This window comes from Cibotium barometz, chromosome 46 (assembly GCF_041138505.1).
Source record: "Cibotium barometz isolate CiBa-2024 chromosome 46, ASM4113850v1, whole genome shotgun sequence".
Lineage (NCBI taxonomy): Eukaryota > Viridiplantae > Streptophyta > Polypodiopsida > Cyatheales > Cibotiaceae > Cibotium > Cibotium barometz.
In genome coordinates this window covers 44,475,819-44,547,907 of record NC_141091.1, presented here as the reverse complement: position 1 = coordinate 44,547,907, position 72,089 = coordinate 44,475,819, and the positions used below count along the sequence as shown (strand labels likewise).

Sequence of the window (72,089 nt, the reverse complement as noted above, 5' to 3'; positions counted from 1 at the left end):
AGCTTTCTTAACCAAGCTACCTCACATGCTACCATAGCAGCTCCTCTGTACTCGGCCTCTGTACTCGATAGAGCAACCGTAGGCTGCTTCTTGCTGCTCCAAGTCACAGCAGCACTCCCCAAAGAAAACATGAATCCACTGGTAGATCTTCTATCTGAGATATTACCAGCCCAATCAGCATCTGTGTACCCATGTACACATATCTCTGTCCCAGTCTCATAGAATAGTCCACAATGCAAAGTAGACCTCACATACCTCAGTATGCGTCTCACTGCATCCAAATGCGGTTTCCGTGGAACCTGCATAAACTGACTCACCAACCCAACAGCATAGCTCAAATCTGGTCTGGTGATCGTCATGTAGATCAAACTTCCTACTATGCGCCTGTACATAGTAGGATCCTCCAAGATCTCTCTTGAATCTGCACTCAACTTGCCATTATGATCCAATGGCACAGAAATAGGCTTATAGCCTGTCATACCATACTTGGACAACATGTCCAAGCAATACTGTCTCTGCAGTAATCCAATACCATCATGTGGTGACCTAATCACCTCAATGCCCAAGAAATATCTGAGCTCCCCCAGATCCTTCATCTTGAACTTCTGTCTAAGCAAGATTTTTACATCAAAGATCTCTACATCATGGTCCCCCGTAATGATCAAGTCATCTACATAGATGACAACAAGCACAACTCCTCTATCACCATGTCTCACATACAACGAGAAATCTGCATTGGCTACATGAAAGCCAATAGTGACAAGATGTTCAAAAATCTTGTCAGACCATGCTCTTGGTGCTTGATTTAAGCCATACAAGGCTTTCTTCAACCTGCAAACATGCTCGGGGTGACCCACATCCTCATAACCAGGTGGCTGCAAGATATACACCTCTTCTTGCAAATCCCCATGCAAGAATGATTCTTTACATCCATCTGATGTAAAGACCATTGCTTTGACGCAGCCACTGCTATCACAACTCTCACCGTTGCCATCTTGGCAACTGGGCTGAAAGTTTTCTCATAATCAATACCATATGTCTGCGCATATCCTTTGGCTACCAATCTAGCCTTGTACCTGTTTATGCTTCCATCACTGTTATGTTTAACTTTGTACACCCACTTGCATCCAATGGCTTTCTTGCCTTCAGGCAATTGCACTAAATCTCAAGTCTCATTTCCATATAGTGCATCCATCTCCTCATCCATAGTTTTCTCCCAACAGACATTTCCAACAGCCTCATCAATGCATGTGGGCTCAACAACTTGCACAACCTTTGCCATATATGCATAGTGATGTGCCACATAACCATCATATGTAAATCTTTGCACAGGGTTCTTCACTCTCCTTGCTTTTTGCAGCTTTCATTCATGGCTTCCATAGCCTTCTTTACACCAGGTGTTCTCATAGCTGGGATCCCAAGCTCCTCATCAAGGCTCATATCTGAACCACTAGACTCTCCATCAACATGAGAATGCCCTACAGAAATGTCAGGCATACCAAGGGGCTCAACCACTTTCTCTTTCCCTTTACGTGATGTACTAATCACATTTGCAAGACTGGTATTATGACGCAGCCTGCCACTCCATGGTCTATCAATAGACCCACTAGATGAGGACTCTCCTGGTCCACTCAAAGACTGTGATTGTTGACTTGCATTCTGTGCAACCACACTTCCACTCACATCAGTCCCAACAGCTTCTTTTTCAGCAGCATACCAGCTGCTCATCTCATCAAAGACAACATCCCTGCTTACCCTCAACTCACGTGTAGCAGGGTTATAACACTTGTATCCCTTTTGCTTAAGGGAGTATCCAATAAACACACATTTTTCAGCTTTTGGATCTAGCTTAGTTCTCAGATCATCTGGCCTATGCACATATGCAATGCATCCAAAGACTTTCAGATGAGACAGATCTGGCTTTCTGCCAGTAAACCTCTCCTCTGTGGAGTTACATCATGTATGACTGCAATTGGAGTCCTGTTCATGATGTATATTGCTGTAGAAACAGCCTCAGCCCAATAGCTATGCGGCATAGTTTTCTCTTCCATCAATGCCCCCGCAATCTCAGCAATGTGCCTGTTTTTCCGCTCAGCAACTCCATTTTGCTGCGGAGTGTATCTGCATGTAAACTGTCTCCGAATACCATTCTTCTTCAAAAATTCAGAGAACTCATTGGAGAAGTATTCTCCCCCTCCATCTGACCTTAGACACTTTACATATTTCCCTGTTTGCTTTTCAACCAAAACTCTGAAATTCTAAAAGTGAGTGAACACCTCACACTTCTCCTTCATGAAATATACCCACACTTTCATTGTGTGGTCATCAATGAAAGTCACATAGTACCTGCAGCCTCCCATAGATATGGTCTTCGTAGGACCCCATACATCTCAATGCACAACATCTAGTGCATTTCTGCTCACATATCTGTTACGTGGAAACACATGCTTTGTTTGCTTCCCAAATTGGCATGCTTCACATATTTTCTGCATACCTTCCACTTTAAATTTTGGCAGCCTTGTCACAATTCCTTTTGTCTGCATAGACTTTAATCTCTGCACATTTACATGTCCAATTCTTTTATGCCAAATGTCTGTGTCTGCAACTATTCCTGAACCATTTGCAAACATCGCAGCACTCATTTCAGGCATGTCTACATTCAATGTAAACATTCTGCCCACTCTGTTGCCTTTTGCAACCAACCTGCACTTGTCTTTAAAATCTTCAACATAACATCCATCAGGGTTAAACCGAACGTGGAAACCCTGCTCAATCATCTGGCCAACTGAAATCAGATTCTTTGTTATGTTCGGTACATGAAGTACATCTGTAAGGTACTTTACTTTGCCATCCTGCATAGACAATGGCACATCTCCAACGTGGGCAATTGGATGAGCAGTGTCATCCCCTGTTTCCACAAAACCTGGTCTTTCCGGGTTTTTCATCTGCTTGAACCACTCCCCATGACTCGTCATGTGGTTCGAAGCGCCTGAATCCACTTACCATACATTATCTTTTTGTGCTGTATTAACATTTTCAGACATGGCATTCACGACATGCTGCATAACAAACAACCTTTCATTATCCTCATTATTTCTGCTTGAGGATGCATAGTTGTTTTGCTGCACTTTCCCATTCTGCATGTCAGCCTGCTTCTTATAGCATTCTGCCTGCACATGTCCACGCTTACCACAATAATAGCATTCACGTGCATTATTATATTGCCTTTGCCAATTTCCACGGCCTCTTTGACTCCCCCTGCCTCTGAATTTGCCTCTTCCACCTGCGTGTTGTTGTTGTTGTTGATTCTGGGACTGTTGTTGTTGTTGTTGCTACTGGCCATAATTCTGATTACCTGTTCGGTCACCTCCTTGACCGCGTCCATGGCCTCCTCTACCTCGTCCTCTTCCTGAACTCATGTAGAAGGCATGTTGCTCTGAACTGTTTTTGCTTTGTGAAGACTGTTGGTTTTCACCCAAGCTCTTCTCTTCGATAATCAGCATAGACACCAAATCTGTAAAGTTGGGAATGTTTTCCCGAGTCTGAATAGACGTCTTGAACGCCTTGTATTGTGGCCCGAGACCACGTAGATAGACTTCCACCTTGTCATCATCATCTACTGACACACCAATAGATGCAAGGGATTCCACAATACCCTTTATCTTCAGCGCATAGTCATTCAGAGACATGCTCTTTTTCTCCACAGTATGAAGTTCATTCTTCAATTGTATCTTACGTGCCTTGGTATTTGTTTCATAAAGCTTTACCAAGGTGTCCCACGCCTCCTTGGGGGACTTAGCATCCTGAATGTGCCCAATCATGGTGTCTTGTATACTAATGGATAGCCAATACATAACCTTCTTACGTGCCTTGCTATTTGTTTCATAAAGCTTTACCAAGGTGTCCCACGCCTCCTTAGGGGACTTGGCATCCTGAATGTGCCCAATCATGGTGTCTTGTATACTAATGGGGATAGCCAATACATAACCTTCTTGGCTCCTTGGTTCCAGTCTTTAAACTCTTTCACATCTGCAGCAGTCGGATTTATATCCGCCGGTATCTCCGGTGCCTCTTCATGCTCACCTTCTATGTAGTCCCAATAGCCTTTTCCCATCAGGAAATTCGTCAACCTAAACCTCCAAGCATGGAAGTTATTCTTATCTAGCTTCTCAGCCACAATCTATGTTATGCCATCATTAGACATCTTGCCAAACACACAATTTTACCAGAAACTGCACTCTGGTTTTTCTTGCACAAATGCTGTATTTTCTGCAGCGATACTGTAGTACTCTCAAATGTCACAACCAGTGACTTCAATGTGCATACATACACCCAATGGCAACTGTAGACCTCTTTGCAGCACCCACAGTGTCTGCACAGTCAATCTGTCTTCGTGCAGTTCTTAAAACAGAGTTTTGCAGAGAATCGACGCAGTGCTCGAAATCACCTACTTTTATAAAAAACGGAGGTCCAGACGCGCTCGAAACGCGTTTTCGGCCCGAAAATCGTAGTCCGATAAGACTATATTGTTGCCCAATAGCTTTACTCCCGCGAAGAAAGCTCCTCAATCAGAGATCGTTGCCGGTGCCTCCCGTAGAGCTCCCGACAAGGGTGTAGTCACCAACACAAATAGGGAAGAGTAGTTGAAGCTCTTACCCTCGTACCGCTTCCTGTGGTTCTCTTGCTTGTAGCTCAGCCCTTAGCACGAACCAGGCTCTGATACCATGAAAAGATGCAGGGGGGAAGAGAGCTTGAGCTCTTGTAAGCACACAGACACACTCACACACAAGGTGAGAGGCTGAAGTCTTCTTCTTCTCTACTCAACACTCAACACACCATATACAAGATAAGAGTACACACAATATGAAAGGTACTCAACCAATACATACACGGGTTCTCTATAGTGTGAACCCGACTAAATGAGATGGCGCTATAACTATGCCAGTCTCTAGAATGGTTGTCACACAGCCTGTCATCCCACTGGCCGCATATCTCCCATGATCTCACCAACCATGCCAGTTGTGTAAGTGTGGGGCCTATCCCCCAGGCGGGTCATCAGTGGCCACCGCCTCACTAGACGAGCTCGATATCTCAACATAGCGTGCATACAAAATGCCAGTCCCTGAAGCCCTAGAACTTAAGGAATATTTAAGACAACTCTTAGAACAGGGATTCGTCAGACCCAGTGTCTCACGATGGAGTGCGCCCGTTCTCTTTCAAAAGAAGAAAGATGGAAAGTTGAGACTATGTAGCATTGACTATAGAGGACTGAATCAATTAACAATTAAGAATAAGTATCCTATTCCTAGGATTGATGAGGGAAAATTTTTTTTGCGAGCTTTTTTTGCCGAGCTTTTTGGAGCAATGAACAAGTAGTACGAGCTTTGTAAAGGACCAAGAACTTACATATAAATAACAAGCTTTGAAAGATCAACAATGTAAATTTCAATCTTTTAAAGATATACTCCATATAAATATTAATTTCAAAGTCATTTGATCCACATCATACTTATTGATATAAGTATATATATTCATATACCTACCTAAATTCATACACCTCATACATATACACATACAACATATACATATACATATATACATACAAGAGCTACCTACATACTAACATATATACATACATACATACATACATACACGAGCTACCCACATACTAACATATATACATACATACCTACATACTATCTTACTTACTTAAATATAAAAAATAATCTTTTAAAGATAAAAAATGTATATACCTATCTTTAAAGTTCCAAACCATAAAAATCTTGGGGTATGCCCACATGGTAGCGTCATAGAAGTATCCCCACAATGACAAAGCCGTAAAAGTATGCTTGTGTAGAAGTATTGCCACAATGAACCTGACGAGATACGTGTAGATAGTATTGGAGCTTTATACTAAGTTTAGAAAAGCTTCTAAAAGCATACGTTTTTGAACCTGATAAGTGCTTGGGCACACACAATTATTCTATACAAAGCCGGCCACATCAATGTTACATAAAAGTCAACCACATTTGTACTTAAAAGAAAAGCCGGCATATTGGGAAACTAGAGGTGAGTTACTCAAGACTATACAAGATAAGAGCAAAGCTTATGAAGGTCATTGATGAAGACTCCCTGAAGACTCCCTCAATGTCTGGCCACACGAACTCATTTTTCAAGCTATCTTAGATTCAGGTATTTCATTAACGTCTTCACAATTTCGTGATCACGTTAACAAAACGTATTGTTAACATATTAAAACTTGTGATCACATTATATATTCACATGACCTGAGCAATGACCTGCCAGAACCCACTAGTCCCGTAATACCTCCGGGCTTCTATCTTTCCCAGCGAGCCCGCCGGGAAAACATTTATCCCGGCGGGCCCGCCAGGAAAGATAAAAGCCCGACGAGCCCTCCGAGAAAAAGAAAGAATACCGGCGGGTTACTATTCTGTATATAAACACTGCCCGACACCCATCGTACAACTTTTGGAGAAATAGTCCTTGTTTTGGGGGCGTGATATCTCTCCTCAAAGTACTTGTAGAGCTCTCGAGTTGCTAGAAGTGTCCTCTTGGGAAGAACGTCCTTATCTTAGGGGCTGTCGTCTTTCCTTGTAGGCACTCCTAAGGCTATTGAGCCACTCGTCCTTCGTTCTTTGAACTGGGGGCAGGGTGTGGTTCGTAGCTAATACTTGCAGAGATTTAGGGACAAATTTGGAGTCATTCAGCTTTGCATTTGAGCCACGTACGTAATCTACCTCATTCTGCTTTATGAATGGTTTGATGGAGCCAAGAGTCCTGCTTAGGGGCTTGTATTGGTTCTTGATACTTGATATAGTTTAGAGTAGACAAGGGTCTATTGTCCTATACTAGAGTATTGGGCAAGCATAGATCTTTGATTTTCTTTGTGAATGTTAGAGAAGGTCTATTGTCCTATACTAGAGTATTGGGCAAGCATAGATCTTTGATTGTGTAAAGTATCCTTAATTGGGTACAAAAGGCATCCTTCATTGGGGGTGCAATGTGCATGATAGTTTTGAAGTAGTTTTGTAGTAAGACCTTGCAAGATAGTTTGAAGTAGTTTTGTATTATGTGATGATCTTTTGTATTTGTCAAGATAGTTTCGAAGTACTTTGTCTGCTAATGTATGTTTTGTAATACGTGAGTGATTTGTTGTTTTTTCATTTGTGTATTCATTGTTATATGCTTGGTTGAATAGGTTATTTGTTGAGATGGAGGACAATGTTGGATCCAGTGATACCTCCAATAGAGTCCAAATTTCAAATAGCAGAAAAAAAAGGCACCTGGGATAGAGTGGCAATATGCAATTAACGTTGGTGATCGATTCATAGATTGGGAGTGTAAGCTATGCCATGCAGTAAAATCAGGTGGGGCACCTCGACTAAGAGAACACTTTTTAGGCGGACCGAAGAAAAAGTCATGTACCCACCCCTCTGCACCTATAGTGGCCAAACGCATAAGAGAAGACAGCGACAATATCCACATATTTTTCCGGTAGGCTGTAATACTCATAGTTTGAGTCTTGTATTAAAAGATTGGTATAAATCTGATGATACCAAATGGTTTGCCTCAATCGTCGACATTGCTCACCAGCTTGTGAAATTCATGCTCAAGAGACAGAGAGTGTTAGATATTTTTCGACCTCGCATGTCAATTATGTTAAAGCTTCCAGTGGAGACTAGGTCTTGCACTCACTTTTACACTTTTGAGTCTCTTCTTAGAAATAATGATGCAGTTTGCGAAAAATTTACATGCATGGCATTTCATGACTGGGAGAACACTCAACTTGAAAAAGTGAAAGAGAAAATCAAAGTCTTGAAGGGAGTGCTTATGAGAAGAAGTTGGTGGAACAGTGTGATGGATGCATACCATGTAATGATGCCTGTTATGTATGCTGTACGAAGTCTTGATCAAAGAGCGCCTAATCTCAGAAAAGCATGGATGCAATGGTGGACTGTCCAGCGGAGTTTGGAGTGTCCTGAGAAATTAGAGCATTCAGTGGTGGAAAAGCAATGGCGTGTACCATTCTCCAGTAGACAAAGAAAAGTTCTATTGAAGTACTTTCATGCTAGATGGATTGGAGCGCATTCACCACTACACAGTGCTGCTTACATGTTACATCCTGAATATTGGAATATGGATTTGATGTCCAACGTTGAGGTGGTGCAAGTTTTTTATAAAGTGGTAAACACTTTCTATAATAATGATGATGATCGTGTACAGTGCATAAAGGAGATGACCTCATTTCGATTGAAAGAGGGTTTATTTTCCAACTCCCTTGTTCAACAAATGGCTAAAGAGCAACCTGCATGGAAGTGGTGGATGATGAATGGTGGTGAGCATTATGCTTTATTGCGCAACCTTGCGATGAAGGTTCTAAGTCAATGCTCTTCAAACTCAGGCTCAGAAAGAAACTAGAGCATGTACAAATATATTCACAGTACTATTCGCAATCGACTTCTTGCAGATCAAGCAGATAAACTTGTTTACATGTATTGCAATGAAAAGATCTTGCGAGACATTGAAAGCGAAGAGTATGAAGAAGATATGCCAAGATGGATGTACAATTGTGATGATGTAGTAGACGAGAACTTTGATGTTGGACGCACGTTGTGCACCACCCTTGAGATAGAAGACAATTTAGACATTGACTTAGATGAGCTTAATTTAGCAGACGAGAGAGTAAACGGTGAAAGAATTTTGGAGCAAGATAATGACATAGAGGAAGAAGTCACTTCATTAATTTCATAAAAAGTACTTGTACAAATGATCGTATTTGGAGAAATTATCAATACAAAAGTAAGATTTGTTTTTCTTAGCTTTCATCTTGAAATAAATTACGAATTGCACTAGGAGTTGCATCTAAAGGTCCTGGTGGTTTATATTCGCTAGCCATGCCGAACACTGTATAAATACCTTGATTTATTGGGACACTGCACAATGCACATGTGGAAGTATTTTGCATTTGCCTCACTAAACATATTAAGTGGTAGTAGTGTCCACAGGGTAGTATATACTGGCCGCTCCACCCATCGAATACTTTGTAACATACAGGACATTAGGGGGTGGAGGAACTAGTAGCCTCAGTAGAAACTCCCACAAGATCAGGATGTATCAAAAAATGAGAGATGTGGTTTCCTTGGCGCATAGGAGCAATACGTGAAGAGATGCTTTGCACATCTTGGCTGATCTTTGTTAGCTGCTCTTGAATCCCTCTATTGGCCGAGGGAGGAGTTGACGCTTGAGTTAATCGGTCAACTTCTTTCTCCTTCTCTGCTAGCTGTGCCCCTTGTTGAAAGAACGGTAGAGGAGAAGGAGACACACACACAAGAGCAAACCCTAATGTATATTGCAAACCCTAACCATAGAGGGAAGCCATGTCCACTCTCACACAAAGCATAATGCACTAATCCATAATCCACACAACACACAATGAGTTGTGTCCACACTCTACTAACCCTAGCTAATGTCCACACACTATGACCAGCTGGACACGCGGTCATTTATGTCTCACACATGTTCCTACCTAATCTGCCAGCACATAGCATAGCTGGCTCACACTGACATCGAGCTTGAATCTCAACAGCCCCTCTCAAGCTCATGATGTACTGCCGATGAAGATGTAGATGAGCTTGGGATATCAAGACTTTCAACACTCCCCCTCAAGCTCATCCCATGTACTCCCAACATAGTCCGGAAGTACTCAAACTTCTCCCTGCTAAGTGGCTTCGTGAAGATATCAGCCACCTGCTCATCAGTCTTCACATAGTGAAGATCAACTGTACCATCCAGCACCTTCTCTCTGACAAAGTGATAATGGACCTCTATGTGTTTGGTCCTCGCATGAAACACTGGATTCTTTGCCAACTGTATACTACTCATGTTGTCACAATGTATGACAACTTTGCCATCAAGAGGCTCACATAAATTTGCCAAGAGACTCTTTAACCATATAGCCTCACAAGTAGCAATGGCTGCTCCTCTGTACTCAGCCTCTGTACTGGACAAAGCAACTATAGGTTGCCTTTTGCTACTCCAACTCACCACGACACTTCCAAGTGTAAAAGCATATCCACTAGTGGACCTCCTGTCATATGCGCTACCTGCCCAATCAGCATCTGTGTAGCCATGTATGTCCAAGCTTTTACCACTCTCATAAAATAAACCATAATGTGTTGTGGTCTTCACATATCTCATGATGCGTCTCATTGCATCCAAATGTGGTTTCCTGGGGCTCTGCATAAACTGGCTCACTAGCCCCACTGCATAACTCAAATCTGGGCATGTGATAGTCATGTATATGAGACTACCAACCATCTTCCTGTACATAGAAGGATCATCCAATTCCTCGCCATAATCAACCCGCAACTTCACATTTTGCTCCAATGGTGTACTCATAGGCTTACACCCTGTCATGCCATACTTTGCCAACATATCCAATGCATATTGGCGCTGTACTAACCAAGTACCTGCATGATCTTTCACCACTTCAATGCCAAGGAAATATCTCAACTCACCAAGATCTTTCATGTCAAATTGCCCACTCAAAGCTTTCTTGACATGCATCACATCTGCACCATGATCACCTGTGATAATCAAGTCATCCACATAGATGACTAGTAAAACAATCCCATGCTGTGTCTTCTTCACATAGAGTGAAGAATCTGCTGTAGAGATCTGAAAACCAAGTGAAAGAACGGTAGAGGAGAAGGAGACACACACACAAGAGTAAACCCTAATGTATATTGCAAACCCTAACCATAGAGGGAAGCCATGTCCACTCTCACACAAAGCATAATGCACTAATCCATAATCCACACAACACACAATGAGTTGTGTCCACACTCTACTAACCCTAGCTAATGTCCACACACTATGACCAGCTGGACACGCGGTCATTTATGTCTCACACATGTTCCTACCTAATCTGCCAGCACATAGCATAGCTGGCTCACACTGACATCGAGCTTGAATCTCAACACCCCTAAGCTTTCTTTGACCTTGTTTAACTCCAATCTAGCGCCCTCCACCATGAGAGCAAGTTCTTCCCTTGTGAATGTCACTATCTCTTCACGTATGTCATGGGTGTTGACAGTGGCCTCTCTGGAGGCGAAGTCCACCGGAGTTTCTAGGATAAATTGAGCATATAGCATCTTAGCAAAATAGAGTGGAGCGTCGGCGTTATGGAGAGGACGACCGTACACCTCCAAGAAAATGCGCTCGGCATAAGGGCTTTCTGACGTTGGAAGCCTTTAGTTTTATGTAGCATAGGGGATGTCTTTTTGAGATAATGGGTGCCGTTGCCAACTCCGAGCTCTGAGCAACTTCTACACCTTCCTCCTTATGGGCGCTTGGATGGGAGGGTGGTCGTTTTTCTCTTGAGTTGTATTTTGCATTATGGGCTGTTGTTGGATTGGAGAGTCGTGCTGGTCCTCTTAAGTTGTATATTGACGGCCGCATGTAGGTGGTGGCATTATGAGGGTTCGCCTGATATGCACTAAGATTCGATGCTGGCTCACTATCTTCATCTTCATGATATCCCCCACTTGGAGCTTGTAGTAGAGCGGGCGAACTTTTTCCATCCTTTGCAAATGAAGCTCCCACTGCTCGGATGTTTTAGCCCTACATTCCACACCTGCCTGGTCTCTTCCTCCAACTCAATGTCTCTGCCCACACCCAGATCCAGGCAGGCTTTAGTGACAGAGAGTTGCAACCGCTGCAAGACATCAAACAGCACAACCTTAATGCAAGCAAAATGGAAGTGGAAAACTAGTCTGCAAAAATGGCAGCCGGAGGGTTTACCAAATGGGCGGCTGCCCGCACGAACTCACCCACACACACATCCCTCGTGTGGTGGACCACCCACATCCTGCCGCGCATTGCGACAGTTGGGCGGCTGCCCGCACGAACACACCCACATACACACACACACACACACACAAGTTGCATTACCTGTGTATGCTGTCAGCAATGAACTCCCAAAGGGCCCCCCGGGCCCATATATATAGGAAATTGTACCCCGCCGGGCTAGATGACGACCCCGCAGGGACCAGCCGGGTTTTGCTTTATCCCGGCGGGCCCGTCGGGTATAGCAAAAGCCCGGCGGGATTTTATCCGGTTACCAGGTCGCTTGCCACCACCGGCTTTTTTGAGAACATGTTAACATGTGAACATGTTAATAACATGTTAACACATGTTACTAACAAAAAAAATTTGTGATCTCGTGAATATAAAATCAGAGCACGTTGCACTCACAATGATATCAAAACATTTGGGCTACACGATCAATCCTTTCCCCTTCCTGTAGTTCATTGTCTCTAGTGTTTATGTTTTCATTGTTCTAATGTTTGTGTCCTCCTTTTGTAGGACATCCCCCGTGCGAGTTCGCCAAATACATGCCCAAGGGACCATGCGTTGTCTCTCTTGTTGATGCCTCTAAAGGAAAGTGGATAGTTCATTCGTCTTATTCACGCACAAGAGTAACACTTGAGGAGGGAGTAACACTTGAGGAGGGATGGAAACGCTATTTCATTGATCATCGACTTCAAGAAGGCGATATTTGCGTCTTTGAGATGATTGACAATAAGACCTTGACCCTTAAAGTACACATCTACAAAATAGATAAAGGAGCTCCATTCTAGCTAGCTTTAAGTGTTAAAATATAAGGTGACTCAACAATGGTAAGCTTCTACCTTAGCTTTTTGAATGGCAAAACATGTATCTAGTTTCTTATCTAGTTCTATTACTTGTGCATGTTGATGCTTTAATTTCTCAATTCATAAGAATGATGCAAAGCATAAAGTGACTCAACAATGGCAAGTTTATACCTTAGCTTTTTTAGTGGCAAAAAATGTATCTAGCTTCTTATCTAGTTCTATTACTTATGTATTGATGCTTAAGTTTCCCAATTCATAAGAATGATGCAAAGCAGACTTGTTAAAATCCTGCCTAAATATTTTTGCTACATTTTTTAAATGAGAAACAATTTTTCTTTTAGTGATGTTAAATACAAAATATAGTTATGTCCTGAAAATTGATATAATGGTTAGTTAGTATGGTGATGGTTGTGAAGAGATTGTAGATATACAAATATTATCTTATATAACTAATAAATGGAGAATAAGAGTGCATGATGTGACATATGCATTTATGCTTGTAGTATTGTGCTTGAAGCCTATCCTAAATAGGATATACAACATGTTTCAATTATAATCAATGATTTTATATTCACGTGATCACAATTTTTTTTCGTTAATAACATGTCAATGAGGCATGCAAAGTTTTTTGAATTATATGCAAGCGTGTTCTTCTCTTTCTCATTCTAAGTTGCGCACACCCTAGTTGAGCCGTCCCCTACGCTCCACATTGTCCTCTCCGCCCTTCGTTTTACGGTGTGCTAGTGAGCATTGTGTGTGTGTGTGTGTGTGTGTGTGAAAACCCTGGTCCAAACTCACCAATTTTCTTCCATGCTCTCTTCCAATGCTCACTGTCCACCATCATCATAGCACTCCCAGAAAAGTAAATCGCTTCAGCAAGGGCGAGTTGTGCATCATCAAGTCGACCTTCACGTAGGCTTTCTTGCAATGAAGTTTGACGCATGGGTATATTTCCCACGTCAAAGTTTCGCTTGCAGGAAGATGCACTGGGTAGATTACTTTCTGGTTGCACATTGCCGTTCGGGGTACAAGTAGGCAATGTAGCGGGAGTTTGATGATTAGAACAACAGTGTTCTTGCTGCCTTGATACATTAACGGTAGGACTGTCATGTTTTCTTGAATCTTTCTTTTGAATTTCTTCTCTTATGCATTTGGCCACTATAGGTGCAGAGGGGTGGGTACATGACTTTTTCTTCGGTCCGCCTAAAAAGTGTTCTCTTAGTCGAGGCGCCCCACCTGATTTTACTGCATGGCATAGCTTACACTCCCAATCTATGAATCGATCACCAACGTTAATTGCATATTGCCACTCTATCCCAGGTGCCTTTTTTTTCCTGCTATTTGAAATTTGGACTCTATTGGAGGTATCACTGGATCCAACATTGTCCTCCATCTCAACAAATAACCTATTCAACCAAGCATATAACAATGAATACACAAATGAAAAAACAACAAATCACTCACGTATTACGAAACATACATTAGCAAACAAAGTACTTCGAAACTATCTTGACAAATACAAAAGATCATCACATAACACAAAACTACTTCAAACTATCTTGCAAAGTCTTACTACAAAACTACTTCGAAACTATCATGCACATTGCACCCCCAATGAAGGATGCCTTTTGTACCCAATTAAGGATACGTTACACAATCAAAGATCTATGCTTGCCTAATACTCTAGTATAGGACAATAGACCTTCTCTAACATTCACAAAGAAAATCAAAGATCTATGCTTGCCCAATACTCTAGTATAGGACAATAGACCCTTGTCTACTCTAAACTATATCAAGTATCAAGAACCAATACAAGCCCCTAAGCAAGACTCTTGGCTCCATCAAACCATTCATAAAGCAGAATGAGGTAGATTACGTACGTGGCTCAAATGCAAAGCTGAATGACTCCAAATTTGTCCCTAAATCTCCACAAGTAATAGCTACGAACCACACCCTGCCCCCAGTTCAAAGAACTAAGGACGAGTGGCTCAATAGCCTTAGGAGTGCCTACAAGGAAAGACGACAGCCCCTAAGATAAGGACGTTCTTCCCAAGAGGACACTTCTAGCAACTCGAGAGCTCTACAAGTACTTTGAGGAGAGATATCACGCCCCCAAAACAAGGACTATCTCCCCAAAAGTTGTACGATGGGTGTCGGCGGGCAGTGTTTATATACAGAATAGTACCCCGCCGGTGTTCTTCTTTTTCCCGGCGGGCCCGCCGGGATAATTAGTTTTCTCAGTGGGCCCGCCGGGAAAATCAAAAGCCCGGAGGTGTTGCGGGACTAGTGGGTTCTGGCAGGTCATTGCTCACGTCATGTGAATATACAATGTGATCACAAGTTTTAATATGTTAACAATAGGTTTTGTTAACGTGATCATAAAATTGTGAAGACGTTAATGAAATCCCTAGCAACGTGAAATCTTCCATCTTCCCTTCTTATCTCGCCATCTGGACATGGCCATATTTGCTTTATCATCTCTGTGGTTACGCGTTTGTTTATGCCATTTCCATTGGGCATAAGTTGGATTTGTCCATTTCGACAACCTGCATGCTGTTCTTGTAGCTTCGCGGGCTGTCAGGCGCCATGTGCAAGGGCCTTCATTCGCTCATATGCCTTCTTGGCTAACTCCTGATGCTTGTTCGCTTGCGCCTCTGCCATATCTGCATGAATATAAATGACTTTAGGATTTTAATGAACTGTAAAGATCAACGTAAGATAAATTGACCATTACTCTCAAAATCTTAAAGTTAAACACCACGAGAGGAGATATGTATTGCAAAGACTCGATGAGAAATATCCACTTGACTCTAAAAATACTTCAAACAATGCACGCACATCAAATTTTGAAGAGAAAACATAAATTTAAACACCACAAGAGGAGAGAGATATTGCAAAGACTCAATGAGATAATATTTCAAACAATGAACACATCAAATTTTGAAGAGAGAAACAAAATGCCATTCCTGAAACTTAATCTCTTGATACTGTATCATTACAAAGTTGGGGTGAATGACACCGATAGCTCTACAAGAGGACGTTGTGCCCTCGTTGGGTCAGTATTTAGTGATCTAAAAAATTCAACTACTTGCAAAATTGATTTTCGCTCATCGCGATTAGGCAGAAACATCCAATTTTTGACTCTATGAATAATAGTATCCATGGTAACTTTGTCATAGGAACTATTATCCATCCACAACTCTTGTACTTTCTGCCAAAAGTCATATAAAATTTGTAATAAATATCCCAAGGCAAAAACATCCGATGCAGGAGTGTATGCATCTGCCAAAAATGGATCATAAAGCTCCGGGGCTATCCACGGCCGTTTATTTCGCTCTTTGTCTGCGTCGTAGGAGACTGCCTGTGCCACCTTCTCAAGGTTCTTGTCTGCTTCAAATACAAAATTGAGAGACACCCGTTTTTTGGGCGCTCTCAGCAGTAACCCCCAATCGATAATACCTATGCGTGGCTTCAACTCTTTTGTAAAATCCAACACTACATTGAATGGATGTAGTTCGGTATGTACAATTCCTGCCACCACCCAGGGCATGCATAATATGTGGCATGGTTATTACTATTTGTTTTATTTTAGACAGTTCTAGATGACTTAAAGGAATATTATCAAACGGGGGTTGTCTCCATCCTCGATCCAAACGAAAAATTGCTCTGGTGAACTCACTGAATCTGAAGGGAACCTTCAAAAGAGTATCACCAAGAGCGCTGCCATTATAGTACGGGAAAATAGTGATCCAAGGAGCTTCTTTTGTAAAGGCAATACACCGGACAATCGATGGATGTAGCACTTGCATACCCTGCTCTGCCTGGAAGCTCTCGAACTTGGCGCTGCCTTCTCCTTTGTAGTGCTTTCCGCAAAAAGTAATGTGCTGCGGTAAAAATGATATACCTTTAACTGTATACTCTTTTACTGTGCCAAAAACACCGGAGCCTATTGTTCGCCCTTCGAACAGAGCCTCGTGCGGGATGCCAATGAGATGTGTGCACATAGAATTGTAGATGGTACGATTAATGACACCTGTACCACTTGCATCTGCCTGGCTGGACGTTGCAGCGACGTCCTGGGCAATGCGCACTCTTTTGGGGAGGGACTCTGCATCCAACGCCTTCATGCGCTTGCTCTTGGCTCTTTGCTTACTCCATACAACGTTCCATAACTGTAAACGTTGCATATTGGCTTCAGGCGGGGCAGCATCTCTAAGATCACTGCATGCTACACGCATGCTCCCCAAAATGGTTCGTGTTATGTGTTGATGGTTGAAATCTGCTATCTTCTGTCTATCAAGCAACTCAGCGTTGCCTTCGCTTCGAAGCCGACGCTGTGCATTTTCCCATATCTGGTCTATTAGATCTCGCATGAGTATCTGAGACTCATTGATCTCTTTGACGACATCATCAGCACATTGTAACACTACGATGACTGCTTCAATGTGAATTGCTCGTAGAACGATTTTACGCTCTTCGGGGGGGAAAGCATGTTGGTCGTCTTCGTAAATCTAGCAAATATCACTAAACACAAAAAAACAGAATATCAAACATTACTGAAATCAACATCAAGCAAACGTGAGAGAACAAGAACAAGTTTATCATTACTTATCAATGTTCAAACAAAAACGGAATATCAAATAATTTTAATGAACTCAACATCATCCAATACATCATCAAACGTGAGTGAACAGCAACAAGTGTATCATTACTTATCGATGATCAAACAAAAACAGAATATATCAAACAATATTACTGAACTCAACATCATGCAATACATTATCGAACGTGAGACAACCGCAACAAGTGCATTATTACTTATGAAGTGTATACATTATCGAACGAGAGAGAGAGAGAGAGGGGGGGAGGAAGAGAGAGAGGTATGACAGATAGAGAGCGAGGAAAAATTAAATGACATTTTTTATAGTTTTGTGAGTTCCTAAAGAGAGAAAAATAATGTTTTGTAATCCTAAAGCACTCCTCATCTACACACCTATCGTGATAGAGAGAGAGATGTGAAGTGTATCATGAGAGAGAGAGAGAGAGAGAGAGAGAGTTGTGAAGTCTATCATGAGAGAGAGAGAGAGAGAGAGAGGGAGAGAGAGAGAGAGAGAATTGTGAAGTGTATCATGAGAGAGAGAGAGACAGAGGAGAGGAAGAGAGAGTTGTGACAGATAGAGAGAAGAAACATTAGATGACATTTTTAATGTTTTTGTGAGTTCCTAAAGAGGAAAATAATGTACTGTTCTAATTTTTAAGTAAATAGAGGGAGAAAAAAGAAATTATTAGGAATTATGTATATTTTAAGAGAAATAAAAAGAAATCCTTATCTACACATCTATCGTGTTGTGAAGTGTATCATGAGAGAGAGAGAGAGAAAGAGTTGTGAAGTGTATCATGAGAGAGAGAGAGAGAGGAGAGGAAGAGAGAGTTGTGACAGATAGAGAGAAGAAACATTAGATGACATTTTTAATGTTTTTGTGAGTTCCTAAAGAGGAAAATAATGTACTGTTCTAATTTTTAAGTAAATAGAGGGAGAAAAAAGAAATTATTAGGAATTATGTATATTTTAAGAGAAATAAAAAGAAATCCTTATCTACACATCTATCGTGTTGTGAAGTGTATCATGAGAGAGAGAGAGAGAAAGAGTTGTGAAGTGTATCATGAGAGAGAGAGAGAGGGGGGTAAAAAGAGAAAGATATTCATATTTTTTGAGTTAAGAATCACGATATTATAAAATAAAACATTTAGAAAATATGATGTAAACTTTGATCCATGAAATACTCATGCCGCGTTAGAAACCAAGTATCGCATGGATCAAACACAATAAAAACAATACAAGTCAAATCAAACAAATTTATGACATTTTTTCGACCGCGTTAACGATCATATGCCGTAATATGCAAGCAAATTTACGTCATTTTTTCGACCGCGTTAACGATCAAATGCCGCAATATGCAAAAAACAATTTATGCACTAGCGGACGACACCAACTTGCCGCGTTAACGACAAAATGCCGCCCGATTCTATGGGAATACGAATAGGATACGAACATACACTGGCCGGGTTACCGACCATATGTCCGCATTTGACAAAGGGAAGGGAAGGGAAGGTGACATCGCCATAACAATACTATGCTTGCCGCGTTACTAACTAGTACCGCTACAGCGTGCCATACTTACCATAGGACACAGACTAGCCACGTTACCGACTAAGTGCCCCAGGGTAAGCACCATTCCGAAGAATGGCCTTACACACACACCTGTCGTGTGGCGGGCCACCCACATCTTGCTGCGCATTGCGACAATGGGCGACTGGCCGCACGAACACACACCCACACACACATCCCTCGTGTGGCGGACCACCCACATCCTGTCGCGCATTGCGACAGTGGGCGGCTGCCTGCACGAACACACCCACATACACACACACACACACACAAGTTTCATTACCTGTGTATGCTGTCAGCAATGAACTCCCAGTCTCCCAAAGGGCCCCCGGGCCCATATATATAGGAAATTGTACCCCGCCGGGCTAGATGACGACCCCGCCGGGACTCGCCGGGTTTTGCTTTATCCCGGCGGGACCGCCGGGTATAGCAAAAGCCCGACGGGATTTTATCCGGTTACCAGGTCGCTTGCCACCGGCTTTTCTGAGAACATGTTAACATGTGAACATGTTAATAACATATTAACACATGTTATTAACAAAAAAAATCTTGTGATCACGTGAATATAAAATCATTGCTTAGATTCTATGTAATCCTAACCAACCCGCCCTTTGTGGCAATTTATAAAATCTATCCTCACGTCTTGAGTGAGTATAGAAGCTTTGTAATAGAAGGTGGCCTTGGATTGCTTCAAAGAATTCGTCAACTAGCCTCAATTTTCAAAGGAGGGCCGCGTGGAGGTGGGGGTGAGCTCTCTGGCACCTGACATTACGAATAGTATAATGTTTTCTTGGTTGAACGGGCAGCGCAGCCCATGTGTATAAGAGAAGGTGCGTAGCTGTAGTTTTCAGAGTGTGTGGGAGAGCTCGTTGCTCTAATGCTCTCAGAGAGCCTGCGCAGCCCATGTGTATAAGAGAAGGTGCGTAGCTGTAGTTTTCAGAGTGTGTGGGAGAGCTCATTGCTCTAATGCTCTCAGAGAGCCTGTGTAGCCCATGTGTATAAGAGAAGGTGCGTAGCTGTAGTTTTCAGAGTGTGTGGGAGAGCTCGTTGCTCTAATGCTCTCAGAGAGCCTGCGCAGCCCATGTGTATAAGAGAAGGTGCGTAGCTGTAGTTTTCAGAGTGTGTGGGAGAGCTCGTTGCTCTAATGCTCTCAGAGAGCCTGCGCAGCCCATGTGTATAAGAGAAGGTGCATAGCTGTAGTTTTCAGAGTGTGTGGGAGAGCTCGTTGCTCTAATGCTCTCAGAGAGCCTGCGTAGCCCATGTGTGTAAGGGGAGAAGCGCAGCCTTTGTGTGAGAAGGCGCAGTCTTCAAGGAGTGAGAGCCCGTGTGTTTTTTCCTTGTGTGTAAGAAGCTGCTCTCTGTGTTTGAGAGAGAAAGGAGATGAGCTCGTTTTCTTTGAAGAGAAGTACCCTCAGAACAGCCCATGGCACTCCAGTTTGGGCGAGAGGAAGTGCTCGTTTTTTTGTGGGAAGGAGCTCTCAAGGAGAAGCGCAGACATGTATACAAGAGAAGCTGCGCATTACTCTCTATATTGGTGTGTAGGAGGGGAGGAGAAGCTGCAACACAACCTGTATGGATGAGGAGAAGGTGCCACGCATAAAGAATGCAGCTTTCTGTCATGATGACAGCCCATGTATGTAAGTGACAGCTGGCCAGTTTGTGTTCTTTTTTTTGTGAAATAACTCATATATATATGAGGATCACCATTCTGTGGCTTTGGAAAACCCATGTATATGATAACCAGCTCTCTGTTTTTGTGGAAAGCTCATGTGTATGAGAAGGACAGCCCTCTGGTTTTGCTTGAGAGAATATGTATGTATGGTGGTATGTTTCTTTAGCAGACAGAGTGAAGACCATAAAGTGATTGTGTCTCCTAGTCACACACTGCTTGCCAGGTTTGGAGAATTGAAGTTCCTTACTGATGTTGTCTTTCCTTGGGAAACTGAAGTTTTGCAGAAAGCTCATACGTGATGGAATGTAACCTTGTTTATGTCAAGTGGTTCTCTTACCATTTCTCTGTGGTTATCATTTTGCTTATGGCTGTGAGCCTATTTCATGATGAGGGTGCACCTCTATATGCATATGAATCAATTTAGTAAAGGGTGGCAGATGTTGATGTGCCCATCTCCCCTTGCATGTCTCGATCAAGTGTATGTAGGCTTCCCCCAGTTGCTTGGAAAATTGAATGAGGGTAGAGACAAAGTTTCATGCTTAAGATGTTAAATGTTGTGTCAGCTCACTGAGTAGTTGACTGGTGCCCCTTTTTCTTGATGTTGGTGTGTAATCCGAACTGTGGAAAGGCATTGCTATAGAGGTGTTCCGTGTCTCTCCGCCTCCCTTCACAACGTCATACACGTTTTGCTCTCCTATGTGGAACAGCTGGACCGAGTCGGGCAGAGCAAGCAGGCTCTAGATTTGATTGTTGCTTAGAAAGGAAAACGCAGAAGTCGCATGTGGGAATGTAGAAACTGCTGCTCTATCATTTCAAAGGAGTTGGTGGTTGTAGAAATTGTAAAGCTTAATTAGCGGAAGTAGGAAGCTTCAATGGCCCTTGCACTGTGTGACTCCAAGCGTCGTCCTCCTCACCAGGTCTGCGCTAGTGCAGACGTGCCCCCGGCTCTGTCGGGGGCTCGGACTGTGCCTCCCAGCCCCCCAGCCCCCCACCCTCCCAGCGTCAGAATGTGCATAGGAATTACGTTAGCGCAGACCTGCCCCCCCGGCTCTGCCGGGGGCCTAAGCTGGTCCTCTTAGCTCCCTAACGAGGCCGGGTTTTTTTTAATACCAAAAGAGCTTTTGAAATTAAAAGAGAAATATTAGCAAGCCTTGTATTAAATCCCAAGGTGACTCTTGCATTCAAGGAAGACTTTGCACCACACATACCTTTGTTTCCCATGAAATGCCAAGGACCGGTACTGTAGCTGACCTCCTCTAACGGGTCCTTGTCCAGCTTTAAAAAAATAGTGCTCTGCATGCTCACATTATTTGTCAACAACCTTGTCCACATATGATAGTGCTAAAACCTACCTTGTGAAACTGATTCACCCCTTTCATTTCCCATTTATCAAGGTAAACCAACAACTAACTGTACACATTGCATATTTTTGTTAGATCCATCCACATGTGGCCTTATACCCCCTTTAGCCCTTAGAGATGGACACCCTTTATTTGTAAATGCCATGCATGAGTGTGTACACATGCCAAGAAACTATTACCAAAAAAATACCTAACATAGTTTGCCCATCCCCTAGCCTGCTAGATCATTCATGGTCAGCAAAAAACAGTGTCGTGAGACTCAATGCATCTGATGTTGCCATGTTCTCAAAGACACTGTTTTTCACTACTTCAATTCTTTCATCCTTGTCTACCATCATCAGTCGTGCATGATATAGCTTGAGACGCAAACCATTCACCCTTGATACATGTGGGGTCCCATCAAGGTCAGCCAATTGATATGTGCCATTAGCAAAGCAATTCATCACTCTGAAGGGCCCCTCCCATTTCACTTGGAACTTCTTTTGAAAGGTTTTATTGAGCTTACTATTATAGCGTAGCACCAAATCACCTTCCTCAATACCCTTCTTCTTAATCTTCTCATTTATCTTTGTCAATGCCCTATTTTGCATCTTCTCATAATGTTCCAAGGCACTTATCCTGTCCAGCTGAACCTCTTGCAACTGTAAGAGTCTCTCTTTAAATGTGTTGCTAGAAGGCCCTAGCAGCTTTTCTAACATTTTAACTGTAGGCAACTCAACTTCCACAGGTAACAAAGCTTCTTTTCCATACACTAAGTAAAAAGGTGTAAAACATGTGCTTGTCTTCACTGATGTACGATAAGCCCATAAAGCACTGAACAGCTCCAGATCCCAATTCTTGCCCTGATGTTCTGTCACCTTTGCAAGAATGTGTACAAGTTCACCATTGAATCTTTCATTCAAACCGTTGCACTGCGGGTAATAAGGAGTAGTAAAATTATGCTTAATCCGCATTTTGGCACACAAGTATTCTAGCAAGTCAGCTCTAAAACCAGGCCCTTGATCAGAAAGAAGCTCCAAGGGCACCCCAAATTTACAGCAGATGTCTTCATAAACAAACTTTGCAACATCTCTTGCAGTAATTTGCTTCACTACTCTAGCTTCTGCCCACCTGGAAAGATAATCCATAGCTGTCAAAATATAACTCTTCCCCCTGCTGGTAATGGGTAAGGGTCCTACTGCATCAATTCCCCACTTCTCAAAAATGTCAAAGGACAAAATTGTCTTGCGCAATTCTGGTTTTAAAACTCGTTTCCCAAACGCCTGGCACCTTTTGCATGAGCTACACCAGTGATGCACATCTTTTTGTATACTTGGCCATATGTAACCCTCCTGTAAAATTTTGTGCAATGTGATTTTAAATGCAAAGTGGCCACCGCATGCTCCTTCATGATTCTCCTCAAGCACTCTGTACAGCTTTTCCTTCCATGGTACACGCCTTAACACCAAGTCAGCCCCTTGCATGTATAAGGTGTCACCAATGAGCTTGTATTTGCAAGCTCTGCGTACAAACCCATATTTCTTTGCCTTCTTAATGTCCTTAGGAATGACTCCTGTCAACAAAAACTCCTCTTCCAGTGTCAGACTTTCACGACCCCGATAAAGTGGCAGATCTGCTTTTAACACATATAGCTCACCAATCATTCCCTGTGCTGCTTCATGTGCTTCTGTATTAAGAGAACGCTCCACATGCCGAATGCCCCATGCTTCAAACTCCCTCAACAAGCTCTTGATCTTGAAACACTTGTCCCTTAATGCAGGGTTTTTGCTCTTCCATACTCCTAGTATTTGCTTTACCACCAGTAGAGAATCACCTCTTATGCATAGTCTCTTCACACCATGCTTAATGCAAATGTTTAGCCCTGCTTCCAATGTAGAATACTTTGCTTCATTGTTAGTATGAGCATCAACTTTGAATCCCTTTTTACAAATCAACTTACCTTGCTGGTCATAAAGAGCTATACTACCAGAAGCTGCATCATGGCTCTTCCTGTATGAACCATCAAAGAACAAAACATGAGCATTGCTTACTTCTGCCACATTTTCTACCTTTCTAACACTTTCCTCTTTGACAAGCAGAGGGTTTTCCTTATAAGTTAACAAGTCTGCCAAAGCAGCTCTGTTGCTTTCTTCCACCAAGAAAGAGAACTCAAACTCCTGTAATTCAATCACCCACTTTTTCACTGCTTTAGACATGTTTACACCATTGATGAGCTGAGGCAAGAATGTGTAGCTAGTTAGGAATACAAATGGCTTTGTCAAAAGATATTGGCAAAACCGTCGGCAAGCAAACACCACACTTACCATCACCAACTCTATTTCTGACAGTCCCCTCTCTACTACTGACTTTACCCTACTAGCACAATAGACGGGGTGCATATATTGGCTCCCCTTCCCTTTTTGCAGCAACATAGCACCAATAGCATCCTCTCCCACTGAAGGATTCACATAAAAAACCTGTTCCCAATTTGGAGCCTGCACTGCTGTCATCCCCCCTAAAACTTCTTTGACTCTCTGAAACTCCTCTTCACACTTGTCATCCCATTGCAAAGGGTCGTGCTTTGCCACCTGTTGTAATGGATATAAAAGCTGTGAGGACAATGAAATGAATCTTGCCATGTACTTTACCTTCTGAATGAATGTTGCCAACTGTTTTGTAGACTCTGGGGAAGGAAGAAGCATGATTGCCTTGACCTTGTCTGGATCAGCCTCAATGCCATTTTCTGACACCATATGACCCAACAATTTTACCCTTGGTTTTGCAAAGAAACACTTCTTGGGATTGAGTTGGCCACCACAATCATTATATCGTTCCAGCACCATTTCTAGCTTTTCGCAGTGATCCATTCGTGTGCTATAGACACAAAAATCATCAATGAAATCCTGTACACATTTTCCAATGAATGGCAGAAGCGCCCAATTTGCTCTCTTTTGATAGTGAGCTGGACCATTTGTTAGCCCAAATGGTAGTACTGTATAGCAAAAGCAGCCCCATGGCGTAATGAAAGTAGTTTTCTTCTGATCCTCTGGAGCTATCTTCAATTGGAAATAGCCTGAAAACCCATCACACACACTGTATCTTTCATGACCCGCCACTGAATCCAGGATTTGATCAATGAAAGGTAGTGGGTATGGATCCTTCTTTGTGGCTGCATTCAAAGGTTTGAAATCCACACAAACCCTCCATTTTTTGTCCTTTTTGGGAGTGACCACGACTAGGCTCACCCACTCTGTTGTCTCCACAGGGCATATAAAACCAGCCTTTAGTAGTTTGTCCACCTCTTCTCGCAAAGCCTTCATCTGTTCTGGACCCATTCTCCTTAATCTTTGACGTACTGGCTTGGCTCCTTCCTTTAGCTCTATGTGCAAATCTTCTTCTTTGAAGCCCCGAACTTCTTCATAAGATGTGATGAATAAATCTGGATACGTTGACAACATCTTTAAATACTTCTCCTTCTCCACGACTGAGAGATCTGTGCTAATCATCCTGGCCATCAATTCGTGTTTCTCGTGCGGCTTCATTTGGGGTTGCATTAGCTCTTCAATCACCTCGTATGGGCCCTTAGACTCATCTTCAATCCCCTTCATGTATGCGACTATGCCGGTCCGTTCAAAGACCCTGTCCACCATCAGAAATGCCACATTTACCTCTCCCTCACTACTAGTGGTGGTGCCACTGTCCCCATCTGACACAGTGGAAGACTCTTCACCACTTGAATTCTCCCTTCTTCATAATCTTCATCTAGTGGCTTCCTGCTACTCATGTCAAATAATCTTTTGCCCCCTGTCTCCCCATATAAGCTGATTGTACCGTGTCTCCAATCTTGAACGGCCCGCATGGCGTGTAACCATGGTCTTCCAAGGATGATAGGATAAGCCCCTAATCCTGCTGGAATTACATGAAAATCTACTACCGTTTTGACTGCATAAGCTTCGATCTCCAAGCTCTTCACTACCCCTAGACACTTGATCTTTTGATGGTTTGCCAGTCGTATGCGGAATCCTGAAACTCCTTCTACTGTCAGACCCATCTTTTCTACACATGTTTGAGTGATTACACAAATTTGTGCACCACCATCCACGTATCCCTGCCCAAGATTCTTCCTCTTGTGCCAAACATCCACTATGGGACAAATGTCTAAAGACTCATCAATGGCCAACACTCTCACTGACCCTCTGTTGTGGGTTCCTTCCCCAACGGGCTGACTAGTTTCTTCCATTGGCGCCTTAGCTTCGGTATCATTTCCACTAGTTGTCCAAAGGTCACGTCTGCCTTCCTACTGCTTAGGTCCTGTTTCAAGTCGTAGCTATCCTGCCCTTCCCCTAGTGGAAAATCTGAGACGTTAAATTTTCGGCGAGCTCTCCTTTTCCTTTTAGCTTTCACATCTTCACCCTCATGACTCTTCCCTTTCTTCCTACTGGGACCTGCTTCATTTCTTCCTTCTTTATCCTCTGTGGTTCTCTTCCCAATAGTCATTACTAATGTATCTTCCAACATTGCTCCCTTCTCCAAGGTGACCACACTTAACACTTTTGTCTTTCCCTTGTCCTCCTTGGTCAGTCCACTAGGTCCTGCCTCACCCTTAATCTCAATGCCATAATCATTTGACCGGTTCGGCAACTGTGCGGGCAATGGATACATATCTCCACCCATTCTTGGTGGTTTATCACATTGTGGGCTGATGTGGCCCAGCTCTCCACAGTTATAGCATGTGGGCAACTGCCTCCAACCCCTGCCGTTGTTCTGTCCACCAAAACCATTCTTTGATTGTCCTTCACCTCCTGGCTGATTTGCAAGTCTCACACGACCTCGATTATTTCCCACATTACCTAACATATTTAGGCTGAGATTCTTCATCAAATCAACCACTTGCCTCAAGTCCTGCCTCAGTTCATCATCTTGTGCTACAGTAGTGACCATTGTTGGCACAACTTGAGTGGCTACTGAAACTGCATCTGCCGGATGAACCTCCTCTGGAACCCGACTTTGCATGGAATCCATTTGCTTCATCTCTGACACCATAGGTAGTGAGCTCACTCCCAATTGAGTTAATCTATTCAACTTTCACTCCTTGTTCCTTGCCACCTCCAATGCATCCTCGTATGTTCTTGGCTTCTTCAGTTCTACCCTCCAACACAGGTTTTCCTTGAGACCAACCAAGAACCGGTCCTTCTTCATCATATCTGGTGGGGGCACTTGTGGCTGCAAGGCTTGACACAAGCTCTCCCATAATATGGAAAACTTTTTGATGTAATCATCAATGGGCTCCGCTTTTCTTTGTCTCAATTCCTGTATTTCATGCCAAACTTTGTCTGGATCTTTCACTTTCACAAACTGTGCTGTTAAAGCCTATCGGACATTATCCCATGTCAATGGCATAGGTGGATCAGCCCTTTGCAACTCCTCCTCGTAACCCTTACACCAGCTCCATGCATCACCCTTCAAACAGATTTGCAAAAGGCGTAACATTTGAGCGGGTATCTGGATATGGTTGCTTATGCACGCAACTTTCATGTTTTCTAAGAACTCTTTCACATTCTCATCACTTTTTCCATGAAACTCTGGATAAGGGAAAGCCATTGCTACCCAATCTATGATAAAAAAACCCTTTTGACACAGATGCAAAAACAAAACCCTCTACTAACTCAATTCTCAGAAAAAAGCTTCAAAACACTTCAGGTTTAGAAGAGGATGAACACATGCACATCAAACGAATTTGCATAGTTATTCATCGGAATTACCACAGGCAAAGGAGACTCCAATATTTCCCTCAGTCTTTCTGGCCCAAACATATATGCCATACGCTGTTGAAAGAAAATTTTTCTGTCCACATGAACATTTATCTGAATTCTTTGGGTAAAATGGAAAGGAGTAAATTGAGGTCCATTGTGATTATCCATTGAGAGTGGCCATCCAACTCCCAAAAGGCACAACTGGCTAATTTCCCAATTATTCCAAAATTTTTAGGCAACACATCAACTGTGAAACGGCACCAATCCCAAGAATTTCAGTCTGTAAACCATACTTCAGTTGGCTGTCAAATCAAGCTAATATAGCACAGATTTAGAAGGCATCTGTCACACAACTGTCCTGGCACAGCAGTCATTCACTGAGATTAATCACATGCACATGTTTTCAGTCTTGTAAACTGAAGGTTCTAGGAATGCTCCTCAGTGGAGGCACCAAAAACTGTGAAGGGAGGCGGAGAGACACGGAACACCTCTATAGCAATGCCTTTCCACAGTTCGGATTACACACCAACATCAAGAAAAAGGGGCACCAGTCAACTACTCAGTGAGCTAACACAACATTTACCATCTTAAGCATGAAACTTTGTCTCTAACCTCATTCAATTTTCCAAGCAACTGGGCGAAGCCTACATACACTTGATCGAGACATGCAAGGGGAGATGGGCACATCAACATCTGCCACCCTTTACTAAATTGATTCATATGCATATAGAGGTGCACCCTCATCATGAAATAGGCTCACAGCCATAAGCAAAATGATAACCACAGAGAAATGGTAAGAGAACCACTTGACATAAACAAGGTTACATTCCATCACGTATGAGCTTTCTGCAAAACTTCAGTTTCCCAAGGAAACACAACATCAGTAAGGAACTTCAATTCTCTAAACCTGGCAAGTAGTGTGTGACTAGGAGACACAATCACTTTATGGTCTTCACTCTGTCTGCTGAAGAAACATACCACCATACATACATATTCTCTCAAGCAAAACCAGAGGGCTGTCCTTCTCATACACATGAGCTTTCCACAAAAACAGAGAGCTGGTTATCATATACATGGGTTTTCCAAAGCCACAGAATGGTGATCCTCATATATATATAGGAGTTATTTCACAAAAAAAAGAACACAAACTGGCCATCCGTCACTTACATACATGGGCTGTCATCATGATAGAAAGTTGCATTCTTTATGTGTGGCACCTTCACCTCATCCATACAGGTTGTGTTGCAGCTTCTCCTCCCCTCCTACACACCAATATAGAGAGTAATGCGCAGCTTCTCTTGTATACATGTCTGCGCTTCTCCTTGAGAGCTCCTTCCCACAAAAAAACGAGCACTTCCTCTCGCCCAAACTGGAGTGCCGTGGGCTGTTCTGAGGGTACTTCTCTTCAAAGAAAACGAGCTCATCTCCTTTCTCTCTCAAACACAGAGAGTAGCTTCTTACACACAAGGAAAAAACACACGGGCTCTCACACCTTGAAGACTGCGCCTTCTCACACAAAGGCTGCGCTTCTCCCCTTACACACATGGGCTACGCAAGCTCTCTGAGAGCATTAGAGCAACGAGCTCTCCCACACACTCTGAAAACTACAACTACGCACCTTCTCTTATACACATGGGCTGCGCAGGCTCTCTGAGAGCATTAGAGCAACGAGCTCTCCCACACACTCTGAAAACTACAGCTACGCACCTTCTCTTATACACATGGGTTGCGCAGGCTCTCTGAGAGCATTAGAGCAACGAGCTCTCCCACACACTCTGAAAACTACAGCTACGCACCTTCACTGATACACATGGGCTGCGCAGGCTCTCTGAGAGCATTAGAGCAACGAGCTCTCCCACACACTCTGAAAACTATAGCTACGCACCTTCTCTTATACACATGGGCTGCGCAGGTTCTCTGAGAGAATTAGAGCAACGAGCTCTCCCACACACTCTGAAAACTACAGCTACACACCTTCTCTTATACATATGGGCTGCGCTGCCCGTTCAACCAAGAAAACATTATACTATTCGTAATGTCAGGTGCCAGAGAGCTCACCCCCACCTCCACGCGGCGCTCCTTTGAAAATTGAGGCTAGTTGACGAATTCTTTGAAGCGATCCAAGGCCACCTTCTATTTTTAGCAAGCCTTGTATTAAATCCCAAGGTGACTCTTGCATTCAAGGAAGACTTTGCACCACACATACCTTTGTTTCCCATGAAATGCCAAGGACCAGTACTGTAGCTGACCTCCTCTAACGGGTCCCTGTCCAGCTTTAAAAAAATAGTGCTCTGCATGCTCACATTATTTGTCAACAACCTTGTACACATATGATAGTGCTAAAACCTACCTTGTGAAACTGATTCACCCCTTTCATTTCCCATTTATCAAGGTAAACCAACAACTAACTTGCATATTTTTGTTAGATCCATCCACATGTGGCCTTATACCCCTTTAGCCCTTAGAGATGGACACCCTTTATTTGTAAATGCCATGCATGAGTGTGTACACATGCCAAGAAAATATTACCAAAAAAATACCTAACAACGTCAAGTATATAAACCGAGCGGTACCTTAACAATTAGTAATTAGAGCATTGTCATGTTCTTGTGTTTTGGAGAAAGAAAATTTCTTGAGTCCATCGTCTTCTTCAAAGTAATTACTAGGATTCGTAAATTACATCGCCCAATTGTCTTCTTTGTGATTCCACAACAAGAGCCGCTTTTAATGCTATTATGCTCATATTTTCTTTTGTTATGGCGACGATAAACAAAGCAAAACCACCTTCTTCAAAAGCCACTTCGTTTCTACCTTCCCAGGGTTGCCGCTCCTATAACAAAAGCTAGCCAGGCACAGTGCATGTACTAAGGTTCAAGAAGGCAGGTTGTCGCTGCTATATATAGAAGCCAGCATAGCCATTGGCTGCTTGACTTGCACAGTTAGCGAAGTCACGCTTCTTAACGCAAGAGGGCACATGGGATTATGAAGGAGCACACCATTAGCACAAAATTCATGACTGGGAGGCACAGTCTGAGCCCGGGGCAGAGCCACCAGGGGGGGCAGGTCTACGCTAGGGCTATGCCTCCCAGCCCCCCAAGGGACACCCCCATCCCCCCCCCTCCCAGCGTCAAAAATTTATGTGCAACAAAAATATAGTACGTCAAAGCCTATGCAGTGTTTGTGAGCATCCTTAGTATGCAGACAGGTTTTTGCTTTGAGTTGATGTATATGGCTGCGCTGATGACCTGCTCTATAATATGCTCATGTGTGGTGATAAAGTGCTTGATAACGTGCTTGTAAGCATACGATGATGGCGGTCATGAATTTTGTGCTAATGGTGTGCTCCTTCATAATCCCGTGTGCCCTCTTGCGTTCAGAAGCCTGACTTCGCTGACTCCATCCTGCTTTCTACTATAACCTCACTCCCGTCCATTTTTCTCTTTTGTTTCATGCCCATCCACCCACTCCCATCCATTTTTTGCTTTTGTTTGAGCCGTCTCCTGTGCTACAACCAAAGGCCTCCCATCCGTCCATCCGTGCCAAAATCGGCCGCGCTGTCACGACCCACCCCACTACTACACTCACCCACGTTCATCGATATACCCTACCCCATCCAAGTCCTCTTCTATATGTCGGCCGGGAGCTGCTCGCATAGTTGGCAATATGACAAGTGACAATATTTAGCCTTTGTCTCTCATTACTGGCAATATGACAAGTGACAATATTTAGCCTTTGTCGCTGATTCCTGCACATTCACAGCAATCTGGTTTTGACATTCACAGCAATCTAGTTTGACCAATGAAGATGGGTAAATAGCTAGTGGTTTAGCGCAATAGGAGGATGATGTGCATGGGGAGGCCAAGCTAAGGGGTGCACATGTAGAGTCCGAGATCGAGGAAGATGGGATGGGAGACAATGACTATGAGGAGCTATTATTTGGCATACACAAAAAAATCGTCCTTAAGGGCTTTGTAGACAAAGGTGGGTCGGAAAGGCCAAAACAATCGTCCTTAAGGGCTTTGTAGACGGAGGTGGGTCAGAAAGGCTCCTGCGCGAAAGTGGAAGCTACCACAATGAAGACATGGTCCTTGCTACTGTTGAGAGCCCAAATATCATCACGGCCACTTATCGTCCATCTCAGAAGCATTTCAGAGATGAGCTATGGTAAGCAGGCATGTAAGATTGAGAGAGGTTCTATTTGTTTTGCCATATAGAAGTATAGAAGGCACCCTATAGCTACTCTTTTTCCTGACCTATGGTAAGCACGTATGTAAGATGGAGAGAGGTTCTATTTGTTTTTACATATAGAAGGCACCATGTAACTACTCTTTTTCTTGACCAGCATTTGCTCACTTTGCTGAAGCCGGCACTTCTATACAGCATGCGTAAAGCACCACAAACGCTGAAGTGGCCCCTCAAATGTGCATTGTGGTCGGACAATGTACATAATGTTGTAATCCATATACATATAAGATATATAGTAAATTATTGAGATTCGTGAGATGAGAAATAGATGTATCCCATGCACAAGAACATTTCGACAAATTTTATACATATAACACATATGGTAAATTATTAAGATATATGCGAAATCTCTTTATCCCTTTGTAGAAGACAAATTCCCACCATTATTTCCCCATTCACAAACTATGGCAATGTCATAAGCTTCCGCACAGGGCGGCACTGCATTACCTAGCTAGGTGTTGTTGGGGGACTAGGGATTGCTGGGATCGCTGTGTGATTCCAACATTTCAGACTATGGCAACATCAATCATGAGCTACAGCAAGGGAGAGAGCGCATGCCTAGGTTGGTACCTAGCTAGGTGTGGTTGGTGACGGGCAAGTGACGGGCGAGTGCTAGCCGGGGGTGGGGGTGGCACTCCCTTGGCCCCAACCGTACCTAGATAGGCACTCACTCCCTCCCTCTGCCCCAACCACACGTACCTAGGCATCCGTTCCCTCCTCTTGAGCACAAGCGCATGAAGTTGAAGTTGGAACCCTATAGTGAAAAAACATGTAAAAAGGGCTCCCTACTTTCTCATACTTTAAAACTTCTTGTGATAGAAGCTTATGATGTTGGGTAGTGAGCATCAGAGAGAAAAACAAGGGCTCTTTACACCAAGGAAAATGCACAAATTTCCATCTAGCTTCCACTATTCTATACATAGTAAATTTTGCATTCTCAAAGAGCAGATGGCCAATCGAAAGAATGAGGGGGGAGGCTGTGTCATAAACTAATTCACGACTTGTCCTGGAATACAAAGGAGAGAAAGAGCTATGTGTCATAAGCTAAAATCATGACTTGTCCTGTAATAATAAGGAGAGGCTCTACCGAGGGCCCTCATCTGCCCCTCCCAAATCCCTAGGGGGCCGCCATAGACTGGCCATGGCTAGGGGCATTCAAGCCTGAGAACCCACACAGAGTTTGCAAAACAAGAAGACAGCTAGTCCAAAACGCTGCTAAGAACAGGGTTGTATCGTGCCTCAAAAGAAAAGGCCAAGAGCCTCAAAGGGCAGAGTCAGGGACAGGTTTGTGCTCTGTCGAGGGCCTGGATATGTATGTATGTATGTATGTATGTATGTATGTATGCATGTATGCATGTGTATGTATGTATCTATGTATGCATGTATGCATGTATGTATGTATGTATGTATGCATGTATGTATGTATGTATGTATGTATGTATATATGTATGTATGTGAATGTATTTATTTCTCTTTCATCATAAACACTTAATGTATAAAAGCTCACCAAAATGTATCATTTTTCTTACAAGCTCGCATAAGACTATCTTATCTCCAAAAAGCTCGCCAAAGAAAGCTCGCAAAAAATTCAAACCCGATTGATGAACTTCTGGATCGGTTAAGTGGGACCCATATGTTCACAAAGATAGATCTCAAATCTGGGTACTACCAGATAGGAATCAAGGAGCAAGACATCCCAAAGATAGCATTCAATACTCGCTATGGGCATTATGAGTTCACAATCATGCCATTTGAATTGACTAATGCCCCGACGACATCCAATCATCTTATGCAAGATATTCTCAGAGAATACTTGGATGATTTTGTTCTTGTCTTCTTTGATGATATCTTGGTATACTCAAAGAATGCTGCAAACCATGAAGATCATGTGCGCAAGGTCCTGGAAATCCTAAGGAAACACCAACTCTTTGCAAAGAAGAGCAAATGTTCTTTCTTTGTTGACCAGGTGGAATACTTGGGATTCATAGCATCAAAGGATGGGATTTCTCCTGAACCCGCAAAGATCCAAGTAGTCGTAGAATGGCCAGAATCCAAGTCAGTAAAGGAAGTCAGAGGATTCGTAGGGTTAACCAGATGGTATAGGATCTTTATACCTAGGTATGCTCAGATAGCATCCCCCTTAACTAACCTTCTCAAGAAAAGTACACTTTTTCAGTGGATTGCAATGTGTCAGAGTGCCTTTGACAAGCTAAAGACAGCCTTAGGAACCAACCCTATCCTTAAATTGCCAAATTTTTACCAAACCCTTTGAGGTATTTACTGATGCTTATGGGTTTGCCTTAGGTGGTGCTTTGATGCAAGAAGGTCATGCAGTGGCCTATGAATCCTGAAAACTCACAACACATGAGAGAAATTATGTTGACCATGACTTGCAGTTACTCTCAGTAGTGTATGCTCTGAAGTTGTGGAGACATTATCTTTTGGGACAAAGGTTCACCTTGATGCAGATCATCAAAGTCTGAAGTGGATCTTCACCCAAAGGGATCTCAACATGCGTCAAAGGAGATGGATGCATCAAAGGAGATGAATGTAAACCTTGCAAGAATTTGATTTTGAAATAAAGTATTGGTCGGGGAAAGAAAATGTGGTTGCACAGATGCACTCAGCATAAAAGCCTTCTTGCTTGCACTAACACTGGTGTCAAATCCATTGATCAATGAAGCAAAGGAGAAAATCTTGTAGGACAAATTCTTTGCCCCTATTGCTACCCTTCTGATGAAGGAAAGCGAGACTCCTCAGGAAATGAGTCGAGTTCTTGGATACAAACTGGATGAAGGATGCATGTAATATAATAATCGGCTATGTATCCCCAATGATGAGGGAATAAAGGGAAGAATTCTGAGAGAAGCCCATGATAGCCTAATAGGTGGACATCCAGGGTTTATAAAAACCTATATGTATGTGAAGAAAAGCTTCTTCTGGCCAAGACTCAAAAAGGATATACTTGATCATGTACGAAAATGCTTGATGTGCCAAAGGGTCAAGGCAGAGAGAGTCAAGATGCCAGGGAAACTGCAGCCTCTAGACATTCCACAGATGAAGTGGGAATGCATCAATATGGACTTTGTCACTAGATTACCTTCAGTGCAGTCAGGTTACAACTCCATTTTTATGGTAATTGATAGGCTAACCAAAGTTTCCCATCTGATTCTAGTGAAAGAAACATACTTTGCAATGGATGTTGCCAGAGTTTTCCTTAAGGAGATCTTCAGATTGCATGGTTTACCCCCAGGAGGATAGTAAGTGACAGAGATCCCAAACGCACATCAAAATTCTAGACTGCGTTCTTTGAAGCAGTAGAAACTTTCTTGGATCTTAGCACAGCCTATCACCCTGAAACAGATGGCCAGACGGAAAGGGTGAATCAGGTAATAGAAGATATCCTTCGTTCCTGCTACAGGCAGGAACCCAAGAAGTGGTTAAAGTCATCTGCATATGGTCGAATTTGCTTACAATGCTTCTTATCATTGAAGCATTGGGAGGATGAGTCCTTTCAAAGCTTTGTATGGACAAGATTACCTTACACCGTTGACTTGGTCTGACCCATTGATCAGAGTCAAAATATCCAAACAAATGCTTGATGACATGGACCAGCAGATGCAATCAATCCGTAAAGATATAAAGGCAAACCAAGATAGACAAAAGCATTATGCAGATAAAAAGAGGTCAGAGAGAGTTTGAAGAGTCAAATATGGTCTTCATTCGAGTTCGACCAAAAAGAAGTTTTCCTTATCCTTAGGGAAGTACAAGAAGCTCTCTCCTAGATAATGTGGGCCGTATGCTGTTACAAAGAAAGTGGGCGATCTAGCCTACAAACTTCTTCTACCTCCCCATCTCAAGGTACATGATGTATTCCATGTCAGATTGCTTAAGAAGTATGTACTTAGCCTGAGTCACATGCTTGATGATGAACAATTGATCTCTCCGACTCAAGGCCAGACGGTACTCCAACCTGAGGAAATCCTTGACGTTCGAGAAGATTCTTAGGAGCTGAGTCATCACAGAATTCTTAATAAAGTGGAAGTTCATTCCTCTAGAAGACGCCACCTGGGAGAAAGGAGAAGAGTTGGCGAAGGATTACCCCCACTTTGCGAGATGAGGACATCTCGCATTTTTCAAGTGGTTGAGGATGTAAGAATCCTCCTCAACCGCCTTGAATAACAAATAAGCCTCTACTTCAATCCCTTGTAATCATTCTATGTTTCTGAATACAAGAAAATATTATTTTTCCTTGTTTGGCCTAGTGAGATAAAAATATTATTTTTCCTTGTTTGGCCTGGTGAGATAAAAATTTCTAGAGAGTGGTAAATCAATATTGGGATGTTTTTGGATAAATGAATTCTACAAATATCAAAAAAATATTTCCTTGAAATAGAAAATCAAAATAGATTTTCTAAGGTGGAATTGGAATTAATTAAAAATGATTTAGAAGACCTTAGCCTAAGGGTTAAGATTTTCTGAAAATTTTGGATTAAGGTTCCTATGGACCAATAAGATTAATCCAAGTGTTGGGATAAGATAAATCCAAAGAATAAAAGAAAATACCTAAAAATGAGTAAATTCTCACATAAGATGAAGAGTTGACTAAGTACTAGATTTATTAGTTAAAAATTGTGAAGTATTAATAAAAAAAATAAGATATTTTGGAGTAATCATTCATTTTTGACACATTGGTAAAGAGAAGGGGGCCCTTCAAGGAGGTGCCTATTTCACATGTGTGGATGAGTTTTAAACTCAAAAATAATAGGATATTTTTATCTCTCCTCTCTCCTAGATCAAACCAAATCAAAAAGGGAGCCAAACTGAAGTTGAAAAATTCTAGAACTCATTTGGACTCAATTAGTGGCCTCCTCACCTATAAATAGACTCTCATTCGTTTGTATTCTCATGTGTGAACTAAACTATGTCAGTATTACTCTAAGATAAGCTTATTTTCTATTATCCTCTAAAAACTCTCTACAAATTGAAGAGACTGGAGCTTCTCTCTCTCTCTCTCTCTCTCTTCAATCTTCCTTGGAGACTTCATCTCAACATACCAAACCAATTGATTGGTTGGGGGCCTCTACTTTGATCAAAGAATCAAGCAATCTAGGAGGTAAAATGTGGCTTATGGTCTTTTTTCTCTAATCTCCAAATGTTTCTCTCTTCTCAATCCCTCTCAAGCTTAAGAAGCATTCAATTGAATGGCTTTTGATTACAATTGAAGTTCTTTAATGAATTGTAGTGATAAAACACATAAATTTCCATTTATGCATAAATTATAATGTTTTTAAACATTTCTCTCTCTCCCCCAAAGAATGGTCATTCCTATAACCTAATCTATATTCAAATGAAGCTTCTCATGAAGCAATTCTCTAATCTAAAAGTAATTTCTATGCTTGTCAAATTAGAGGCCAAATAAGCAACTTTTTAATGCTTTTATGCTATTTAATTTATGGAAAAATTAAGAATCAAGTCCATAATTGGATATTGATCCAATTAATGGTTGTTCTAATCATAGGGATATTACTAAACTTTATGCTATGTGGTGGAGGTAACAAAGGCCAAGGAGGTAGACATTGAAGCAAATGGTATCAAACAAGGGCGTGGAAAAGAGAAGGAAAAGGAGGGTGTGGCATCACAAAGTGACCATGGATGAAGAAAGAAAGTGAAGGAAAACAAGGAAGTCAAGAGGAGATGACATCGTATAAACCTCTCCAAGATTTTCCCCTTGGACATGGTATGGCTCCATACAACCTTTTGGAAGACATGAGAGGTAAGGGTCCTGATATCTCATGGCCTCAATTTCTAGCCTTATGTCTACAAGCTAGGAGAGAATTAACAAAGGCCGTGAGCACTAGGAAAAAAACAAAAGAGAATGTGCCTGTTGTAAAAATTTCACAAGCCGAGATGGATGAGGACATTACACCTATATTTGATTGCTACATCAAGGGAAGGCTAGTTAAGAAGGGTCTAGTAGATGGGGGTGCACAAATTTGCATCATGACAGAGGACCTTATGCAAAGACTAGGCATGCATATTCATGAAACACCTGAAATTAACGTGAAAATGGCAAACAATAGCAAAGCAAAGTGTCTTGGGATTTGTAAGAATGTTTCTGTGGAAGTTTTTGGCATTAAGAAGGTTGTTGATTTTTATGTTATGTCTACCAAGGGAAGTGGTTATCCATTTATCCTAGGTAGACCATGGCTAATGAGAATGCAAGCTTTGCAGGATTGGGAAAATGGAAAGTTAATTTGCAGGAATGAAAATCGTAAGAAGATTATCTTTGACATGAAGGAGCAACGACGAGAGGAGATAAATGAAGAATTTTCTGAAGGTGAAACAAAGGAGGATTGGACCGATGACACCTCAGAGGAAGAAAGCAGCAGTAGCACTACGGAAGAGGAGTCTTCCATTGAAGTCATGGGGGTAAGATTCAGAGCAAAAGACAAAGAGACACCCTATCAAGGTTTGGAGGAGGTAGGCTCTCAAGAAGACCAAATTGTGCATGATGAAGAAATGTTTGATGCTATGCTCTCAAAAAAGACAAAGAGACACCCTATCAAGGTTTGGAGGAGGTAGGCTCTCAAGAAGACCAAATTGTGCATGATGAAGAAATGTTTGATGCTATGCTCTCAAAAAAGCTTACATCGAAGGAAGGAGAGGAGTTTAAATGTGTACTAAGGATTTCCTAAGTTTTTTGCTAAAGATTACACAAATGTGCGTGGTGTAGAGGCCATTCAACACAAGATCGAGCTAAAGCTAGAAGCTAAACCTAAGGCACAAAAGCTACGAAGACTAGGAGTCATCAAGGAGCAAGCACTACTCAAAGAGGTGAGGAAGCTTCTAGCAGCGGGGTTCATATATCTTGTAGAAAATTTAGAATGGGTCTCTCCCGTCGTGGTCACTCCCAAGAGGAACGGCAAATGGAGGGTGTGCGTGGACTATCATCCACTCAACGAGGCGACAAAAAGGGACCACTTTGCTCTCCCATTTCAAGATGAGATCCTAAATGAGGTAGCAGGTCATGAGAAGTATACGATTTGTGATGGCTACTCTGGTTACTTTCAAATTGGGATTGCATTGGAGGATCAACTGAAAATAACTTTCATCACTCCTTGGGGTTGTTATGCTTTCAGAGTCATGCCATTTGGTTTGACCAATGCTTCAGCAACATTTCAATGTTTCATGAACATGGTGTTTTAAGCATTCTTTGGGAAATTCATTAGAGTGTTCATAGATGATTTTTGCATCTATAGCTCTAAGTCATTGCATGTGCAGAGGGTGGAAGAAGGCTTGAAGAAACTCTACGACATGGGGGGCCAACTCAATCCCGACAAATGTCATATCGGTGAGCATGAAGTAATCTTGCTTGGTCATAAGGTTTCTTCCAAATGCATTGAGGTGGATCCTACAAAGGCAAAGGGTTTTATCGATCTACCATCTCCAAAGAGTCTCAAGGAGGCCATCTCATTCATTTAAAAGGTGAAGTACATGTCACACTTCATTCACTTAGCCTCAGAGTTACTTCACCCCTTGTAAAAATTGACTGAACAAGTAGAGTTTGCATAATGAGCTTGAGGAGTACTTTTGTAACATTAAAGTCATTTTATCAAAGCTACCAACACTCATGCCTCCTTGTTGGGAGTACACTTTCTTCGTTAGCTCTAGTGTTGGAAAGGAAATAGTGGGTACAGTTTTGTTGCAGCAAGATCCCCACAGTACTAGGATGCGGCCCATCTACTTTGTTAGTAGGGTCATGAATGTCTTGGAGAAAGGCTACACGGAAGCAAAACTCATGATGCTTGCTCTCATCTTTGCAGTGAGAAAATTTAGATCCTACTTGTTACCAAAACCTTTTGTAATTCTCATTGGAGAAAATTTGTTTCCTTGGGTGTCGTCTCAAATGACTCTCGGCGCTAGAATCACAAAGTGGGTTATGGATGTAAGTTCCCTCCCAAGCCATGTATGTATGTGTCTCTTTTAATATAGAATTCAATAAGGAAAGAGAGTGTAATTAGAGAAGAGTGACAACAAGGCTAGAAACATTAGGAAAGTGTTGGAATAAAAATATTAGCTCCAAAAATCCTAAAAGAAATAAGAGCATAAGAATAGTTCTATTAAGAGATAAGTATCCCCAAAAATAGAATGTCGAATTTAGGTGATAAGAGGTCATATTTAGAGTACTTCTACACATTTAGAGTCCATGCATACTAAAAATATGGAAAAACAACGAGTTTCTAAAGATGGCGCGTTTGTGGCTATATATAAATGTTTTTGCCTATTCTGCCCGCGATGGCTCTTGTAGACCAGATGTCTTCCCGTTCTTTTGACTGGCTCTTGTAGACCAGATGTCTTCCCGTTCTTTTGACTGGCTATATGACCATATTCTGAGGTTTTTATTAGAGAGTTATGGCCGAAACAATTTGCTGTTTCTGTCAGGGTCTCTACATAGAGAAAACTGTGAGAAGGCAGCAAGTAGCCTCAAGGTAATCCTAGAGATTGAGATGTATATATCCCTTCATTCTTATCTAATATCTTAGAAAAGAAGCTTAGATTGCTATGGTCTTTCGGGAGCAGAGACCAAAAACTCCATAGCTTTTCTTTTAGAGAAAGAATAGTATGCCGTAGTCCTGTAAGAGAAGGCTATTTTGCCATAGACCTTAGAAAGAGAGAAGAGTCATAGTACGAGTAAGAGGAGATAAAGCTTGAGGATAATTAGATGATTTCAATCGTAAGACAAGGTATTAGAAGACTCCATTCTCTTATGTCAAGTTCTAAAGCTCTTGTTAACGAGCAAAGGCAACGATAAACGACAAATTTCTATAAGGTATATACATATTTTGTGTTTCAATTATATATCATTCTTAGGGGTTGAGATATGGCCCCGGCTTCTCTATTAATTGTTAATAGTGATCTATTTGATTGATTTACTATTTAAAGTTTGTATTCTTTTAAGCAATAGCATATGCCTTAATAAAGAATGTCTTATCACAATCTTAAGTTGAAATGCTAAAATCTTTGTGAAAAGGATTGTTTTTTTAAAGAAGGCGATGTGGATCCTAGTCCTATGGTTTAGTGAGTAAATGGATTGTTATCTTGGTTAAATTAAGGCACGAGTATAACTTCTCCTTGCCTTGACATTGCCCCGTTCTTGTGCTTGTGTAGCCGGACAGCGGAGATGTTAGTAAGGCCCAGAGTTGGCCCATGGTATCCCTCATACCATTGGGAGAATGAGGTTTGCCGATTGAGGCGAGTGATTGTGATGCTGCCTAGTTCTGAGGGCCCAGGCTAGTGCGGTGAATTTGCCCACCCTAGTGCGCAGACATCCCTCTGTGAGGGGTGGGAGGATCGAGCGATGGAGCCTGAGAGGGCGACATGCCGGCTTGAGTTCTCATCGCCAGGGAGACCGACGATGAGGTGTATGGTCTCGTAGGGTTTTGCCCAGCATGTAGAGGCTGGAAGGCCGAATTCTAGATCATCGGCGGTATAAAGGAAAAGAATAAGAGAGCCGGTTTGGCTTGTATGGAATTGATTCATGTATAAACTTTTTTTATAAATCTTATCTTTGGCATTATTGTATTGTGTAAAAAGGCTGTTTTAACAAACCTTGTGAAAAGGGCCTGAATTAAGGAACATGCTTATTTATGTCAAACAGTGTGGTAGGATTAATTAGAAAATAAATTAATATGTGAGTAGGGTGGAAAGTGGGAGGATGGAATGCCCCAACGACACCATCCTACGGATGGGTGGACCCGATTAGTCGGGTAGCTTTCCAATAGATTAAGTGAAAGCCCTATGCTAGATAAATAGGTTCTTGGGTAACTCTATTCTAGAAGACTAGGCCAGTGGCAGTTGTGCCTTGCATGGATGAGGAAAAAAGCATTGCCTCTAGAAATCAAGTCTTGTAGTTGCCCAGTCTATGATCAATTACCCTATGGGTGATTTGATTTTTAGAAGACCACGTTCCCTCTTGCTCTGGGATAGAACTAGGTCTTACCTATGAATCGTATCCTTGAATCTCTATATGGTCAAGGTGTCGATGAGTAGGAAATTTTCTCTAAGATAAGACTTAGTGGACTATCTTAAGTGTTTCCCCTATTTTTGGAAGGGAGGAACCTTACGATGGAATTGCAAGAATTCCAATACTCTTTCAAGGTAGAAGATAGTGTGCATGCACAATTGGCAGGGATTCTCACTTATAGAGTGCATGAAAAGGAGATTAAGGTGCCTGAAGTAAAGACCCTACCATTGCCACCACCCAAAACTATACCTAATGCATTCACCTTGTTCTTTGATGGAGATTTTAGAAAAGCCACAAGTAAAGCAGGGGGAGTGCTGCTCAACCCAAGTGGAGAGGTGGTTATGAAGGAGAAGGACAACTTGCCAAGTTCTACTAGCAACAAGCAGAGTACGACATACTACTTCATGGCTTCTTGAAGGTGTGCATCAATCAAGGGATACAACATCTCCTCGTAAAAGGGGATGCACTTCTTATTGTAAGGCAAATTTTAGGCATTTGGGCATGCAAGAATGAAAGATTAAGGCAAAAGTTTCATGCTATCCGTAGGTTGTTTAATCAATTTGAGGAGGTAAAATTGTATCATATTCCTAGGAAACAAAATGAGGATGCTGATCTACTTGCACAACAAGCTGTTGCATGTGTTAAGAAGGAAAAACAAGTAGTCTTGGGCTGCAGCGGCTATTAACCAACCACGGTACCAAAGAATGGAGACACTGGCTCCCATAGTGAGCTACATCTTGGAAGGTGAATTCCCACAAGACTTCACAAGGCCACAAAAGAAGAGGCTCATGAAGAGGGCAAGTTCTTTCTTATTCTTAGAAGGTGCCCTCTACCAAAAAGGAAAAGATCAAGTGTGCAGAAGAGTACCAACAACCAAGGAGATTCCAGCCATTTTAGAAGGTTTGCATGAAGAAGCATGTGGTGGCCATTTTGCTCAAGAACTAACTGTGAAAAAGATTTTGCTTGCTGGGTATGTGGCCAAGCTTACATGTGGATGTCCAACATTGGTGTAGGAGCTATCATAACTGCCAAGTCAATGGTAATAAGAGGTTGCTACATGGTCCACGCCAATTAGTCATTGAGTGGTCCATTTGAAAAATGGGGCATTGATGCTATGGGTCCACTACCTAGAACTAAAAATGGAAAATTGTACATCTTAGTGGCCATAGACTACATGACTAGGTGGGTGGGTGTGGCAAGGGTGAATGAAAAGACTGTAAGCCAATTTGTTTACACTTATATATGTTGCATATTTGGAACACCCTTGGAGATTGTTTCTGACAATGGTCCAGGTTTTAGAAAAGGTTTTCTCACCAAAGTTTGTGAAGAGCTTCATATTTCACATCGTCATAGCACACCCTACTATCCCCAATCAAATGGGTTAGTAGAGAAGGCTAATGGTGTCATTGCAGGAATCATAAGGAAGATGGTGAAGAACAAGGCAAAGCTTTGGGAGGAGTTCCTTGATGGAGCACTATGGGCATACCGGACTACCTACCGAGAAGCAACGGGGTTTACGCCCTTTCACTTGGTTTATGGTCAAGAAGCATTGCAGCCTATTCAGCTCAACATTCCAACAATGCGGCTACATGGAAAAGGTGGACTAGGAGATCAAGATGCATGGGTGGATCGACTTCTCACTTTAGTTGAGCTAGAGTGGAAAAGAGAAGCTGCATACGAGTGTTATAGAAGAAAAGCCATGCAAGCAGCGGAGAAGTTCAATGCAACTTTAAAAGATAAGGGCATCAAAGAAGAAGATCTTGTGCTAAGGTATGACAATCGACTTGATAACCGGTTTGATGCCAAGTTTGAAACTAGATGGCAGGGACCATACATTGTCAAGAAGGTTTTCAACTCTAGCTATTATCAGCTCATGGATTTAGATGGCAAAGAACATTCTAAGAAGGCTAATGGCTACAGACTCAAGCCATACTTGAGTCGCATTCTATCGACAGACTTACAAAAGCAACCACTAAAAGGAGATAAAAGGGCATGTAAGTTCAGTTGTTTGAGTGATGTCTGTGGTGCAAAACACGAGGAACATAAGAAAGATGGACAAGAGAACTACATTACACCACTTTCTTTAGAAGGCCTACTTTATGATGGTACATGAATATACCATCATCTAGGTGGAGGGCTAAATGATAGCCGTTTTTTCGACTATCCACATTACCATAGGGAGCTACCTCGGCCAAGGAAAATCACATAAACTCTTTGTCATAAATACCTTTTCACTGTAAATAGGCGTGTGTGCATTAGGGACTTTACCCATATCTTCTATATATTTTTATATTATTAAAAAAAAGTTTTTGCTAGCTACTTATCAAAAATAAATAAAATTATTATGGCCCATTTTGTGTAAATATTTCATTTCATATAAGGGCCTAAATATGGGGGTCTCTATTTTCTCTAATTATGTAAATACTTCTTAGGTGTGTATATTACAAAACCTAAGTATATTTTTTTATTTTTTATTTTTCATAATACTTTTGGACTATCATTATACATATGCTTCAACTTCACCATGCATAAGTAAATCCTATGCCCTCACATTTCTACCCACACCGTGTAGAAAGCCTAAAAAAATAAATAAATAAATAATCTACTACCTAAATCACTTTTTCCCTTAGACTATTTCATCTTTTATTCTCTCATCTACCCTAAAATAATGAGGGTCTCCCTCCTTGACTTCCATAGTATAGTATTTTTTTTCATATATCAATTATTTTTGTATATTTTATTTTAGTATTTTTATTCACAATTAGATCTTTTTGTTTATTTTATTTTCCTATCATAATAACCATATTAGCATGATATGTTGACTAGTTAAAGTACTAGCGTGTTTTTTTCTTATTATGTAAATCCTTCTATAAAGTGGAAAAAATCTCCTCCATGCAAGTGTCCACATACACTTGAGTCTCTAAGGTCAGGATATGATGTATTGGGGGCTCACTCTTAGAGCTATCAAGAAATTCCACCCATGGGGACCCACACAAAGATTTTAAAAATTCACAAAATACATGATTCTGTTGAAATTTTTGCGCCCACTTCCACTCCGAATTTGGACTGGTCATAAAGAGAGACAAAAGTTAGCTCCTGAGCTCAGGAATATTCTCGCATTTTTTGAGAACTTTTGGAGCTAATGGCGGTGAGATATGAATTTTTTATTGGACCCCAGTCTGCCCACTTTTCGACAAGGTACACCTAGTCTCTTCTCACCTCCCTTACACATTTATCACCTACACACTTACTCATTCCTTTCTCACTCCATCAAACCTGCAAACTTTATGTCCTCTCTCACCCTCTTCACCTTTGCCCTCTCCTTCCATCTCCATTTGCTCTCATATCTACTCTACACCCATACCTCATCTCCATTTCTCTCCGTACCACTCCCATATTACTAAATTATTTTCCCAATCTCAAAAAATACATAAAAATCCAACATGACGATCATATTAACCTCTGCAAATAAGATTAGTAGTTTGGGTGCAATTGTGTACAAAATCTTGGACTCTGACATCTCCAAAGTTGATTTAGCAAAGCGGTCCGATGTTTGATTTAAGGTAAATTCGATCCTTGTATTTTGTGGTGTGATTTTATGCTTGGCGGCTTGAGGGCTTGTTTTTGATTTGTTGCCTTTCAATCCATGGTAAGAGGGTTGTATGGTGAGAGGGCTCGCGTAACCTTAAGACCATGTGTATACCGACAACAAAATCAAGCTTATATTGTCTCTCTAAGTTCTTCTATTGTCTCCAAGTTTGGTGTGCATCTATTTGTGTTATGCTAGTCTCCTCCACACACAATATCATATGTTATGAGTGTTTGTTGAGGGTGTGTGTGCCTTTTGATTGATGTATATGGTTAGCTTGTATTGATTGGCTATAAGGAAAGATCTTTGGTGTCCTAGTTCACACACATAACTAGGTGGTGTCCCTTTTCTTGTTAAGTGTGTGGTTTTGGGGTTCTTATGTTTGTGTTGCATTGTGCCCCAAGCCCATTGAGCAACACAGGGGGAGCCTTGAGGAGTGCTTAGAGCCGCTCTTCTTGTTGCCTGCCCCAGACTGCCCCACTAGCTTGGCCCCTATTAACAAATCTACATCATCGTTTGCTAGCAGCTTGTCCCGGGTTGGCCTTCCATGGTGAAGGCAACTGGGGGTGATGCTTGCCTACACAAAACTTGTAAAAATAACATTTAATTTTAATTTTATCTGAATTTGAAAAATATAGAAACAAGTACTTGACCAAGATTTCAATTCAGATCTCGGGAGAGAAGATCATCCCTTTTTAATGTACTCTTAATTGGTGCAAACAACAGGTACAAGTGGGGCAACCAACCGATATAAATGTGGCAGCATGGTAATCAATTGAAAAATCACCATTCCGATGGCCTTCCATGGTGAAGGCAACGGGGGTTGATACTTGCCTACACAAAACATAGGTCATTGAAGTACTCTATGAGAACGTCTTCAATCAGCAGCCTCCTAGAGATAGAGAGCAAGGCTGTCCTATTCCACCTTACAGATAGGATTCAATTCTCACATATAGACCTACACACCCGCTCTGGAACGGGAGCTTGGGAACACATAACTCCACGCAATTCTGTGCCTTCCTTATCTCCTTCAGAATGTAGAAGTTCTATGAGAATCTCCTTGTTCTGGCCTGCTTCAGAATATGAATAGGTTTTCCTTCCCTTCGCTTCTTCTGAGAGGCAGCCTTTGCTACCAATCTAGGCCCCTTACCCTATCTCCTTCACTGGCCTTTGTTCTCACCACCATGATCTACTAATCAGCCATTGTCCTTGTTCCTAGGTGCAATGATTATTCCTAAGAGTTATGAGAAGATTATTTTGATAGAGAAGTCTATTGCCTTAGAAATTTTTGGATGCTACCATGGTTATGCCGGCAACCGAAGGGGTTACTTTCATACATATGCTACAGTAGCATTGTCTCTAGGCATAGAGAACCCAGAGGAACTAGAAGAGTATGGTAAACACCGTTTTCTAAGGTATAAACGAAAGCTAGATTCACGAAAATTGCCAGTCATTAGAATGGAAATATACATTGTAAAAGACTTATGTGTTACATCTATCTGTCCAACGATGATTAATAAAAATCTTTTGTTCTCTCCATTTGTTTTGTGCTTCTATGGCATCTGAGTTTTTAAATGCTTCGGAACGCTTCAATCTCTTCCTTTCCATATGTCTGAGTGTCTGCATCAGTTTGGATGACCTCAAGGTTTCTTTTTTATGTAGTTGTTGTAGTATCCTTCTATAGAACCATTGGAACACTTCTTGTAGGCTGTTTGCCTTACTTTTTCCACCACCATGTTGTGTGTGCCTGAAATATGCATTTTGGGCCATATAGTGTGATTTATCAAGCTCTTGTGTGTTGCAAATGCTAGGATTGTTGATAAAGTAAGGCATGTGGTTGTAGAGAATATGATGCATAAGAAAACATACAGTATCGATGGCTAGGATACAAGAGTATGCTAGAAACATACCATATAGTGTGTAATGTTGGTGTCAGCCCAAGCAGCTCTGAATGCTTTTTTGAATGCTTGTTACAAGTTGTCTTGAAAGCTCTTTTTGTCTTTCTGGGAGTAGTTGACTTTCTCACACATTTGGAATAGAGTATCAATTGAATGCCAAACATTTGCTTTGGCATTCCTTCAAGCACCTTCATGGTCTTTCACTGCATTATGAAGCTTTTTCCACTATTGGTATTTGATTCGACTTGTGTAGGTTGTTGTATATTGCTTTCCTAACTTTGTAAGTTTGTGTTGCTGATTATTCATTGGCTTGGAAAGAAATCTTCTTGCCTTAACACCTCCAATGGTGGAGGGCTTCATTGGAATTTCCTTTTCATTTGATGACTTTTAGTGTCCTTCAGAATCTGGACATTACCTCCATGTAGTCCAATTTCTTATAGCACCTTCTCCAATGCACTGATGGCTTCTTTCCTCTCTGCTACATTCTTGATCTTCCAAGCAAAACCAATGTAGAGATATACCAGTTTCTCTATGATACAACATTGAAAAGAGGAATCTCAAACACTCGTTTAAAGTTCTCATCCAAAATTTGTATGTTAGGTGGTCGTCTCCATCACTTAGAGTCCATCACCCTTGCGGAGTCCATGCAGTAAAGGTATGGAGACTTTGCATTGGCCCCTTTGCTGCAATTAAATAAGCACTTGAGAGTCTTCAAATCACCCGCAAGATGCCATTGGAGTTGAAATTCTTCCCTTTTCTCTACATGGAGCATCGTGTTTGCATTCATCTGTTCTTTGATGAGATTAGGGATATGTGTCTGATGAAATACCCAAAACAAGGATTCATGGTCCTCTTTCTTGACCTCAAATGAAGCTAGCCACTAGATGTTCATCTCGGATTGCACGCTAAAATACTTTGGATCATCCCTACTGCAATTACAAAGAGCCCTATTCATAAGTGTTATTGTGACCCTTTTCGTCTTTTTCTCCTTGATAATCTCGCACTCATCAAGTTTGATGACAAACTGAAGTACACCTCTTACCTCCTCAAATGTAATATCATAGAACTCCACCATTCTCTTTTTCAAGAGCTCCAATTCTATGAAAATATTGTTGTGTTCATTGTAGAATATGCTGCCACCTTCTCCCTTAAACTCTCCTACAATGTGGTATGAGTGACTAACATAGTGAAGTTATTCTGTGTTTAATTCCTCCCTATGTCTCCAAACTTTTGTAGGTGTTGGAAGTAGCTTTTCTTTAATGCCTTTGGCCTCAAGGAGGGATGACACTGAATTCTAGATGGCACTATAACCCTTATGACTCACTCCACTTGAATCCATGGCGTATTGAATATCGCACAGGGCTGAAACTGTATTGTTGGTTACAAATTCATCCACTATATCTCGTTGAACCACCTTGAACTTCTTCTCTTTTATCATTTCTCTTACCATTCTTGATGTCCACGAATGGTTTTAGTTGCTTTGCTGGATTGAGATTGGGATTAATATTCTCTTTGTCTTAGGATATGTATGACAACCCTACAAATACAGCACTACTCATTACTAACATAAAGAACATGTAAACCCCAAAGAAGCCCAGCAAATAAAATAATATTAATTGCTAACACAAAAGACATGTGAATGGGAATGCATTCAGTGCAATCTTACCTTATGGCTTGGATTCTCTTCTTCAGTTTGCCCCAAATACCGAGCCTCAAGTTCTTGACGTTTTTAAGCTTTCTTTTCCGTATGCACCGTCCAATGATTGTGCACCGTTCTTGTCTCCAAGAGGCAGAGTCTGAAACCCTAATTTCATGTCCAACTTGCTCCTTTCTTTCCTTCAAGGCCACCTCCCTCCTCATTTGAAACTGCTTCTTGCAAGTTCCATGGCTAGCCCCTCCCGGCGAACGCACCAAATGAAATAGCCTTCCCAACACACAAACAGACAGCAAATCTCGGACTCAAGCATGCAAAATATATGCACAGGGCTCAGCCCATTGCCATAAAAACTGTAAGAAACACTCAAATACACTCAAGAATGGCACACACACACTGTCTCTCTCTCTCTCTCTAGGAAGCTACAGCCATGCACACACGAAAAGAAAGTAGACCTAGGTTATGGCACACAAAAGATAAGCATGGAGATCATCCTCACCATCTTCTTCTTCACTCTCTTCCTCCATGGATATGGCGTTGAAGCACAAGAGAGATGGAGGAAACAAGAAAGCAAGAGTTTGTGCCAATTGAGAGAGATTGAAAAGAACCGTGAGATTGGTAGATAAAGGTAGAGAGAGGTTGTAACCAACTTCCAACTTCCCAAACCTCCCAAATCACACGACTCCTTTCTCTTTCTTTCTTTATTGAATTTGAAAAGTTTGTTACATAAGCTTTTTGAAACCTTAGGCTTAGCTTTCATTTTTGTGCATACATAGACCATGACTTTTAACCTTACAAAATAGCTAGAGAGAGAGTTTCCATGCTTTGGCTTTACAAGTGCGGACCCGCTAAATTGCCAAGCATTTACAAAGTTGGACATGCGTACAAATCATACGGCAACAAGTGTATGTCGAGGCTTGGATACAAAATAAACATGGGATAACATCATTCTTATTTGAGAAAAGCTGCATCTTCTTAGCCTATTTGATGTCAAAATTGGAGGCTATCATTCCTCCCACACTTAGCTTGTGAGCTCCCGCGAACAAAATATCAATGAAGTTTCTCCCTTTTCACATACTAAATCACTCCTTCAAAAACTCCACAAACTTCATCACACCTCCTCAAACTCCTAACTTACTCTCCTACACTTACTCCATACTCAATCAAACATAGAATGAGGTGAAAAAATCATCAACACATCCCCCACAAAAAACCCACAAACATCCTATGGAAATAATAATAACTCCTAACTTCAAACACCAAAATAATCCCCATCAAAAGATCATAGTTTCATAGCTCTCCCTCACTCAAAATCTGCATAAAAATCTGCCACCCACATCTACATACCCTTGCTGTGCCAAAAATCTCCGGCTCTTCATAGGAGTTTCAATTAATGCTTATTAAAGAAAGAAAGTAAATTTGTCCCGCTGCAGAGCTGCCGTTCCAGCCTACACGTGTTCCACGGCATTTGTGACCTCTGTTTCAATGTTGTCCAGCATCTCACCTTGTGCCTCCACCAACACAGCCATATCCAACAAAATCTGATGTAAATCAAGAAGCTTTTTCTCAATGTCTTTTACAGCATCATGCCGCTCCTCGATCTCTGCCAATGTATCTAGTATCTGCCCACGTCCTTGCTCTTGGATAGCCTTATGAAAAATCTGCTCACTGTCCCTTGTTTCTATCAAAGCGGTCTATGGTCTCTTCATCAAGCTTCTTCCCAGTGACTATAAAAGCACGCCTTTCAACCACCTCTCTATACTCATCCTGGATCTTCTGCCTTAATGTTTGAAATTCAGCCATTAGCTCCTTCAGCTTTTTCTTCAATGTTGCTGTCATTGACATACGAATGCGGTCAATGCTTGTACCCTCTCCAGAACCGGGTTTTTTTCTGTTTGTGAGATTTGCACTATCAAGTGCCTCCAGTTTTTCCTTGATGTTCTTTGCCATAATGCTTACTTCATCTACATCAGCCTCCATGCGCTGCTTTAAGGCTTTCATAGCCGCTGCTGTTGTAACAGACTACTTCGACTCCTCATGAGCTCCCTGTAGCTTCTGCAGATTCTTCCTGATCTGTGCCATCAAGCTTTTGATCTCAGCAACCTCTTCAAAAAATTGAAACACTAAGGCTGTTCAAACACCATTCTTGTCTCCAACAGGCAGAGTCTGAAACCCTAATTTCATGTCCAACTTGCTCCTTTCTTTCCTTCAAGGCCGCCTCCCTCCTCATTTGAAGCTGCTTCTTGCAAGTTCCATGGCTAGCCCCTCCCGGCGAACGCACCCAATGAAATAGCCTTCCAAGCACACAAACAGACAGCAAATCCCCGGCTCAAGCATGCAAAATATATGCACTGGGCTCAGCCCATTGCCATAAAAACTGCAAGAAACACTCAAATACACTCAAGAATGGCACACACACACTGTCTCTCTCTCTCTCTAGGAAGCTACAGCCATGCACACACAAAAAGAAAGTAGACCTAGGTTATGGCACACAAAAGATAAGCATGGAGATCATCCTCACCATCTTCTTCTTCACTCTCTTCCTCCATGGATATGGCGTTGAAGCACAAGAGAGATGGAGGAAACAAGAAAGCAAGAGTTTGTGCCAATTGAGAGAGATTGAAAAGAACCGTGAGATTGGTAGATAAAGGTAGAGAGAGGTTGTAACCAACTTCCAACTTCCCAAACCTCCCAAATCACACGACTCCTTTCTCTTTTTTTCTTTATTGAATTTGAAAAGTTTGTTACATAAGCTTTTTGAAACCTTAGGCTTAGCTTTCATTTTTGTGCATACATAGACCATGACTTTTAACCTTACAAAATAGCTAGAGAGAGTTTCCATGCTTTGGCTTTACAAGTGCGGACTCGCTAAATTGCCAAGCATTTACAAAGTTGGACATGCGTACAAATCATACAGCAACAAGTGTATGTCGAGGCTTGGATACAAAATAAACATGGGATAACATCATTCTTATTTGAGAAAAGCTGCATCTTCTTAGCCTATTTGATGTCAAAATTGGAGGCTATCATTCTCTCTCTCTACTCATTATTCTCGTGAACTCTCTTCTTCTTCTTCTTTCTTTCTCTTTCTCCTCCTGAAACACAAACACAAGAATAATGCATACAATCTAATACATTCTCTCACAATCTCATGCTTTTACTTTTAAGTATGCACCATGTCAAAGTGATCAAATCTCTTTCTCTCTCTTTCCTATTTTGCATGTACACACATAGCGTAGCCATATTGCCCTCTCTCTTCTTTCCTTCTTCTTCTACCCACACACAATGTCTCCTCTACTTGCTATGGTTCCCCACCTTCTCTCTTCTCATTTTACCATGAGAGCATGGAAACCTCCCACATGCACACACACGTTTCTTTCTCTCTCTCACAGTCTACCATGGGTGGCCTTCCTAGGTGTATGCTTGCTCTCTTCATGAGCATCCCCTTAGCGGCCTGGCCAAGGGCCGCTATTATGGACCTTGCCTATGTGTGTGCCTGCCTGCTCTCCAAGACTCATGCATGGCCTTACTCCAAGCCACATGCACAGCCGGCCTCGCTTTCCATTGCGTAGGCTAGCAATCTGCCAACCAACCCTCATGCTAATGAGCCGGCCCTGTGAGGCTCACTCACCTTTGGTGGTCCCAGCATTGGCGCATGGCGCACAACCCCAAGCGCACCATGCTTGGCCTACTTGCATGCAAGGCCAAAGACCTCAAGTGTATCCGCACGCTAGGCGGTCTAGCCGCATAAGGCGACCACACCACTACCCTCCACGTGCTCTTTGTGCAGGCCTATGCCCACTAGGCGACCAACTCTGTGGCGCACGGCACATAGCCCTGCCGGCGCTCCATTCTCTCATGCTTTCCAGCGCCACCTCCAGCCGAGCGAAACCTCAAGGCTCACTCCATCGAGCCCCTCTCCAAGGCACATCGTTGAAGGATCTCCATTGCTAAAGCAGCTCGCAAGCCTCATACGTTTATGACCGTGGCCTCCTGCCAACCCATCAAGCCACGAGCAGCGTAGCGCAAGTGCCATGAGGCACTCCCAGCCTGTACCCCGACACGGCCTTGCCTAGGCACACTCAACTGCAGATGACCATCCCGCTCACGTGCAAGGGCTTGGCCTCTTTGTGTTGTGCAGGCCGACTTGGCCAAGGAGCCTACCTGCAACGGCCGACGCTCTTCCTTGTGATGCGTAAGAGTTCGGCCCTATTGTGTTGCGCTGGCAGCCCAGGCCCTGTGCATAGGCCTGCCTCATGCGCTCAAGGCACGGGTGCTCTCAACACCCGCCATCGCTAGCCATCGCCGCTGTCGACCGCAGAGCCTCCGCCATCTTCTGCCTGCACCTACGCAAGCCCTCATATGCCTCTCTCTCTCTCTCTTTATGTACAGAATTCACACACACGCATTAATCAACAAGCAAATAAGCAGGCTTACCTCCTCCTCCTCCTCCTCGTTTTCTTCACGCCAGCCAGAGAAAGAAGCGCTTCCTCTCTCTCTCTTCTATTTTATTCTCTCAAAAGGTTGGCGGATACCAACGGGTGCTAAAACTACCCACCCCTCCATTTTTTTAATTTGGAATTTTTCATTTGTAACCACATTAAGGTCTCCAAACTTGCATTCCCACCTAACCATCCTCAAATCTTGAGCTCGAAACTCATCATACTAACCCTCGTTCTCTCCCCTCGATCTCTCTCTTCTCTCTACCCACTTACATACAACCTCCTCTTTATGTACAAAATAATATTAATCGTCACCATTCCCGTGCAATGTGCTTACACCAATGGACAACATCGACAATCATGATGCATGCAAATACCATGACATTCCACACACATATGCTTTCAAATACCATGAAAATGCACCTAAAATAACCACAATTGACCCTATGTAAACCCTAAAAATTGCTAAAAATGGCTTCGATCCAGGGGTCATCATTCCCCCCACACTGAAATGTGAGCGTCCTCCCGAACACAGCAGCAACTTCACTTTACAGCTTCCCCCACACTTAACTTCTTCACCATCACTGCCTAGCATCACATCTCCACTTCATCACTCTGAAACAATCACCAACCATACACTAGAATTATACCATACCAAACAAACAAACAAAAACAAAAACAAACCTTCAACACCTTCACATCAGCACACATAAATGAGTGAATGAAAATCCAAGTTGCAAACACCACTACAAGACTTATATAACACTAACCAATAGATAAACCAAAAAGGTTTATTAAGCAAACATCAAATCCCAAAAAAACAGTAAAAATTAGCAACTACCACAACATCCTCACTATGTCTATAATATTTCCACTTTAACAAATAGGAAACAACCCATCCATAACTACAAAACTCTAGGAAAACTACCTTCCACTCACTTCCATATTTCATAAAGACAATAGTAGCACAACTAACCATGGAAGTCATTGCCTGATTGTAATTCCCTTATATCAGAACCATGCCTTTCTCGTTTCATTTTTTTTCTCTTTTGATTTTCTTTTCACCAAATGCACACCACAATGGCAACCACCCCATATGAAACTAGGCTGCGATTCTCAGACCTTGCCACCCGGCTAGGTTGACTCCAAGAACCTACCAAGCTCACATGACGATGGCTATCCCAAAACAGCCCAAGGCATCGGTCTAGAGTACTGACAACCCTGCCAGCATGACTCTCCTCACCTTCCAAGAACCATTAAGGCGATAGACCACATATACCACATACATACATTTGAATTTTTATTTTTCTTCCTTCCTTTTTTTTCTTCTTTTTTTTTCTTTTTTTTCATCATTTTTCAAAGGCAATGGTTTGAAAACCCTCCCCAGGCTCATCATGAAAATCGAGTCTATTATGGTCATTATAACCCAGGAATAAGGGAGAAAAGTTCCTTCCACTAGAGTTCTTAAGCACTTCCAAGCTGTTACCTACCATTAAAGAGAAAAAATATAGTCAATGCAGCACATGCCTAGTTAAGATGAATGTGGTAATGACCAATTTCTACTACAGAGCTCAGCAAGAAACTCATAGAATTAGTATCCTTGACTAATAAATCCCAAATCTTTCCAAAAGAAAGAATCATATAAGTCAAGTACCAAGCAATTGCAACTGGATTAACGCAACTCACAATCCCCATTATTACACACACCATGCAAGTGATACCAAAAAAATAACCAAATATATTGGAGAAAATACACCTGTGGAACACTGCATATCCTCTGAGTAGCAAAAATTGCATGTCCAGAAACAATCTTCAATACTATGATATCATTGTTCCCAAGTTACTCCCCCATCTCCTTGCACCTGTATACCACCTGTATGAAAGAAAATCGAATCGATCGCACCAAAACCTGATAAACCCACCAATCCCATCAAAACAATGCAAAATAATAAAGAGCAAAACTCATGTGAAAAATATACAATGAACCAACTTGACCCACGTAATTACCAACTTAAACAAAATAATGTTTCACCCTAAGACCATTAACACGAAAAGGAGCTATTACAGCATCAGGATCTTGGACAATCAAATAACCATTATTAAAGGCTTCTAACACCTTGAAAGGGCCTAACCACCTCATTTGTAATTTGCCAGGAAACTTATAATATCGATTGTCATAGACTAAAACCTGATCATTCTTTTGAAACTCCCTCACCTTAATGTGACGATCATGCCAAGCCTTTCGTCTATGTTGCATTGCCTCAACATTTTGCAGAGCCGTTAAACATATCTCATCCAACCTCACCAAGGCCAGTAATCGAGCCTCTAAAGATTCCTTCTCACCTAGTCGAGATTCCAAGGCAACGCATAATGTGGGTATTGGCTTCTCTATTGGGAAAATTGCTTCTGTACCATACACTAGAGTGAAAGGTGTATTTTGAGTCATAACCTTAAATGTGGTACGGTATGCCCACAAGGCCTCAAACAATCTCTCATCCCAATCGCGTCGATTTTCCGATACTGTCTTGGTTAAAATTGTTCCCAGTATTCGATTGGTCACCTCCACTTGACCACTAGCTCGAGGATAATACGGAGTGGATTTTCGATGCTTGATTTTGTAAAGTTCCATTAATTTTGTAATGGTCTCATTTAAAAAATAAGAACCACGATCACTCACCAACTCCAACGGACAACCAAACGAGTAATGATATTTTCATATAAAAATTTGGCAACATCCAATGCCCTATCTGTTTTCAAAGGTTTAGCTTCAACCCACTTGGTCACATAATCCGTGCACACAAGAATGTATCGATTGGATCGATAACGAGTGGGTGGATCAATCCGACCCACAAAATCAATTCCCCATTTCTCAAAAGGTTTTAAAGCCAAGATTAGATTTAAAGGGGTCGCAAATTGTGGTGTGGATCGACCAACCCGTTGACACTTATCACAACGTTTACAATGCTCAAAAGAGTCTTTATAAACAGTTGGCCACCAATACCCTGCTAGCAATACTTTGCGAGCGGTTAATTCCACCGCAAAATGACCTCCACATGGCTCATCATGAAGTGCACGTAAGATAGAAGATATCTCATCCTCTCGCACACAACGACGATACACCCCCTCCCTAGGAAAATAATGATACTAACACAAATAGATGCACACCAAACTTGGAGACAATAGAAGAACTTAGAGAGACAATATAAGCTTGATTTTGTTATCGGTATACACATGGTCTTAAGGTTACGCGAGGCCTCTCACCGTACAACCCTCTTACCATGGATTGAAAGGCAACAAATCAAAAACAAGCCCTCAAGCTGCCAAGCATAAAATCACACCACAAAATACAAGGATCAAATTAACCTTAAATCAAACACTGGACCGCTTTGCTAAATCAACTTTGGAGATGTAGGAGTCCAAGATTTTGTACACAATTGCACCCAACCTACTAATCTTATTTATGCAACAAAGGCAAGATATAGTTATGATAGGGAGTATGGCATCACTTAAGCCCTCACACAATAACATAGCTAGCTTCAAGCTTCTCTATGCAATCAAAGGTATTGATGTATAGAGAGAGCTCACAAGTTCACTATCTCCTTACACACTAGAGTTGGGAGTGGTGTCCAATGTGTGTAATCCCCCTTCACAAGGAATGGAGGGGCTCTATTTATAGGTTTGAGAAGCCCCAATTAGGATTAAGCCTAATCAATTTTATTATGAGAAATCATAGATTATGGGTTTTTTATTTTGAAATGAGAGTGGGCCTCTTCTTATCCCTTGAGTCTCATGGATGTGGGCTCAAAGTGAGAGAATTATTGAAGGTGAGCGGAGAGTGTGATGTAGAGGTTTGAGCAAATAACTTGTAGTAATGCCTACTCAAAAAGTAGTAGAGTGGGTGCTTATTTACATATGTTTAGTTGTTAGTAGTTAGTAATCACTATAAAAGATTGTAGTACAATGTACAAATGGGTGAGAAGGGCTGAGAGGTTGAGTGAGAGGAGTAAAGATTTGGAAAGATCCTTTGTGTGGTTGAAAGGTCAAAGAAGCTTGGACTCTCCCATGTGTAGATCTTTAAGTTAATCGCTGGTCTCCTTCTTGCATTTGACGCCACAAAAGTTGATTGAGGTGAAGAACATGGGGGTTTTTATAGATGAAAACCCCATATTTGCAGAGGTTAATATGATATAGTCATGTTGGATTTTTATGTATTTTTTGAGATTGGGAAAATATTTAGTAATATGGGAGTGGTACGGAGAGAAATGGAGATGAGGTATGGGAATTCCATTTAAGGAGATTAATACTTTCGAAGTAAAAATCAATCTTTTATGCTTCTTCCTATGTATAAATTTATTTTAAATGAAAATGACACTTTTGAATTAAAATTCAATCTTTTATGCATCTTCCTATGCATAAATTCAATTTAGATGAGAATAACACTTTTGAATCAATCTTTTATGCATCTTCCTATGCATAAATTCAATTTGGTAGGAATTACACTTTTAGAATAAAAGAATTTCTCTTATGCATCTAATTTATGCATAAAATCCATTTATAATGAAAATCACACTTTTAGTATAAAAAGAATATCTTTTATGCATACCTCTATGCATGAAATCCAATATGATAAAAGTCACACTTTTATAATAAAATAATCAACTTTTATGCATACCTCTATGCATGAAATCCAAATATGATAAAAGTCACACTTTTATAATAAAATAATCAACTTTTATGCATACCTCTATGCATGAAATTCAAATATGATAAAAGTCACACTGTTATAATAAAATAATCAACTTTTATGCATACCTCTATGCATGAAATCCAAATATGATAAAAGTCACACTTTTATAATAAAATAATCAACTTTTATGCATACCTCTATGCATGAAATCCAATAATCAACTTTTATGCATACCTCTATGCATGAAATCCAATTATGATAAAAGTCACACTTTTATAATAAAATAATCAACTTTTATGCATACCTCTATGCATGAGATCCAAATATGATAAAAGTCACACTTTTATAATAAAATAATCAACTTTTATGCATACCTCTATGCATGAAATCCAATTATGATAAAAGTCACACTTTTATAATAAAATAATCAACTTTTATGCATACCTCTATGCATGAAATCCAAATATGATAAAAGTCACACTTTTATAATAAAATAATCAACTTTTATGCATACCTCTATGCATGAAATCTAATTATGATAAAAGTAACACTTTTATGTTAAAATAATAATTTTTATGCATACCTCTATGCATGAAATCAATTATGCATAATATAAAAATCAATTTCTCTATGATTACAATGAATATCTTCAATTACTCTAGGATGATAATTCCTAGAATATGGTAGGAAGTCCTCTTTTCATGCTTTGAATGAAATTATTTTATGCATAATTTTTATAAAAATTTTACCATAGCTCCGTTGCTATGACTGATAAATCTCAATTTTTCTAAGGGATAAAGCTTATCATTAAGAAATAATTAGAATGATCCCTAATTGGATCAATAATCCATAATGGATTGAATCGTCAATATACTTAAACTAAAAGCATAGAAAAAAGCCATTAATTTGGTCTCAAGCATAGCTTAATCTTGGATTAAGGAAAAGCTTTATGAAAAGCTTCATTTAGATTGAGAATGGGTCATGAGTATGACCATTTCTTGAGTGAGAGAGAGAAATTACATAAAAACCTTTAGAATTAAGCATAAAAAGAAATTTATGTAATTCTTAACTATCATTAATCAATTAACTTCAATAGCATTCATCAAATTATGTAACTCTTCACTAACATTCATCAATTAACTTGAATAGCATTCAAAAACCATTCCAATTAAGCTTCTCAAGCTTGAGAGGGGTTGAGAAGAGAGAAACATTGAGAAATTATAGAAAATGATCAAAATTCACTAATTACCTTACAATTTGCTTGATTCTTTGTTCATGGTAGAGGCCCCCAACCAATCAATTGGTTAAGTATGTTAATGGAGCCACTAATGGGGATTGAAGAAAGAGGGAAGCTCCAAAAACTAGGGAATTATTAATGAATTCACAGTTCTTGGCTTAGGTGGAGTAGAGTAACGATGCATAAACACTATATATTTTTCAACAAGGGGAGGCTTCTATTTATAGGAAAAATTGAGCTCCTACCCAAACAAACTGATTCTAGAATTTTCCAAGTCAGTTTAGTCACTTTTTGACCATTTTTAGGTCAGTTAAGCTAACTTTTTGGAACTAGACTTGAATGAGGAGAGAGGAGAGATGAAATATCTCAATTTTTATGAGTTTAAAACTCATTCAAGCATGTGAAATATGCACCTCCTTTAAAGAACTCCCCTTCCTTACATATGTGTCAAAATGGAATCATTATACCCAAATATCCCATATTTTTAATATTGCTCATAGTTTTTTACTAGTAAACCTTGTACATTTTCAACTCTTCATCTTATGTGAAATATGCACCTCCTTTAAAGAACTCCTCTTCCTTACATATGTGTCATAGTTTTTTTTTACTAATAAACCTTGTACATTTTCAACTCTTCATCTTATGTGAAATATGCACCTCCTTTAAAGAACTCCCCTTCCTTACATATGTGTCAAAATGGAATCATTATACCCAAAATATCTCATATTTTTAATATTGCTCATAGTTTTTTACTAATAAACCTTGTATATTTTCAACTCTTCATCTTATGTGAGCATTTACTCATTTTTGGATACCCAAAATATCTCATATTTTTAATATTGCTCATATTTTTTTACTAATAAACCTTCTACATTTTCAACTCTTCATCTTATGTGAGCATTTACTCATTTTTGGGTATCTTCTTTTACAAATTGGATTTATCTCCTCCCTACACATGGATTGATGCTATTGGCCCATAGGAACCTTAATTGGACCATAATCCAAAAATTTCTGAAAATCTAGACCCTTAGGCTAAGGTCCTTTATACACATTTCCAATTAATTCCAATTGTACATTGGAAAATTCTTTTTGAATTTCTGTTTCAGGAGAATTCATCTTAATTATAAGAGATATTTTTCTATCCAAAAATATTCAAAATCTGAATATTCTCTCTCTAGGTTAAAATAGTTAGAAACAAGGTCTTTATAATTCTGAAGAGGGATTGATTACAAGGGAAGATACTAGACATCAAAAAGGGGGTGGGAGAGGAATCTTACATTCTACCCCACTTAAAAAACGCGAGATGTCCTTATCTCGCAAACTAGGGTAATTTCGCAAGATGCACGAATATGAGACCACCAAGAAAAGTCTCAAAGAGAGCAAGATAAGAACAAGATTTAAACTTTATTCATTCTTTAAACTTATACAGTAAAGATAGAAGAACTCTTTAAACTTCCATAAGCCCGTCCATCATATGATCACAAAAGCAGCACTCACAAGCTGCACAAGTATAAGGTAACTCATCTATGGGAATAATTCTGTTGGTTATTGCTGCACCTATCTTAGTGGTATGAGGTGATCTAACAAAAGGACCTCTGAGAGGCAAGCCAAAAACGGGGTAAAGGCATATCTTCTCATGAGGAAGAAAACACGCCAGTAAGAAGATCCGCTCAAAAAACCCAAGATGCCTTGATTTCATGACGTAGTAGTATCGGGGACCCAAACCCAAAGCTTCAATAACCATGGCCAAGCAGACATTGTTACGAAAGTGCTGCTGACCCCAGGGTGTTACCCTAGTTATGTTTTGATAGGTTCGCCATTTGGTCTGAGCTACAGAAGTTCCCAAGTGAGGGAAAAGTGAGCGCTCATACTATTCTATAAAATACTTCTTCACAGACTCACTTGCATCTTGAAGGTGAGGAATCATTATGGATAAAACTAATTCTTGTTGCCAAGCCATGAAGGAGATTAAGAAAGAAAGGAGATCGATGGGAGTAAGATTACTGTGAACGACAAGTAAAAGTTACAACTTATATAAAAGAAGGAGCTAGTGTAACCTAGAAGCCAACAGTAACTTGCCACTGAAGTTTTACCGTCTTTCCATGATTTGGGTTTGGCACATTTCTCTATAGAAGGCATTAAGAACTTTGAGATGAGGAGATAAAAGAAGCTTGTAGGCTAAGTCACCTACTTTCATTGAATTCAGATAAGGTTCACAATATCTGGGGGATAACTTCTTATACTCCCCAAGAGATAAAGAACTTCTTTTTGGGCCGTACTCGAATGAAAACCAAAACCGTGGTATCCAAAACACCGATTTTCACTTCTGAACTCATTGTTCTGAATCCTTAAAACAGGTAGGACTCTTGAGAAGTATTCTAGGGAAAGGATCTTTTTTTTAAACAGAATCTTTCTTTTATTTAAAGAGGAAATAATTATAAGATCAAAAGGGAGATTCTTACTCCTGTATACCTCGAAGGCTGGGGAGGAATCTTACATTCTACCCCACTTAAAAAGTGCGAGATGTCCTCATCTCGCAAGTAGAGGACAAGTCTTTTTCTTAAGATCTAATTTTATTCTGGGGTTTCTTATATTCTGGTCAACCCAACGGAATACTGGGATAAATATCCCTTATATAGAACTCATAACAATTCATTCAGATCATATCATTCATATCTTTAACATGATAATGGTCCATTGAACTGAAAAATTTCCTTCTGAACATTCCTCCCACAGAAATTTTAGTCAAGCAAGTTCTCAATTTGTCATCCCTTAACTTAATCTACCATCTCAAGTGTTAATAGTAGCAATTTGATAGCACAATCCACTAATCTCATAGTGATTTGCTGAAATCATTATCATCATTCCAGTTATGAATATCATCATAGGGACTCGTCCCATTCATCCTCATTGTGGTTTCGCTCAGCTTATTACATTTCAACTAAATTTCAGAATTCATCATTTTTCAATCAGAATCCAAATCAATTTCATCAATTCTCAAACAGAATTAAAAATCATATCAACCACATTCGAATTCATCATCTGGATAGCATTAACGCTTATAATTTCAAGTCTTAGATTTACTCGTATATACTGTCAGTAAAGAGCTGCAGTATACTCTCGGTATATACGGGTAGTCACGGCCCTTGGAATTATAAGATAAATACCATCATGTCTAGGCCTCAAGCAAGTCAGGGATTCTATATGATTGCGGTACTTCCATCTGAAGACCCAATTACCAAATTACGAGTTTTAGTTTGAATATCAAATTGTATGAATTATATCACACAATTATAACCTTTTTGTCTTTCTTGATAAATTTTTGACATATTTGTCTTCTCAGTTGATCTTTATTAACCAAATGCTCTGATACCAACTGTGAGATCCCTGTCCCCACCATGCGACGGATTCGGGGTACTAGCAGCGGAAGTAGTACTTCATGCACGGGGCAGGGACCCACACTCGGGGCCTCGTCCACGGATATCCGGACAAGAGACTAATCCGTCGGTTTTTCCAAAACCGAACCCGAAAAAACTTCCCTTACCCGGAAAGCACGGGCGATTCCACCAAGATAACTTTTTACTCTAACGTAGTCAAGATCATTACTGATCACGCTGATCCGACTGCACCTATAAGATACTCGGTCGGATCAAGGAAGAAACTTGCACTTAGATCATTGGGATCAACACTTTTTTCCCCATCAAGAGGCACAGCTGTTGATTCCTATCCATAGAACAATTACTATCCGGGATTTACTTTATCTATCGTAATAACAGAAATTGAGTCTCGATTTACGGATCCATCAGTCCAGCCTAACCCCATCCGATCCCATGGGTTAGCCAACCGCCCAACCACTGTAGTGATGGGATCCAATTTGGAATTTGGTTAGGTTTTGTCCCGGGTACCAAGGAAAAGAGTTCCAAGGCTCCCTAGCCGGAAGTTCATGCAAACATAAAACTAGCCACACCACTTACACCCAATATGAAATTGCCTTTTTCTTAGCATCAGCTAACTTTAAAACAATCCTTTAATGAAACCATAGTACCACTGATCACAATCTTCCAATTTATCTGGTTGATTCATAATTTCCCATCATTCCTTCATCAGAGTATCTATGGCATCATTGACAACTAGAATGCTCACCGCCTGTCCACACAGGGGCCTTTTCAATAGTTCCTAGCCCATAATACTCGGCAATATAATCACTTATAAAAATCAAGATGGACTCTCGTTGAAGATCAGCAAGATCAACCAACAGATCCATAAAAAGAGCCATGGACTCATCCATTGAAGACCAGCAAGGTCAATCAACCAGATCCATGCCCGGTTTCAGAAAACAACTCTTACTCCTTGTTCCAATATCTTCCTCGACGCACGCGTGGGTATCCTGGGCGACCCAGAGCCCGAGCACCGTATGGTCAGCACCCTCTAGGATCATTTGTCGCAGGTGACCTAGCGCTTCACTCATAGGCCGCTTCTTTGGTCCCTCATCCACCGTACCGGAAGCTCACCATTTTAATCGAACCGAGGCTGGTCAAGACCTCGGCCGACCTTGCTACGCGAGATGTCCTCCATTGACTCTCCGTCAGTTGCAACTTTAAGAGTTAGGTCTGCACGACCTTAATCACAAGACGATCAAAATGCTTCCCCAGCATTCTTGACATAAAGCAGCCATTTACAAACAGCATTTACAACAATTTACAAATACAGTTTCTATATTAACTCTCATTTTTTCACATGATTCCTCATTAATCCACATTACTTATTCCACATTCCATTTATATATGTACTCATCCAATCACATCATTTTCCATCTCTTCACTTTAGATTCCTTCACATCACATATCATATATTCACATCCATATCCACATCCACATCCACATTCACATCCATACATCCACATCTACATGCTTACCCTCCATTTTCACATCCTCATTTATACATCCACATCCCGTATCCACATTCATGCATACACATCCATATCCACATCCATACATCCACACCCACATGCATACATCCACTATCATGTCCTCTTCATACATCCACATCCACAACCATCCACATCCACATACATACATACATCCACATCCACATTCTCATTCACATTCATACATCCACATCCACATACATACATACATCCACATCCACATTCCCATTCACATTTCACATTCCCATTCCCATCCACATACATACATACATCCTCATCCACATTTCCATTCATACATCCACATTCATACATCCACATCCACATACATACATACATCCACATCCTCATTCCCATTCACATTCCACATTCCCATTTCCATGCACATACATACATACATCCTCATCCACATTTCCATTCACATCTATACATCCACATCTACATCCATATACATACATACATCCACATCCACATTCCACATTCACATCTATACATCCACATCTACATCCACATTCACATACATCCACATCCACATTCCCGTTCACATCTATACATCCACATCTACATCCACATACATACATACATCCACATCCACATTCCACATTCACATCTACATCCACATTCACATACATCCACATCCACATTTCCATTCACATCTATACATCCACATCTACATCCAAATTCACATCTATGCATATACATCCTCATGCATACATCCATTTTCACATTCATACATCCACACTCTCATCTCCACATCCACACATCCACATACATACATCCATTTCCTCATTTTGTTTCCTAGGAATATGATACAATTTTGCCTCCTCAAATTGATTAAACAACCTACGGATAGCATGAAACTTTTACCTTAATCTTTCATTCTTGCATGCCCAAATGCCTAAAATTTTCCTTACAATAAGAAGTGCATCCCCTTTTACCAGGAGATGTTGTATCCCTTGATTGATGCACACCTTCAAGAAGCCATGAAGTAGTATGTCGTATTTTGCTCTGCTAGTAGAACTTGGCCAGTTGTCCTTCTCCTTCATAACCACCTCTCCACTTGGGTTGAGCAGCACCAGCCCTCCCGTTGCTTTACTTGTGGCTTTTCTAAAAGCTCCATCAAAGAACAAGGTGAATGCATTAGGTATAGTTTTGGGTGGTGGCAATGGTAGGGTCTTTACTTCAGGCACCTTAATCTCCTTTTCATGCACTCTATAAGTGAGAATCCTTGCCAATTGTGCACGCACACTATCTTCTACCTTGAAAGAGTATTGGAATTCTTGCAATTCCATTGTAAGGTTCCCCCCTTCCAAAAATAGGGGAAACACTTAAGATAGTCCACTAAGTCTTATCTTAGAGAAAATTTCCTACTCATCGACACCTTGACCATATAGAGATTCAAGGATACGATTCATAGGTAAGACCTAGTTCTATCCCGCAAGAGGGAACGTGGTCTTCTAAAAATCAAATCACCCATAGGGTAATTGATCATAAATTGGGCAACTACAAGACTTGATTTCTAGAGGCAACGCTTTTTTCCTCATCCATGCAAGGCACAACTGCTGGCCTAGTCTTCTAGAATAGAGTTACCCAAGAACCTATTTATCTAGCGTAGGGCTTTCACTTAATCTGTTGGAAAGCTACCTGTGAGATCCCTGTTCCCACCGAGCAACGGATTCACGATACTGGCAGCGGAAGTAGCACTCCTCTCGCGGGACAGGGGTCCCACATTCGGGGCCTCGCCCACGGATATCCGGATAAGAGACTAATCCGTCGGTTTGTCCAAAACCAAAACTGGAAAAACTCCCTTTACTCGGAAAGCATGGGCGATTCCACCAGGATAACTCTTTACTCTAACGTAGTCAAGATCATTACGGATCAACTGATTTGACTGCACCTTTAACGGTACTTGGTCAAATCAAGGTAGAAACTTGCACTTGGATCATTGGGATCAACGCTTTTTTCCCCTTCAAGAGGCACAGCCGTTGATTCCTATCCATAGGACAATTTCTATCCGGGATTTACTTTATCTATCGTAAAAACAAAGTTGAGTCTCGATTTATGGATCCATCAGTCCAGCCTAACCCCATCCGATCCCATGGGTTAGCCAACCGCCCAACCACTGTAGTGATGGGATCCAATTTGGAATTTGGTTAGGTTTTGTCCCGGGTACCAAGGAAAAGAGTTCCAAGGCCCCCTAGCCGGAATTTCATGCAAACATAAAACTAGCCACACCACTTACACACCCAATATGAAAATTGCCTTTTTCTTAGCATCAGCTAACTTTAAAACAATCCTTTAATGAAACCATAGTACCACTGATCACAATCTCCCAATTTATCCAGTTGATTCATAATTTCCCATCATTCCTTCATCAGAGTATCTATGGCATCATTGGCAACTAGAACGCTCACCACCTGTCCACACAGAGGCCGTTTCCATAGTTCCTAGCCCATAATACTCGGCAATATAATCACTTATCAAGATGGACTCTCGTTGAAGATCAGCAAGATCAACCAACAGATCCATATAAAAGAGCCATGGACTCATCGGTAGTCAGTCAACCAGATCCATGCCCGGTTTCACAAAACAACTCTTACTCCTTGTTCCAATATCTTCCTCGACGCACGCGTGGGTATCCTAGGCGACCCAGAGCCCGAGCACCGTATGGTCAGCACCCTCTAGGATCCTTCGCAGGTGACCTAGCGCTTCACTCATAGGCCGCTTCCTTGGTCCCTCATCCACCGTACCGGAAGCTCACCATTTTAATCGAACCGAGGCTGGTCAAGACCTCGGCCGACCTTGCTACGCGAGACGTCCTCCATTGACTCTCCGTCAGCAGTTGCAACTTTATCAGTTAGGTCTTCACGACCTTAATCACAAGACGGTCAAAATGCTTCCCCAGCATTCTTGACATAAAACAGCCATTTACAAACAGCATTTACAAACAGTTTACAAATACAGTTTCTATATTAACTCTCATTTTTTCACATTATCCCTCATTAATCCACATTACTTATTCCACATTCCATGTATATATGTACTCATCCAATCACCTCCTTTTCCATCTCTTCACTTCAGATTCCTTCACATCACATATCATATATTCACATCCATATCCACATCCATACATCCACATCCACATCCACATTCACATCCATACATCCACATCTACATGCTTATCTCCATTTTCACATCCTCATTTATACATCCACATCCCATATCCACATTCATACTTACACATCCATATATCCACATCTACATCCACATACATACATACATCCACATCCACATTCCACATTCACATCTATACATCCACATCTACATTCACATTCACATACATCCACATCCACATTCCCATACATCCACATCTATACATCCACATTCCACATTCACATCTACATTCACATTCACATACATCCACATCTACATTCACATTCACATACATCCACATCCCCATTCCCATTCACATCTATACATCCACATCTACATCCACATACATACATACATCCACATCCACATTCCACATTCACATCTATACATCCACATCTACATCCACATTCACATACATACATCCATTTTCACATTCCCATTTATATAACCCCATATACTTTCACATCTAATCTTTTACATCACATCCATTCTCGCCCTATCACAACCCATATACATCTTATCCTATCACCTACACTTCTTACCTCATCCCCCCATACACATCTTAATTCATCTTATCACATCCTAACTTATTTCATAAGCATCTTATCACCTCTTATCACACCTCTTATCACACCCTATCACTTTCCATACGCATCTTATCAATTCTTATCACATCTCATACACCTCTTATCACATCTTATCACATTTCATATCTTTTTTTTTTTTTTAAAAAGAGAATTCTTTTATTTGATATAAGATTTCTCTACACATTTATTTATACATAAATTCCATTTAAGGAGACTAACACTTTCGAAATTAAAATCAATCTTTTATGCATCTTCTTATGCATGATTTCAATTTGGTAGGGAATTATACTTTTAGAATAAAAGAATTTCTCTTATGCATCTAAGTTAAGCATAAAATCCATTTATGAGGAAAATCATACTTTTAGTATAAAAAGAATATCTTTTATGCATACCTATATACATGAAATCCAATATGATAAAAGTAACACTTTTGATATAAAAATTTTTCCTTTATGCATACTTCTATGCATGAAAATTAAAAATGATAAAAGTAACACTTTTGATATAAAAATTTTCCTTTATGCATACTTCTATGCATGAAAATTAAAAATGATAAAAGTAACACTTTTGATATAAAAATTTATCCATTATGCATACTTCTATGCATGAAAATAAAAATGGTAAAAATAACACTTTTGATATAAAAATTTATCCTTTATGCATAATATTAAAATTCAATTTCTCCATGATTATAATGAAATTCTTTCAATTAATCTAGGATGATGATTCCTAGAATATGGTAGGAAGTCCTCTTTTTATGCTTTGAATGAAAATTTTTTATGCATAATTTTTATAAAAATTTTGCCATAGCTCCGCTGCTATGACTGATAAATCTCAATTTTTCTAAGGGATAAAGCTTATCATTAAGGAAATAATTAAAATGATTCTCTAATTGGATCCTCAATCCATAATGGATTGAATCATCAATATACATAAACTAAAAGCATAAGAAAAAGCCATTAATTTGGCCTCAAGCATAGCTTTATCTTGGGTTAAGGAAAAGCTTTATGAAAAGCTTGATTTGGATTGAGAATGGGTCATGAGTATGACCATTTCTTGAGTGAGAGAGAGAATTTACATAAGAATCATTAGAATTTAAACATAAATGAAAATTAACTTCAATAGCATTTATTAAATTATGTAACTCTTCACTACTATTCAAACTTCAATAGCATTTAAAAAAAACCATACCAATTAAACTTCTCAAGCTTGAGAGGGGTTGAGAAGAGAGAAACATTGAGAAATTATAGAAAGATGAATATTCACTAATTACCTTACAACTTGCTTGATTCTTTGTTCACGGTAGAGGCCCCCAACCAATCAATTGGTTAAGTATGTTGATGGAGCCACTAATGGGGATTGAAGAAAGAGGGAAGCTCCAAAAACTAGTGAATTATTAAATGAATTCACAGTTCTTGGCTTAGGTGGAGTAGAGTAACGATACATAAACACTATATATTTTTCAACAAGGGTGAGGCTTCTATTTATAGGAAAAATTGAGCTCCTAACCAAACAAACTGATTCTAGAATTTTCTAAATCAGTTTGGTCAATATTTGACCATTTTTAGGTCAGTTAAGCTAACTTTTTGGAACTAGACTTGAATGAGGAGAGAGGAGAGATGAAATATCTCAATTTTTATGAGTTTAAAACTCATTCAAGCATGTGAAATATGCACCTCCTTTAAAGAACTCCCCTTCCTTACATATGTCATATTTTTAATATTACTCATAGTTTTTTACTAATAAACCTTGTACATTTTCAACTCTTCATCTTATGTGAAATATGCACCTCCTTTAAAGAACTCCCCTTCCTTACATATGTCATACTTTTAATATTGCTCATAATTTTTTACTAATAAACCTTGTACATTTTCAACTCTTCATCTTATGTGAAATATGCACCTCCTTTAAAGAACTCCCCTTCCTTACATATGTCATACTTTTAATATTGCTCATAATTTTTTACTAATAAACCTTGTACATTTTCAACTCTTCATCTTATGTGAAATATGCACCTCCTTTAAAGAACTCCTCTTCCTTCCATATGTCATACTTTTAATATTGCTCATAATTTTTTACTAATAAACCTTGTACATTTTCAACTCTTCATCTTATGTGAAATATGCACCTCCTTTAAAGAACTCCTCTTCCTTACATATGTCATACTTTTAATATTGCTCATAATTTTTTACTAATAAACCTTGTACATTTTCAACTCTTCATCTTATGTGAGTATTTACTCATTTTTGGGTATCTTCTTTTTCAAATTGGATTTATCTCCTTCCTACACATGGATTGATGCTATTGGTCCATAGGAACCTTAATTGGACCATAGTCTGAAGATTTCTGAAAATCTAGACCCTTAGGCTAAGGTTCTTTATAGCTATTTTCAATTAATTCCAATTGCACATTGGAAAATTCTTTTTGAATTTCTGTTTCAGGGAAACTTATTTTAATAAGATGAGATAATTTTCTATCCAAAAATATTAAAAATCTGAATATTCTCTCTCTAAAATATTTTCTCTCTCTAGGTTAAAACAGTTAGAAACAAGTCTTTTATATTTCTGAAGAGGGATTGATTATAGAAGAAGATACTAGACATCAAAAAGGGGTTTGGGAGAGGAATCTTACATTCTACCCCACTTAAAAAACGCGAGATGTCCTCATCTCGCAACTTGTGATAATTTCGCAAGATTCACGAATATGAGACTTAGAGAAAAATTTTAATCAAGATTAACCACCAAGATAAGTCTTAAAGAGAGCAAGATTTAAACTTTATTCATTCTCGGAACTTATACAGTAAAGATAGAGGAACTCTTTACACTTCCATAAGTCCGTCCATCATATGGTCACAAAAGCAGTCCTCACAAGCTGCACAAGTATAAGGTAACTCATGTATGGGAATGATTCTTTGGGTTATTGCTGCGCCTATCTCAGTGGTATGAGGTGTTCTAACAAAAGGACCTCTGAGAGGCAAGCCAAAAACGGGGTAAAGGCATATCTTCTCATGAGGAAGAAAACACGCCAGTAAGAAGACCCGCTCAGAAAACCCAAGATGTCTTGATCTCATGACGCAGTAGTATCGAGGACCCAAACCCAAAGCTTCAATAACCATGGCCAAGCGGACATTGTTAGGAAAGTGCTGCTGACCCCAGGGTGTTACCCTAGTTATGTCTTGATAGGTCCGCCATTTTGTCTGCGCTACAGAAGTTCCCAAGTGAGGGAAAAGTGAGCGCTCATACTGCTCTATAAAATCTTTCTTCACAGACTCCCTTGCGTCTTGAAGGTGAGAAATCATCATGGATAAAACTAATTCTTGTTGCCAAGCCATGAAGGAGATTAAGAAAGAAAGGAGATCGATGGAAGTAAGATTACTGTGAACGACAAGTAAAAGTTACGACTTATATAAAGGAAGGAGCTAGCGTAACTTAGAAGCCAACGGTAACTTAGAAGCCAACGGTAACTTGCCACTGAAGTTTTACCGTCTTTCCATGATTTGGGTTTGGCACATTTTTCTATAGAAGGCATTCAAAACTTTGAGATGAGGAGATAAAAGAAGTTCGTAAGCTAAATCACCTACTTTCTTTGGTCCACAATATCTGGGAGATAACTTCTTCCCAAGAGATAAAGAACTTCTTTTGGGCCGTACTCGAATGAAGACCAAAACCTTGATATCCAAAACATCGATTCTCACTTCTGAACTCATTGTTCTGAATCTTAAAACAGGTGGGACTCTTGAGAAGTATTCAGGAAAAAGGTTCTTTCTTTTTTAAACAGAATCTTTCTTTTATTTTAGAGAGAGAATAATTATAAGATCAGAAAGGGAGATTCTTACTCCTGTATACCTCTAAGGCTGGGGGAGAATCTTACATTCTACCCCACTTGAAAAGTGCGAGATGTCCTCATCTCGCAAGGTAGAGGACAACTCTTTTTCTTAAGATCCAATTTATTCTGGGGTTCCTTATATTCTGGTCAACCCAACAGAATACGGGGATAATTATCCCTTATATAGAACTCATCATTAAATAACAATTC

The 72,089-nt window shown here is 40.7% G+C and overlaps 1 pseudogene; it reads right to left on the bottom strand.

Annotated features, from left to right (window-relative positions):
- Positions 1-50,472: 50,472 nt before the first annotated feature.
- On the bottom strand, positions 50,473-53,282 carry LOC147612264 (putative syntaxin-131; annotated as a pseudogene).
- Between the last annotated feature and the right edge of the window lie 18,807 nt (positions 53,283-72,089).